Here is a 70385-nt window from a genome sequence, read left to right on the forward strand (position 1 = left end):
CGAAAGAACACTGGCGAATGAACAGTAAAAAGGACACAAAGGGAATTAACCAGAAAATTAGGCATTTAGTGTATATATAATTTAATCGTGGATCTCTGATTCCAATAACATTTGAACCAATAAAAATTTCAAAATACATGGGTGTTATTGTATCAAATCACATCCTTTGTGGTGGCCGGCGTATGGACCATTGCCTTGCCAACTCCTCCTAGTCCAAGTGTAATCTCGTGATCATATGGTCCAATCGAAAATAAAGTGAAACGACTTGTAGTGCTTGATGTATGAAATGGAGAGATGATATGCCATCTATATTAGAATAATTTACATGGTATCGGTATATTGTCATGTGACGTTTTGTATCATTAAATTAAAAATATATACATAAAAACTTACACATATCTCCCTTTTATAGAAAAGCTACTAACGAAGGCTTCAAAATTTTGAAATTTAACTAAAAGTCTTCTAATAACTTTATTTAATGAAAAAGATTAAACTTCAAGAGCATGTCTGTCAAATTAATTACATTTTTGTTCTTGGTCCCTTAATTTGCTTCTATGCCGTAGCCTGTGTACAGCCATTGGATCTAGTTTCATGGCTTGTATAAGCTATATGCTTAAACCTAGTTTGATACTGAGATGATTTTGAAAAAAGTGATTATCAAAAAAAAGCTGAGAGCTCTTTTATGTTTGGTAAACATTCAGCTTCAGCTTTTTTTTTCATAATTTTGGGTGAAAAAAAGCCAAAAACACAAAGCTGCAAAACCCAACTTTGAAAAACTAGTTTTTTCCCCATCTGTTTTACATAAAAGTTTATCAAACACTGTAATACTATTTTTTTTTTTCAAAAGCACTTTTACAAAAAAGTTTACCAAACACTCTGCTGCTTTATTTCACAGCTGCTTATTCTCACAGTACAACAGAAATAATTTTTTTTCAAAGCACAACAATACCAAACCTGCCCCCACCACGGATATGGGCAAGAAAGATTTACCTTGAATTTATGCCCATTTGCAATGTTCCAGTAGAGCCATAAACAACATGCTGGCTAACCTGAAGTGGACTGGCCATCGTATTGTCAGTTTACATGCTGGCTAACCTGAAGTGAACTGGCCACCATATTGGAAGTTTCATTAATCGAGCCAATTAGCATCCGATGTAGAATTTTCCTCGCTTTTCCGATTCCATGTAACTTCTGGTTCTTGGTCCTTATGTGAATGAAATTGACTTTCTTCAATTTCGGTTTCAAAATACTACAGTCTAATGATATTTTTTTCACTTGCAAGCGAGAGGTCCTAGGTTCGAATCTCATGAATGACGAATTCGATATATACCAAATTAGGTTGCACATTGTGTAATTTTGCTGAACTCTCACTTCCCTTAATGTAAAATATCGATGTACTAAAAAAAAAATTAACATTTTTGTTTCTCTTCATAAATTGTCTATACCACATAAAATGTAAGACGTTCCCTCATCCTTCATCCACACACAACTCTACCAAAATTTATATCAAGACGCGACATAAAAAGTAAGACGTTTCCTCGTCCTTCATCCACACACCACTCCTACCAAAATTGGTATCAAGACGCGATTAAAAATTATTTGTACCATATCAACTGATCATACGCACAATGAACAGATCAGAGCTGGTGTTTGTTCCGACACCGGCGGTTGGTCATCTTGTATCAACCATAGAGTTTTCGAAACGATTACTCGACTGTTGTGATAAATTCTCTGTTACAATCCTTGTCATGAAACCACCATATGAATCCTCCACTACTTTAGACTCAAACCCTAGCACTGCTCGATCACTTGCAGCCTCCCACGCCCACATAAAAATCATAGACCTTCCCAGTGTGAACCGCCCATTCGAGATTCTTCAACAATCTGTGGAGAAATACGTCACAGTTTACATAGAGAACTACAAGTGCCACGTCAGAGACGCCATAGCTGACCATGTTCTGCCGAACTCCTCCGTTTCTGGTTTGGTTATTGATATGTTCTGCACCACCATGATTGACGTAGCCAATGAGTTCAAGGTTCCATCTTATCTGTTTTTCACTTCCGGGGCTGGTTTTCTAGGGCTTCTCCTCCACCTTCCAGGCCGGTATGACCGATTCGGCACAGTTTTCAAACCATCAGACCCTGAGTCTGTTGTGCCGAGTTATGTCAACCCAGTTCCTGCAAATGTGCTTCCTTCGTTTGCTTACATGGACACCGGGTACAGTTGCTTTGCAAACCATGCTAGGAGGTTCAAGGAAACCAAGGTTATAGTCATCAACACAATTTTTGAGCTGGAGTCCCATGCGGTTGGCTCACTTTTGGATTGTGAGACTGAGATCCCTCCTGTTTACACGGTGGGACCCTTGATTGGTGAGCATCATGTGCAGCCGTCTGATCGGGCCAAATTTGGAAAGATCATGACGTGGCTTGATGATCAGCCTCCAAAATCAGTGGTGTTCCTCTGCTTTGGGAGCTTTGGAAGTTTTGATGAGGCCCAACTGAGAGAGATTGCAGTTGGATTAGAAAAGAGTGGCATGAAATTCTTGTGGTCCGTACGGAAAACCCCACCTGCGGGCCAGTTTGTAATGCCAGGTGAGACAATTTATTTTTGGAAAATGATTTTAGCACATCTTTTTATGTTTTATATATATATATATATGTGTGTGTGTATATATATATATATTTTTTTTAGATTTTAAAATTAATATTTGAATCAAAATAAAATTAAGAAACATACATAATGTAAAATGAGGTTTTAAAATGTGTTAGCGGCTTAGGGCCTAGGCATTTAGGCGGGGGCCTAGGTTTTTTTTATTTATTTTTATTTTAATTGAATTTATTATGTAATATATAAATAAATGTTTATACTTTAAGAAAATACATAATTGTATTGGATTTAAATTGCAAAAAATGAAGAATAATCATATAATGAATGTTCATTTAGGTATTTAACAAATTTCTTACAATTTATTAAAAAATAAAATCCAAAATAAAATTTTAATATTTTCTATTTAAGTGGGGTAGCAACTTGTCAAATATTACGTCTCTTACTCTCGTAGATAATTTAATCATTATTTTTCAACTTGTCAGTGAATTTGGTCTCATCCCCTCCAAGTGTAAATTTTGTGAACATTTCTAAGCTTAGAAAATGTAATGGCAGGTGAGTACGCAAATCATGAGAAGTTTTTGCCTCAAGGATTCTTGGAGAGGACCAAAGATATTGGTATTTTGTGTGGCTGGGCCCCACAATTGGAGGTCCTGGCCCACAAAGCGATTGGAGGGTTTGTTTCGCACTGTGGGTGGAATTCCATATTAGAGAGCACGTGGCATGGTGTCCCTGTTGTGACTTGGCCTCTGTCTGCAGAGCAGCAGATTAATGCCTTTCAGATGGTGAGGGATTTGGGATTGGCCGTGGAGCTGAGATTGGACTACAGAAGGGACCGTGGTAATCATTTCGTGGTGGCGGATGAGATTGAGAAGGCTGTGAGGTGTGTGATGGACGGTGATGGTGCGGTGAGGAAGAGGGTTGAGGAGATGAGTGAAGTGTGCAGGAAGGCTGTTGGAGATGGTGGATCTTCCTCTACTTCGTTTCGACATTTGATTGAGGTTATGTTGGCAAGCCTTGACAAAAAGGAGGAATGATGGGATTAGTCGCACATATGCTCACGGCACAATATAATTGCTTTTATTTTGGGGAACTACAAATATAAATAACTAGGCTTTGTTCATTTGCACATCTGCGACTAATCTTAGTTGCTTGACTGTGGTCGCGGGTAAGGTGAAATTCCCAATAACCTTTACAAGCCTGGATTAGGTGGATAATCGTGGTTTGCCACCAATTGTCTCTCTTTTTCTAAGAAAAAGCTCAAGTAAAAGCAACTGATTTTGTGTGCTCAATAACAATTCTAGTGCAATGTTTATTAATGCATGGTTTGCTTAAGAAACGGACTTAACTATAAGTGATTTTCGCACTTTGTTTTCTTCGTGCACTCCTTCATTTCTTTTTTCTAGCATGTGGAATACATCGAGAGGTAGAAACACAATAAATGCCGAATGAACAACGCAAGTGCGCAAATCACTACCCAGATAAATACCTATATTGGAGGAACGTAGGAAAATGGAATTTTAAGGACAAAGAGAACATATTTCTTCTACAAAGTAATGTTGCTTTTATTCATCATCCAGATTACAAAGACAATTAAACGAATTTAACAAATTAAATGAAACAATACAAAATTACAAATGAGGAATTAAATTTAATCCTTCATATATTTCCATCCGATCTCAAATAATTGGAGAACCTCACATGATCCATTGGATCTTTCTTCTTTTTCTTGAAATGCTTAGAGGCAGCTTTCAGCACCTTATTCCACACCTGAACACCAATTACATAACTTCATATCTTAGAAATCAAAAACCAGATCAACCAAAAAATTTCAGTTACCAGATTGATTAAATTTCCAATGGGTAAATCTCAGATTCTCAATCAAACATTAAAAAAAAAAATTAAAAACGAATTAAAAAATCTAAGAACACAGATTACAAAAAAAAGGCAGTACCTTCGAGGCTATGGGGTTACAGTTAACGTTAACAGGAGTCGGAGAGAAATCAGAGGCCAAAACCATCTTGCTTTTCTTCCTCTTTATCAGCTTGTTCTTCAGAGCACTCCGATTCAGATTGAAACAAGTTGTGGTTGTGGGGATCTTCTTCTTCTTAATGCCGGAACCGGCTTCGACAAGGCTGTTCTGATTCTTCACTTCCAACCCCATCTCAAAATTGAGCTTACGCGGCGTCGCGAAATCCAAATCCAAATCCAGGTCCAAATCCACGGGAGCGTAAGCCCGGGGGACCAGCGGGGACCATATCGAGCTCTGCGAGTAGTCGAAATCAAATGCGGAGTTGTCCGGGAACTTGCAGAGCAGCTCGTTTGACATCACTGGCTGCAAATACTCCACCACTTTGCAAGCGCAGCTCAAACCCAAAAAACTCTCTCTCTCTTCTTCTTCTTCTTGCTGTCTGAGTGAAGTAAGATAATATGTTTCTTCTTCTACTTCCATTAACGAAGTGAAAAGCTAACAACTTTGGTGTTTTTTGGTCGCAAAAGCTAAGATCTTTTGTGTTGGGAAGTTTGGTTTTGGAGCAGACTAAGGGGAAGGAGGACAAGACGGGACAAGAAAGTTACCGTTGCCGTGGGTTTTAGTGTTTGCTTTTAAAATGTCCAACGGCCGAAACAATGTGATGTCTGACCAAAAAACATTCTGAAGTCGGATCTAGGCCCAAACATTTGATATGTTAGATTTAGCCCTGCTTCTATTTCAAGCCCAAAACAAGTTTTTTTTTGTACTTGAGATTTTACATTTCAATTAGCTCATGGAAATCGAGATTACTGAGTAATTTTTCTGCGTACATAAAACATGGATCACGTAGTGTTAATATTTAACTCAAATTATAATTCTTGTTGTAACACATTAAATGATACACAACGTGACTTGTATTTCTGGTACCGATTAAAATTTCTCTAACATTACAACCATGAACCTCCAAAATAAGAGAAGTAATTTCCACACTCTCATTTTTTCAACCTTGAGTTGAATAAATCAAAATAAATTAAAGGTATAAACAAAAGAGGGGTGTAAAAAGAGAAAAAGAGTACTACACCAAAATAAGTCTCCTCCTTGTCTTGTTGATTTCCCCTACACAAAAGTAGAAGAATACATATGTTGAGTGGTCGGAGAAGTTCAAGTATATAAAAAGAGGGTTTCTGCCACTTAATATTGTTGTCGAATGGTATTTCTCTTCACTTGTAAGTGAAAGGTCTTAGGTTCGATTTTCGCCAAATGAGAATTTGAACTACATTATTAATAGCCCATTGTAAGGCTTAGCCCAATCTCCCCCCTCCCCCACCTCGATAATGTAGATAATATCGTTTATTCAAAAAAAAAAAAAAAAGTAGTGCTTTTTAGTCAAAACGGTCCCTATGATTGATATAACTCCTCACTATTTAGTCCTTGACAATGAAAATCGATAGAAGTGGTCTTTGAATAATTTATGGTGGACAAACTCATAAACCACTTTTATCGATTTTTATTGTCCTAGACCAAATTGAAGAATTATATCAATCTCAGAGACAATTTTTGCTAAAAAGCCTAAAAAGAGTCCACATAATGTCGTATCAACCGTGTTAAGTATGAGAACAAATAACGTGAGTGATTTTAACACATCTCTTTTAGCCTTTTCATGTGTATTCAAGACAAGTGCCACAATCGCTAGCAAAACAGATATAGACAAGCATGTAACTCATAGGTAATAAAAACTCCACTATTAATCATAATTAATTTTTGACTATTGTCAAAATTTCCACTGTAGTAAACTAAGACAAGTTTAACTTGGTTATTACACGATTAGTACAACCACAAGAGTTAAACCTCAATGTATCTAACCTTAATCTTTCTTCCTTATTTGACCTAAGTTTGAAATACAATCAAACTACATTGGAAGAAAAGATGATGGCTCCCTCAAAGTTTAAGGAAGCACCCAACGGCCGATGACATCCAGTACTAGGCTTTCAGCTACTTCCTTAGGAGGGATGTCAGCCCAAAACTCGACTCGCTTGCACTCCGCAGCAATCCTGGCAAGCAAGTTAGCAGCAGAATTGTCATCCCTAGTGACCGAGCGGAAAGTCACACTCCTAAACTTCTGCAAGTCATGAATGCAACGAAAAACAAGTCCTCTGGTCTCGGAGTCAGGTATCTTGGTCTCACCTGTTATCATCTGAAACAGAAATGGATGATTACCTTCGATCTGTAGGTAATCAATGCCTTCTGTCATGGCAAACTCAATTGCCCGGGAGAAAGCAATCAAATGCGTTGCCAAACCGTCCCTGACCTTGCCTGAAGGTCCAGCAATGGCAGATTTGAATACAGCATTGTGATCTCTCACAATGCAAGCAAAAGAACCAGTCCTTGATTCCGGCTCATGGTGACCAGCAAAGCTGATCTTCCATGCATTATTGGGGGGCGGAGTCCATGAAATGTGCTGGACAGGCACTATCCAATTAGCATTTAGCATATCTAGGAGAGGTCTTGCAGCCATATTTGTTTTTGTACTGAATGAGGCTACAGCTTAGCAACAAATACACAATGGCTACTAACTCGAACACTTAGACCCAAATTTATAATATGAGTTTACCTAACCACCTCGTCCAAAACAGGTCATCATGCCATTTCAGGTCATAGACTATAAGAAAGGTAAAATCGTGCTATGGAAAGAGACCGTTGAATACAGTCAATTGCCTTCTAAATGCAAGAAATCTACCAATTCTAGATATGCTATAGATGGCAAGAGACTGTTGCCAACGGCATCATAATTTTATAACATTTCGAGCAAAAACATAATTGACATTCTGAATAATGAACATGACTAGATTTTCTTTTTAAACTCGAGAACAGTTCAAACCTCACTTGCCATAGCTGGCAAGGGGTTGTTGGCAACGGTCATATAACTTATTCTGCAAGTTTAGATGCTGTATTTAAATTTGAACTCTAAAACATAATTTGAACATACTGGGTAAGTAACTTCTTCCCAAATTCCCTAAGGAGGAAGAGTTAGGTTACGAGTAGCAAAATCTTGTTGCCGAATGGTAACAGAACAGCCAAATTATAACAGGTTGACATAGAATCTTCAATTGAAAAGTTATCAACAGGAATGAGAGCTCTGGACTTATAGTCAACCAAGCGTGATTGGTGAAGAGTATAATTTCTCTCTTCTGCAAAATCAAGTGAAGGAGTTTTATGCGGAACTTAAATTTTGTGTCTCGATAATTCTTAGACCTTCTAGTTGTTCTTAGCTAGAACTGAAAGTCAGTACCTACTATGTGTCTGCAATGAAATATACAGAGAGTAAGACATGCCAAAAAATAAGATGGCATCTTATCCTTAACGACGAGTGAAAGTTTTATGCAGTTCTTTTGTTCCCAATTCCAGTATGGTGTGTGATTGTGGCCTTTCAGCCTCCGTGCCTTCGTGGTTACATTGGCAAACAAAAACTCCTAGGTATCAGGTTCAATGATGAGCACGAACCAAGAGTTTTAAGGCGTTCCATCAAATATATACGTTTCATAATATTGTTAAACTCACTGAACAGAAGACAAGTATACGAGAAAAGATTTTTAAGGCGTTCCATCATGATGCAAAAGAAAAGATGCTAAACATCTTGGGATAGTAAGAGATGAGCTATAGAGACAAGATTAAAAGTTCGAAAACTACTTATCGAAGGACTCGTAACTTCCGGAGAAATGCAGAATCTAATATAGAGAGTGAGAGAGAATAGAAGTGTGCGTCGCTTTTGAGTGGAAAGCAAGCAAAATACAGTTCAGAAAAGTCTGCAATGTTCATATTTTCTCCACTGCCAAGCAAGAATATATTCAAAGGAAGCAACAAAAAATCTTGGACTACAAAGTAGTGAAGAGGAATCTTCTTTAATTAGCTTTACTTTATGTCCTGCCTATATATATCTCCCAAATGTTTTCTTGGAAGATGACTCAGTTAAGCAAAACATTTCAGACTGGTTTTTTTAGTGTTTTGGAGCTCACAATGTATTGCATGAGATTGAGCATCATACCAATTTTCTACATCTCCATTTCAATCACAACTTTCTCCATTCTATGTGGTAAGCAAGCGCTTCACTTTGTGTCCAAAGTCATTAATTTAGCCCTCCTCATGAGCGAGAGAAACTTACTTACGTTTGGAATGTCTCAATGGCGGTGTCTCGAGCCTATCACGCGCCAAAAAGTGTTTTCACTTCTCATATTGAAGTGTGTTATTGACTTGTAATACCGTCATTGTGGCAATATGTCACTATGACAATATTCCAAGCCTATCATTTAACTTTGCACATTGGAGTGCGTAATTGACGAGTTACCATTAGTGTAACGTACCAGTTGCATGCAAGTTCTTTTTTCCTACATACAACTTACATTGCTTGGACAACTTTTACAACTAATTCTATGGTTTGTTTTGGTGCAGATGCAAGAAGTTTTGCCCAATTCTTTAAACTACACAAAAGCAATTCAATCCATGAATTAGAGAAGAACAAGCTGAAAGCAATATATCACTTGGACTTACAATTTCCATTGCCTTCCCCAAATATTGAATTTACACCGTCCGATGCGAGCTCTCCCTCTCCCTCATCATCACCACCGTTGGATTCACGAGCACCAGGAAACCTCCCTCTTCCAGATCCATACTCTGTACTCCCACCCATTCCTTCAACCCCACCTCTTGCAAATCCTCCTTCATCTGGGCCCACTTCCTCACCCATCCCAAACCCACCACAAAATGGGCCTAGCCCATACCCACCAACCACAATCCCAATCCCGCCCAAAAATTCTCCTATCCCACCCAAATCCATCCCAACCCAACCAATCTCTCTGCCCCCTATAGCTTCCCCTCCGCCGTCCGGGCCACCATCTCCTCCGCACAAAAAGCCACCACAGTCTGCAGCGTGGTGCGTGGCCAACCCGGCGGTGCCGGACCCGATAGTCCAAGAAGCCCTAGACTATGCATGTGGGTCGGGGGCGGACTGCAAGTCTATCCAGCCCAGTGGGTCCTGCTACAAGCCCGACACATTGTTGTCGCATGCTTCGTACGCCTTCAACAGTTACTGGCAGAAGACCAAGGAGGCTGGAGGCACTTGTGATTTTGGAGGGACTGCCATGCTTGTCAAAGTGGATCCAAGTAAGTCCAAATTGTTCCTTCGACAAAATAAAAAGTCCAAATTGCTCCCAATCAAGATAGAATTTTCAATACTAATTGTCCTTATATATATTTGGCATACTGTACTTGATATTTCGCAGAGCTTTGATCTAGACATTTATTTTGAATTTATTATTAACAACGCAAGGGGAAAGAGTTCGAAACTTTTACAACATTTTAGGGTAAAGAGAGTTTTGAATCCGAAACGCATGGTTAGAAATCTAAGATGCTATCTACTAAAATATAGCACCGCATGCTGATTCAAGAACACTGACACACAGCATGCTAATTAACAAATTAATCCTTGCATGATTGTGACACGGCAGGTTTTGATGGATGCAAATTCTTCTACAAGGGATAATTCATGAAGAAGATAAAGAAAACTCTATTGCACGGAATATATTCCCTTTGAGATTTCCAGATTGTCCAGAAACTGCAAGCACTTGTATATTTCTTTCATTTAGCAGGATTAGCAAGAAGGATGAGTTTTTATTCTATCAATAAGTACCAACTCGTGTGGAGAATGATCTCATATAATTATATATTTGGTTGGAAGGGAGCGAACAGCTGCCCAATTACTTGCATTCGATGCCTTCATTCTTTGAAGGGTTTGTTAATTAATGAACATTATCAAGTGAAAGCAAATGAAATGATGTAATTAATAACTAATTTTAAAGAGAAATGTTATTTAGACTCTCCCAATTGGAACTTGCTTAAACATGTAATATTTTTCTTTTATTGAGCTGTAACATATACATAGAGTTAGGAGCATCTCGAGTAGTGCTTTTATATCCAGTCCTTACAACTATTTAGTCCTTAGGAAGCCTTTAAGGGAAAGAATTTTTATTTTATTTTTTTATAAAAATAGGGATTAGGTGTGGGGTCCACACCATATCGAATTTTAACAATCCGAACTGTTTATTTTTTAAGTTGCACCTCATAGATCATCCTTGCAAAATATTAGTCAAATCAGAAATATTAAGACTTTTTTTTTAACAAATGATATTATTTACACTAAAGGGAATGGGTGGGCTTTGCCTTACAATGAGCTAAGTAATAATATAGTTCAAATTCGCCTTTAGTGAGAGTCGAACTTACGACCTCTCACTTACTAATTTGATTAAAAAAATTAACAAATACTTTGTTATATAAAAAACAATAAAATTTTATCTTGATAATTAAATAAGTAAAAAATTTCGGATTGAATTGAATTAATGCAAATGACTTCAAAACTTTGAATTTTAACAAAAAAAAAAAAAAAAAAAAACCATCATAGAATTTTATGTACTGATAAGTACAACAGAAGCTTCAATGTTTAGGTTGACAAAGATAAACCACCAGCACTTAGTGGCATTATACTGCAACTTGCACCAAAACTTGGCCAGCTGCTTACCATTTTTGGACACATTAATTAAATGGCTTGGGAGTAGTGACCGACGGGTTGGACTTTCACCATTAAACGCCAATACACAGACTTGTTTGCAATGGGAAGACGACGGCAATACATGCTCATTATTATTTCCTCCATATTTACACAATTCTTTGGCAAACATGACTTTGCACATTACATAATAATACAAACCCCAATACATGGCCCCAAGTACAACCCTAGTGACTTTTCAATGGAGGTTCGATGATCTTTTTTGTAGCTGCATGTGAAGCATTATTTTTAGGACAAGGATTGTATGCCCTTTCACTTCCGATGTCCTTCCGTGCCCTTCTGTTTTGTGTGGTCACGGTTAAACCACGTCAACATTTTATATTGTTTTTTTATAGAGATAATAAGACAAAAATAAATAGTAATATAAAATGTTGGCGTGGCTTAACCGTGACCACACAAACAGGAGGACACGAGAGGGCAGACAATCCTTGTCCTTATTTTTAGTTTGTTAAAAAAATGCACCAATTTTTATCTTTTACATATCATTGTTAATTTTTTATCGTTGATCTTGTTTAATTCATTCAATCCGATAGCTGAAAATTAAGAAGTTGTGTAAGAAGTAAAAATGAACGTACATATAGCATTACCCTACATTGAATGCAATTGCATGCAGCTAGGGTTATAGCAACTGTGTAAATTAAAAGGAAGTTCCTACATCTGAATTCTGATAATATAATTTAAGGAAAACTAATGAAAATGACTTGTAAACTTTGAGTTTGAATGATAAGGAAAAAATAAAGGGTAAAGTGAATAGTATCAAGATTGATTTTTTAGTGTAAAAATATAATTTTTTGTTAAAATAAACAATACTGAGAGTTTTTCGTTAAAGCTCCTTATAATTTAATTGAGAAGATGTATAATAAGGTGCGACCGACACCCAAATGCAATTGCTACCGTCTATTCATAAGATAAGAATGCCTAAGCCTAGTGGTGTGGGTGAGGGGTGGGGTAGAAATAGGCCCTAGGTTCGTAACCTGGTGGGGGTGGGGTGGGGTGGGGTGAGGTTTAAAAATAAAAAAATAAATAAAAAAACCCTAAACTTGAACTAAGAAAGAGGTGGAAAACAAAACCCAAAAAGAAAAAAAGGAAAACAAAACCCTCCAATAAAAATAAAAAGAAAAAAAAGCATGCCCTTTAAGTTGAAAAAGTCTAGGGCCTCTTTTGTCCCCATTGTTTTTTTTTATACAAGAAAATTTGTTAGTGAAAGCATCACATGTTTAGTTTTGGCAGCATGAACCCCAATCACGGGTTGAAAAGCACACTACATGTTAAAACTTTGCCTGTACCAAAATCCGATTTATTGATCCTTACCTTTGTCCCTTAACATTATGATTGGATTAGCAATTTGCAAGTACTAATTTTTTTTTTTTTAATACAATGTTAAATTTGTAGTAAGGAAGTATGATATTTAGAAATGCGTTTCTGTACAAAAACATAAGCAAATGATTTAGAATTGGTTCGTTTCGAGTAATCAATATGCACATCCTCTCAATTCATTGTATTTATCATTTCAAATTCATTCATCTAATATTTTACAATGGAGTTTTAACTAATTTAACCTAAGTTTATTTGTGCTTACAAATCTCTCCTCCACACATACCTATATTTGGCTAAAGATCATGACCACTGATTTCAAATTATAATACCCTACTTGGATATATCTTGAAATCTGAATGTAAGGTAAGGAAGTGACTCCAAGCGAATGTGATCTTCAACTTGGTTTTGAAAAGACCCTCAAGTCAATGAGTCATGACAATTTGGCAAATTAATTATACACAAATTAATAATTTTATATATGCACTTGGTACCACAAAGAAAGGAGCAGGAGTATCTCTGTCTCTGTCTCTCTCATACACACTGTCAAGCACACACACTAAGCGCGTAAAACTCTCTATAAAGGCAATTGCTTGGTATTGGGTTTCAATATCTAGTTTTGTACCCAGCTCTCTTGGGGGTTGTGGAGTGTAGCATTGAACATGGAGATCAATTACGCTCTGGCATTGCTCTTAGTCATCATTCTCAACTTGGGTAGTTTGCTCACTTCTCTTGCTAACTCCTATTGCCCACCACCAACATACCCTCCAGTTCCTCACTTGCCACCCAAATTCCCTCCCCATGTAACGCCACCCTCCCACCCTAAACCACCAAAGAAGCCACCGCCATATGTCAAACCACCTCATGCAAAGCCTCCTCCCCATGTTCCCAAACCGCCCTCAAAGCCACCACATGCAAAGCCTCCTCCTCATGTACCAACCAAACCCCCTCATGTTAAACCACCCATTGTAAAACCACCTCCTTATCCGAAACCCCCGGTTGCCAAACCACCTCCCCATCCCAAACCTCCTGTTGTCAAACCACCTCCCCATCCAAAACCTCCTGTTGTCAAACCACCTCCCCATCCCAAACCTCCTGTTGTCAAACCACCTCACTATCCCAAACCTCCTGTTGTCAAACCACCTCACTATCCCAAACCTCCTGTTGTCAAACCACCTCCCTATCCCAAACCTCCTGTTCCCCATCCCAAACCTCCTGTTGTCAAACCACCTCACTATCCCAAACCTCCTGTTGTCAAACCACCTCCCTATCCCAAACCACCTCCCCATCCCAAACCTCCTGTTGTCAAACCACCTCCCTATCCCAAACCTCCTGTTGTCAAACCACCAGTTGTCAAACCACCTCCCCATCCCAAACCACCAGTTGTACTGCCTCCGCCATATACCCCGAAGCCCCCAGTTGTCATGCCTCCACCATATACCCCGAAGCCCCCAGTTGTCCTTCCTCCACCATATACCCCAAAGCCCCCAGTTGTCATGCCTCCACCATATACCCCGAAGCCCCCAGTTGTCATGCCTCCACCATATACCCCGAAGCCCCCAGTTGTCCTTCCTCCACCATATACCCCGAAGCCCCCAGTTGTCATGCCTCCACCATATACCCCGAAGCCCCCAGTTGTCATGCCTCCACCATCTACCCCGAAGCCCCCAGTTGTACTGCCTCCACCATATACCCCCAAGCCCCCAGTTGTACTGCCTCCACCTTCACCACCTGTTGTAGTACCAAGCCCACCATCAACACCAACGCCAACCCCAGTTGTCCCAGTGAAGCCTCCTCCACCCACTGAAACACCATGCCCTCCTCCACCGCCAAAGGTAGTACCACCCCCAAAGTCGCCACCGAAGGACACGTGCCCCATCGACACCTTAAAGTTGGGAGCTTGTGTAGATGTGCTGGGTGGACTTATCCACATTGGAATTGGGAGCAGTGCCAAAGATGCATGTTGTCCGGTGCTTCAGGGACTGGTGGACTTGGACGCTGCTATTTGCCTTTGCACCACGATCAAGGCTAAGCTTCTCAATATCAACCTCATCATCCCCATTGCTCTTCAGGTGCTCATTGATTGTGGGAAGACACCTCCCTCTGGTTTCCAGTGTCCTGCATAGATGATCATCATGTCATATTCCTAAATCACAGTTAGTGCCTAGTGGTTGTTAATCATGTCTTTGTTCAGCAATATGTGGCGCCACCTAGCTAATAATATAGCATGTCAATGCTTGGAAGTAAAAACTGCTTCTTAAGGATGAATATCTGTAATTTGGTTTTGTTTTGTTTTGTTTATTTGAAGAGTGTATCAGGTCGATCGAAACACTGTGGTAATTAAGTCATGTTAATTTGGTGAACTGTAGACGTTTCTATTTTGGAATGTTATAACTTGAGCTTAAAGAACTTGATTAATTCACTGTTAATCTGGTTTTCTCGCCGTAGTGTTTCGGTGTATTAATATGATAAAAACTTGCTAACATAACATTATATTATTATATCAAAACACTATTGACATAGCAATATAGGTTCCTAGCTCTCCCTTGTCCGTCGCTATGTAAAGTGTGTGTTTTGTAGGTGCACGTGATTGTGTTACTTTTTGACTGCATTCGTACATAAAGATACAGTAGGAATAAACTATCAACGTCAAGTGCCACATGCATGATCGATGCATGCATGCAACACATATGTCAATAACTTTCTTAGGTCCGGCTGAATCACATGCACCAAATCCAAAGGGGAATCGGAATAATATTCTTTTGCAAAATGTTTTAATTCAAATTTCACCATGTTTTTCGATGTTTCAATTATTTGATCAATTTATCCGAAAAAAACATGTTAGCGATCATATGATCGAGATCGACCACGATATCGACAATTTAGAGAGGGAAAAAGAATTAAAAAGAATTAAAAAAAATAATAATAAAAAAAGTTCGAAAACTTTAAATTTCAATGATAAAAATAAAATAAAATGTAAAATGAATAATATCATGATTAATTTTTTAATGTAAAAATATAATTTTTCGTTAAAATAAACAGTACTTAAAACTTTTCGTTAAACTTTTCATAAAAAAAATGCTATGACCTCACCTAACTATCAATAGTGTTACTAAAACATTTCAAGTTCCAATACAATTACTTCTGATGAGCAATGTTTGTCTCATATGCTGCCATGCAATACCAAACTCTCTACCGAAAGGAACGAGGATCGTCTACGGATCTTCTTTATGAGGATTGTAAAAATTTTCATATTGTGTTTGTTCATCATATAATATGTGATCGGTTTTTATCAGGTACTGTTTATATTTAATTTTAAATAAAAAAATTAAAATAACTTTTTAACTATACGATATACGATAACCGTATATAAGAACAAAAAGAATTTGGAAAGAATCCTCGTTCTACAAAAAGCACTTAATGTTACTCCTACAGTCTCAAATAATCTTTTTATATAGTGGAGTCAATGTGGGGTATTAGCTGTCGTTGAACCCCATAACATATAAATCCCCTCGTTGAAATTTTGTTTGACTCTTATATTAGTTAAGACATATATGTATGTACGTACGTATGTGGTCCAATATCTTAATAGATAAGGTGTTAAGTTTTTACATCTTGAGTTCGAAACACTTCTTACCTCTAAATTATTGTAATAGTTTCAAACTCTCTCACTCACCTTAATAATAATAATTTGTATTAAAAAAAAAAAAAAACACAATCCCTACTATATATTCTCATGTTTTTATCAAAATTTCAGAATCATGCTTGAATATTATGGGTTGCATACGAACCAACACTTGGGCTACCCACGTCAAACAGGCCCATATTTATCCCCATCGTTTTGCACAAATTTTCACGATAGCCCTTACTCCAGAGCAGACAAAGTGAAACCTTTGGTTATTTCTTGAGGAAGAAGACGACGAACAACTGAAGAAGAAAGAGGGAGCTGAGCCGAATAGGCAGCAAAGACATAAAATTTCTTTGACCATCTGCACGAACGGAGCGTGAGCGATTCTGGGTAAGATCCGCATTCGCCAACAATCGTCTTTTCAATTAGTTTCTGAGAAATTTTCATACCCTCAAATGTCGACAACTTCATTGTAATTCGCTAGTTTGTACCTCTGATTATCGTGCATTTTAATGTTTGTTAATCCATTTATCTGTTCGGTGATATTATTGTTGTAATTTTTTTTATCTGGGTTCTGATGTTCTTAGTATTTCAAATATGTATGCTGCCCAATGGATGCTATTTAGTAATTTCGTATGTTACATTGAAGAAGAAGACCTTGCCCAAATTGTATTCATATTTTGATTTCTGGGTTTCCCTTGTTCTTCCTTTTTGAATCCGATTTTCGGGTGTTCTTGCTATAAATTTCGATATTTGCTTCCCAGTTGTAATCAAAGATGTCTTGGAGATATGATAGCCGGACAACAATCTTTTCCCCTGAGGGCCGTCTCTACCAAGTTGAGTACGCAATGGAGGCCATTGGGAATGCGGGTACCGCAATCGGTATACTGTCGAAAGACGGGGTTGTCTTGGTTGGTGAGAAGAAAGTCACATCCAAACTCCTCCAATCCTCAACTTCCACTGAGAAAATGTACAAGATAGATAACCATGTCGCTTGTGCTGTGGCTGGCATAATGTCCGATGCCAACATTCTGATAAACACCGCTCGGGTCCAAGCTCAACGCTACGCCTCGGTCCGTTAGTGCGGAAATAAAATTTAGATTACCTCACCAAGATACAGACCCACAGTTGAACATAATAAAATACAAGAAATAAAGACACCAAGAAATTTACGAGATTCGGCAAAAACCTGCCTACGTCTCTAGAGAGATATTGCTCTTCACTATGAGAATAACAGTACAAGTTACACATGAGTTAAATCGACATAACCCAAGCTCAAATCCCTTGTACATCCACTCACAAAGTTTTCCCAAGAGCCTCACTCTACCCCAAGAGTTCTTTCACTATAATACTTTTCACTCTAGCTCTCTTGATTTTCTCTCAACCCATGTTCAACCCTTCCTCCCATGGGAGAGCCGGATGCTCTCCCCCTTGGATGCTTCTATGATGCTTACCTTCCCACTTTCCCAGCATACTAAATGCACAAATATTGCATCTAGTTATGGGCATACGCTAGCAACCATGCCAACAACCAAGACCAAAAAGTCTTAAGTTCACATGACATAATCATCACCTAGCCTACCTAGCATGCACCAAAGTCTATACCTAGCCTATAGAGTACAACTTTTTCTCCATTTGCCATTTGATGCATAGAAGAGAAAACATGCACAATTGCATGCAAGCAAACACAAAGTCACGGTTGCTGCCATTTCCTTGTAGCATTCACATGGTCTTCAATTGTTGTCAACACGACTCATAATTACTCACAAATGTATGAGCCAAATACAACAGTTTGCATATCAGGAACCGATGCCTGTGGAGCAGCTTGTTCAAACTCTTTGTGATACCAAGCAGGGGTACACGCAGTTTGGTGGTCTCCGGCCATTTGGTGTTTCGTTTTTGTTCGCTGGTTGGGACAAGAATTAAGGTTTCCAGCTTTACATGAGTGATCCGAGCGGAAACTATGCTGGCTGGAAAGCTGCTGTGATTGGGGCTAACAACCAAGCTGCGCAGTCAATGCTTAAGCAGGATTACAAGGATGATATGACTAGGGAAGAGGGAGTCGAGCTAGCGCTGAAGGTGCTCAGTAAAACCATGGACAGCACAGGTCTCACCCCAGAGAAGCTTGAATTGGCTGACGTATTTCTCTCACCTTCTGGAAAAGTGAAATATCAAGTTTGTCCGCCTGCATGTTTGAGTAAGTTGTTGGAGAAGGTTGGGGTTAACCAGCCAGCTCCCGAGGATTCGTAAGCTTTTTCTGCATTTTGTCCTGACCTTTATAATCTTGGGGAAAGTTTAAAGTTTGTGCTGTTTGACGCACGATGTGATTTGTTTTTTAAGTTTGTTTTATCATATTACCACGTGTTTAAATTGCCTGCATTCTACTGATTTTTGCATCCTTGTTTGGGTTGATTGTTGCAATAGGCTTAGATGGTGTAGTTACAGCTGCTTAGCGGATTGATTCCGGTACTAGATGTGCAAACTTCTATTGGTTTTGAGTGGATTAGGGTTGAAAACAAACTAAGAGGATTCTAATATGAGAAAGTTATGGCAGAATGTGTTTACGGAATGTTGTCTAGTCAGATATGTCGGAGCTTGAGAAGAATGTTTAGTGTGCTTGTGCTACTGCTAACCTATGCTAGGGAAGGATTTGTAGCACAAATAAATGTCAGTTTGTTTGTTCGATCATAGGTTTGATGATGATCGGAGCCCAAAACCAGCAGATGTCATGGAATCTGCAACTATAGTTATCTGCCATATTTGTGTTGATTAACGTTTAGAAAGTAAAAGCATTGCCTTAGATGTCTCATGTTGGTCATTAAGGAAAGAGGCAAACCATCTCGGTTTCGAAACTCTCTGATGATTTCCATGAAGAAAGACTCACCCTATGCAGTTTTAGCTATCTATACTTCTCATTCCCTCCAGCATCCAAGCATCTGAAGGCTGCTGAAATATATACAGTTAGGCCTAGCCCAAGGTTTTCCTCACTTCAAGACTACAGCAGGATAAAACGTAGGCCCAAAATCCTTTAAAGTGACCAAGAAGATAAAGCCTATATTATTCGTATATCCCTCTTTAAGACGTACACCATCTCATGGAGAAAGACTTGTATATGACGGGTTTTTGTTCACCATGACCACCAATACAAGATAATGTGTAAGCCTCTCCTCCCCACGGCCTTGTACATGAACCCGTTTCATGTAATTCTTTCTCTGTTTCAAGGTCCAAAACCCATTTTCCATCTCAAATTTGAGGGAAAATTCCATATGTTTTACTGTCAGCTGGCTTCGTAAGCTTGTTATGAAAGGAATTTTTGTACTATGGCGGCCACTTCTTCATGTGTTTTTACTAAATCATGTGTGATAACATGGGTGGACGACACAATTGACAGAAAATAGAATATTAATAAATGAATACACGTATCATAATATGAGTGGATTAATAACATTACGTGACTTCTACTTTGAAAGACAAGCAATTTTGAGCTAAATTTTTCATTAGCTCCAAGTACTCCATGTCTTTTCTTAAAGTCTCTGTTCAAGTCTTCTTATGTTTTCTCTATCCTTTTGCCCTGATGTTGAACCCCTGTCTCATAATCATACTTTTTTTAACCGAAACATCTGTAGGTCTTCGTATATATAACTAGCCGTGGTAGCTAGATTCCACAAGCACCGAATTCCTGTACTTAATAAATCTAGCGAGGTAGACCAAAGCAGCTTCCAAATCCTTCTTCATATATAGATGTATTTTGGGCGAAGCGTGGATCGATTTGCATCGTAGCAAGGGTGTTTTACACACCCCGACCCTCCCTTTTTTTTTTTTTTTTTGGTTCTCTGGTTCTCTTTGCAGGTGTTTGATGGCAACTTTTTGAATCTCGAGCGTTCGATTTGGTTCGGTGTTTCAAAATTAATCTTATGGTTCGTGTGTGATTTGAGATTTTGTGCAAGTATCATGGGTGCGGCAGGCTGCTCTCGTGTGTTGGAGATTAGGGTTTCCTTTTGTTGCTTTGTTTCTTATGCTAGGCATAAGCTTGGTTGGGGCTCTCTAAATGTTTTGGGTTGTTGCTCACTTTTTGCTTTCGCCTTTTGTTGTTTGTACTTATTTTTTTAATCAATGAATGTTCTCTTTTCGAACAAAAAAATAAATAAATAAATAAATATATATATATATATATATGTGTGTGTGTGTGTGTGTATTTTGGGGCATTCCGCATGCTCTATAGACAACATCTTTGCAGCCTTTTAAACCCACGTACTGAACCTACTCACTCAATGCTCACTCCAGTCTCTCACTCACATTCCCATTTCGTAAAGCCTTTTGGACCATTGCCAATTTGGCATGGGTCGTCTGCATTTTCTAAAACCCAGAATTAACCAACCAGAAGTATTTTAATTTACGAAAAGAGAGATTCAAATTTGAGTGCGAGAATACGAGAGAGCTGGTACACTGCTCTGGCTCTTTCTTGTAAACACTTCCTTTCTTCTACATATATATATTTATTTATTTTTTTGATCTTGTATCATTTTCGCAGCATCTGTATTTACTATTATTGTCCTCACCTTTAAATGTTGACTGATTAAATTAGTAACTAGTGGAGCATCTTTCTAGCAGTGGCGTCACGAAGCTCCATCTCACCTCTGTCTCTGGATCTCTCTCTATATCTATATCCAGTGCCTTTTTTTTAATGCTCATAAACAATGCGTCATCCATACTACATATGTATGTACCAAAATATTAAGAATAGACCGTCGAGAGTTATTCTTTATTGCAAAGACTCACTGTTTCGCATGCGTATGTAAATTACTTTTATGTACGTGTCATGTTGTGATTTGTAAGTAAAAATAAATGAATCTTTGCGTGTAAGAAGTCGTCCTTCATTGCAAAGAACTCACAATCTGACATGTTTGTGCATAACGCAAACATGTTGCTTTTATGTAAGTATCAGACTACAATTTGTGATTTGCAAGTAAAGAGAAACTATCAGGCAGTTTCCGTTGCAATTACTTATATATTTTGTCATGTATGCCTTGATGTAACGGAAATGTTGCTACTTGTGACCGAAATGTCACAAGTTCGACTCGTGGAAACAATCTCGTTGTAAAACTGCATACGTTCCCCTCTTTTTAAGTATTTGAGTATTAGAACATGCATGCTTTTGAATCTAAAGACATCCTATTAATTTATAACCCAATTGGGCAGCAGTGATGAGTTTATTACCTTATCTCTGGTTCTGTTAAGCTTTTGTCATCATTCGCCATTCAGTAAACCAAGTCTCCAGATGTGTGGAATTTGTGCAAGTAGGTGATTTAACTAGGTTTAGTCAATCATTAACTAATTTCATCATCAAAAAAAAAAAAAAAAAGAGTCAGTAATTAACTAATATCTCTAGATATTATCTTAATGTATACTAGCATGTGTGAGATTTTTTTTTTTTTTTTTTTTTTGAAATAGAAGGAGAGAGGAAAATAGTGATAGAGAATGCGGTAGTGGGCATTATTTTTTTATTTTTTTAATTAAATATATGTTAGGATTACATGTAAGTGAGGTTTTGAAAAAAAAACAAAAAACAAAATTTGGTTGTATGAAATTATATTTCTGCCCCATATTTCTTATTCATATTCTGTTTTAATTAGAGAGTTAAACTGGTAATTTCATAGGGTTTTGGTTGATAATAAGTGTTAGTAATTAGTAGAGATTTTGATGGTGACCAATGGTTAGCGGTTGAAGGATATAACTATTGATTGGAATGTGGGAAAAATGTTGCTTCTTTTTTAGCATTATTTTTCATGATATCCATTTGGGTGATCTAATACAACGAAATGGATAGTATCTAAATTGCTGGATCTCCGTATACGTGATTGTTATGGAGGTGCGACGGTCAAATTGTTACATAGTATTAGCGTTTTTGATCCTCATAATGTAAGTATGTGTAGTGTATCTTTTGATTAAAGTAAAATTTGAAGTACTTGAAATATAAGTCATATCATTTTCCATTTTTCATATTAGAACATCACGTTTTTACATGATTATCTTCATATCTACTCTTGACTCAAACTAATGTGGCTACTTCAAAGTTTGTCTGTAAATCGAACCTAAAATCTTATAGTGAAAATAAGTATAACTAAACTGTATTACTAAGTGAAAATAAATCAAGTCAAGAAGTTGGCCAAAAACAAAAATACGAAAAAATACAAGTCGAGAAGGTGACCCAAATAAATAGCGTTGGGGCCATACCATATAATTACGCCACCCAACGGTTATATTATATCATCTCACACTCCCACCATATATTACATGAACCCGCACCAATTTTAACCCTCGGCGGTCTTTTTTTGTCACTCATGGCCAAACCACACTCTCACTCCTCACTCCCACTCTCGCTACTACTCCTCTCACTCCTCCTCACTCCTTCCGTCCAACAAACTCACAAAATCTCCACCGTCGATCTCCGCGCCCTGATCGCCATCAAAAACTCCTTCACCGACGTTCCCTCCCGCCGCGGCTCCCCCGCCGCGTTCTTCTCCACCTGGAACTTCTCCGCCCCCGACCCCTGCTCCACATTCACCGGCCTCACGTGCGCCTCCGGCCGCGTCACCACCCTCACCCTCGGCACCGGCCTTTCCGACTCTCCTGGTCTCGCTGGGTCGCTCCCGCCCTCCATCGCCGACCTCACCGAGTTGACTCAGCTCATTCTCTTCCCCGGAATCGTCACCGGTCCTATTCCCTTCCAGCTAGACCGGCTCGCCAGCCTCCGAGTCATCTCCCTCACCAACAACCGCCTCACCGGTCCGATTCCTCAGTCCCTCTCTCTCCTCCCCAACCTCCACACCCTCGACCTCAGCTACAACCGCCTCGCCGGACCAATTCCGCCGGGTCTCACCCGTTTACCCAAGCTCAAGGTCCTCATCCTCGCCTCCAATTCCCTCTCCGGCGAGGTCCCCTACGACGTGTCGTCCCAGCTCCTTCACCTGGACTTAAAACGCAACGGCCTCACCGGCCCGTTGCCGCCTTCTCTCCCGACGACGCTCCGCTACGTGTCGCTCTCGGAAAACGACATGTCAGGCCCCATCGGCTCCGTCTTCGACTCGCTCGCCGATTTAGTCCACCTAGATCTCGGGTCCAACCGTTTCGGTGGGCCCCTTCCTCAAACTCTGTTCCGCATGAACCTCCAGTCCCTCCTGTTGCAACGGAACAATCTCTCCGGGTGGGTCCCGCCAGCACTGTCCCAGCCGCCATCGTACGGCGAGGGTTCGATCGTGGATTTGAGCCACAACGTCATAACGGGTGAGCTGTCGCCGATCCTCGCGGGTGTTGAGAGCTTGTATTTGAATAACAACCGTCTAATCGGGACGGTACCGAGGGCGTACGTTAAGAGCGTGTGCGTGGGGATCACCAAAACGTTGTACCTGCAACACAATTACATTTCCCGGTTCGCGGTGGAGCCCGGGTCGATGTTGCCCGATACGGTGTCGTTGTGCTTAAGTTACAACTGCATGGTGCCGCCGGTGGGGATGGAGGCGTGCCCGGCCAACGCAGGAACGGATCTGTCGCGGCCGGCGTCGCAGTGCTCGGTGTTTAACTACGGCTAATGTGGAGAACTAATGATTTAGCTACTATAATTAGGGAGGTTTGAGCAACTTATTAACATTATTAATTCGTTTTAGTCTAAATACATTTAAAGTAATGTTATTCATACTATGTTTTTATACTATATTTTTATACTATCTTAGGTGGCATATAATGTGGACATCCATATCATTTGAAAAATTTGCACAATCTAAGGAAATAAAGGAGAAAGAATCCTCGTATACCACAATCATCATTTAATTAACTAGTGTTTCTTAATTATTAGTTTATTAAATAATGGACTAAATTTAAAAATCTGAATAATTCAAATGATGTGACTGTTCACATTAAATGTCACTTAAGGTGGTATAAAAATGTGGTACAAAAATATGGTATGAATAACATTACTCATATATTTACAGATTTGTATTTTCCACATTTGTTTTGCGATTTGTGTTCATATTTGTAAATAGTAAAAGGAAAATATTATGTTCGTTTTACTTTTACTAAATAATTATCGTGCATGAAATTTAAATTTAAAATTTAGTTTGACGTGCCTTTTATTTTTACATTTGTCGTCGAGCGCCTCCCATGTGCGAACCCAAATCCTCTTTGGATCTATATAAATTTGAGCTCAAGGATCCAACAATTCAGACCGTTAAAATTTGATCCAACGGTTACAAATAAGAGATCTCTCTAAAAATTATAATAATTGTAGTCGTTATATCAACTTTCAACGGTTCAGATCGTTGAATTCTTAAACTCAAACTATTGGGATTGGAGAGGATCTTCCCCGTGTGCACCCAAAAATTCGATTGATTATTAGGGCTGATACATTAACTTTCGCATTTTAACATGTTAATACTTATTTTTTAAATATTAAAAAATATTTTATGCATGAATTCTCACGCTTTATCGACGAAGACAAAACATGAAAGAAAATAATATGTGATATAATATATTTATAACCCATAACGGATTGATGACGTGATGTGACGTGACGTGGCAAACGTACTTTTTTTACCATTGACATGCCATGGATATATTTTCAAGATTATTGTGAAAAGACACCCAAGGAATCATGCATGCAAGGGAGGGGGGAAATATAAATACAAATATTAATGGGGCTAATAATAATATTCTTAAATGTTTGTCGTGAGAGGTGTGAGGCAGCCAAGCCAAGTGCATAATTGAAGTTTGTCACGCACCAAACGGATCTCGGCATGCCAAAGCAGCTCCTTTGTGATCCACATATCACATATCCATGCATGCACGTCACCTAGAGGCCAGAGGTCCAATACAAAACCCAACATTAATTCACTGCTCCACGAGGTACGCCAACGATCTCGTTGTCACGTGTTAATGACGGATTCAGAATTTTTTATTTTCTTTTCGTCTCGGGCAAAGATCAAGTCTACATATATGCCTACGCAACTTTTGTTAGTTATCATTGGCTACTTACCTTAAACATTAGTTTGTTTAAGGTATTTAGTCAACAATCTATTACGCGTAGAGTGGAGTTGGAGAAAGCACCTGACCAAGATGAGCCGCATAGCAACCAAATACAGTATGGCCCATTCCCTTGTGAGAGTTCTGATCGCCCAGCTAGTCGTGTTGCAGTACCCCGTCAATGGTGTTTTTGCATTAATAAATACAAGTTTATAAGAAATGCTAATGTTAGTCTCGCATGACGCGTGAGTGACTCATTTTCTTTATATCAATGTCTGAATCTAAGTGTTGTGGTAGCCTTTTATCCCCAAGTTAGTGAATCCACTCAATTGGTATAAGGGAGTAGGAATATCATCTTTTATTCTCATCCCCTTCCTTTTTCTCCTCTCACACTTTGCTTTGTGTCTTTTTGTCCCCATAAAAAGTTCAGTATAAAATGCTTACGTGGCTCAATCGTAATTGTTCAAGTATGAGGGAAGGTAATGGAAGAGATTAAGAGGGAAGATAATCCTTTTCTTCGTATAAGGGCGACAAGAAAGATAGGTCCTTATCGATTAGTTTGCTTTCGGTGGTGGTGTTGATGGCTAGGCCATGAGATATATCTCTAAAGGGTATCCCAAATCAATAAGGCTTTCAGCTCTGAGAGGATCGGAAGAGAAACATATATCGTACGCAATCTTATTTTTGCTTTACAAATAAACTGTTTTTACGACTCAAATTCATAATCTTTTGGTCAAATAATATTTTTATTGCACCATGGCTCGCCACCTCGCCAGACCATGAGATATATCTCTGCTGGGGAAAAACCAGCTTTTAACGAAGTTTGCGTTGAAGCCAAGGAAAATGATGTCCTTCTCTCTGTCATGTCATGAAAATTATAAAACAACCATGGCAAGTGAAAGCCTCAATCAACATCAGCAGACGAAAGCAAAGCCAAGTGAATGTACGATGACGTGCAGAAAATGTTGGGTCCATTTTACCCAAATAATGTATTTTAAAAATAAAATTTAGCAAGTAGCTGTTTTAAAATTTTCATGGAAATGGCCATGAAAGCAGTGAAAATCACGGTACAACAACCAAACTATGACTTACACATAATAGGTTCACTCCTATTGTAACATCCTGATCCAATATTGTAATGTCATGTGGAAATTTTTCTCCGTACATCATTACAATATTGAATTGGAACACTACGTGACAATAAAGCTATTTCATGTATGTTCTCTCCAAGAACATGGTTACTTGACACGTTAGTCTTAGAGATACCAATTGACACCATTAATGTCACCCATGTTGTCATCGGTATAAATCTCCTTGTGTATTTCACACAACTCTTTAGCCAAAATAGTCCCTGAGAATCTGAGATTAGCATAATTCCTCACTTTGGTCATTGAGATTTAAAATCGAAATAAATTGTCCCTAAGTTTGTCTATAGTCAATCATTTTGATCATTAAGTGAAAAATGTTCGTTAAATACGGACCAAAATGAAAAAACCACCCTCAAAATTTATCAAATCATTTGGCCCGTTATTTATTAAATTAAGAGTATTTTTGTCATTCTGATACTTATCTAACAGAGATTTCACAAAATGAACAAAACGATTAACGATAGACAAACTCAAGGATTACTTCTATCAATTTCAAGTTTTAGGAACCAAAGTAAGACGTTATGCTAGTCTCAGAAACTATTTTGGCTAAATTACCTTCACATAATCATGACCTACTTACATGGAGAGATATATACAGCGGTGATAAAGACAGAATCTCTCCTCAAGAAAACATTGAAGAAGTAAATACAATAAGCAAGAGAAACTCGAAAGCTATTGGTGACGAAATCATGGGGAAAAAATGCACTTTCAAATTGCATTGGAAACGAAATCATGAAAATAATTGCCGGACAATCACAGCCGAAGAAAATTTGTAGTAAAATTTGGGCCAGTCTAGCAACTGGTACAACAAAGAACCACCATACGTTACAAGAATGTATAAGATATCTACCACCTCTGCCAGTAATTTAAAGAGACTGAGAAGCTCTTATGTGTTTTCAATAACTGAGTTCTGTCAATGTCGGTATATCCTTGCAACAGGCTCTGATCTGTTGCATTTGGAAGCAGGTTTCCTTGAGTAATTTTAAGCAAGTTGAGTTGGAACACACGGTCGATGTAGCACTCTTACGCCAGAGCAAGGAAGGGCAGCAACTTATTGCACTCAAGCGTTCACATTTTATTTCGTGTATCGTATTTCTTGTATATCTTGACTAGACGTCATCTTTCTCGCATGCGATGATCTTTATAATCTCAAATCAGTTTACTTCAGAACCATAGATTTTCATTTTTCTCCTAGCTCAGTTGGACAATTCATCCCTGTTGCGAATCTAAATAGGTTAGAGAGAAGGAAAACATTAGTAACCATCACCGTGAAATTTTTGACAAACCGACCTTGAAACCAAGCACATGGCATGGGAAGCACCAACTGCAACAGACAGCACATTGTGGGCTCCCAGTCCATCATCCTCCATTAAAAACTTGACTTCAACAGGAGATGGTTGGATCTCCGGCAGCCCAGGTACTCCTAGCTGAGAGTCTTTGGTGTATCCCCACATAAACAACTTTCCTTTATCTGTTACGAAACAAAAGATGGGCACTCAGCAGGAATGTACAAAAGTTTCACGCTTACTGGTTTGAACCAAAAGCCAAAACATCTGCCTATCCATGTTCTGATTTATGCAACTAAAATTTGTAAGGCTCTCTCAGACCATCTTTAAGTCTTGAATTGTTTCCTAAATACAAATATCTATGGATGACTAAACCTTCAACAAAAAACCAACCTGTTTTGCTACAATAGCACATTTATGACTCATGATCAATGCTCTGGTAGAATGTAAAATTAGAGGATGCAAGGAATTTACACATTTGAGCGCCAGAATAAAGTATTTCTAAGACCTAATTGATTACAGTACCAATAAGGCACGAATCATTACCTGTTATAGCTGCTGAAGATGAACCCCCGCAAGCAATATAGATAACACGCTCATCAGTTAAAGCCTCAACAACTGTAGGTGTTTTCTGACTCTGTAAAGAAGAGTTGCCCAACTGACCATGACCACCATGGCCCCAAGAAAGTACTTTACCTTCATCTGAAAATTAAACACCAAGAAAGAAGGACCATTAATAAGACTTAACCTTTCCAGAACTAAAGACAATAATAGTTGCTGCTGCAGTCAATTTACCGGTTAACGCAAGAGAATGATATCCACCACTTTCTATCTGAATAATACGAATGCCTGCAAGACTAGGAACTGGTTTTGGTGTCCAACCACCAACCTTATCGCCCCTTCCAAGCTCATAGTTAGAGTTTGCTGAGGAAATAACAAGAAAACGCAATAAATTCATTAAAGTGGAGCATTTAAAGTCAGTCATAAGTCTCAAAGATGGCAATAATATCAAGAGCCAATTAGCTAATCCCCTTAATTTAACAGTAACAGCAACGCTTCCCTCACAGATGTTCCAATGGCCTCAGGATTGCTAAAATAAACTAAATCTAGCCTTTTATTATCTCCTTATGGCTATCTCCATTTGTCAAATTTACAGGTTGAAATGAATTTCCATTAACTCATTCACTAATGAATCAAATATTTTGGAGAACCTATGAAAACAATAACACCATTTCCTACAATAATTATACAAAACTTACTCAGCATTAGCAGTATGTGGTTAAGTTACAGTAAATAAATTTAATTCACTTATATAAGAAAGAAGTAAACACTTTCCGCATAAGAGGCTGCAACCTTACCTCCCCAATTCCAAAGTTCCCCATCTTCTGTCAGTGCCATTGTGAAAAAACCTCCACAAGAAACAGCAGTCACAGGCATATGTAATGCTTTTACTTTGGAGGGTATGCTGAGTCCACCACCCTCATTTGGGCCTCGATTAGGACCAAGTCCCAATCTACCATCCCCTTCATCTCGACCCCAAGTATAAAGTTCTCCTACAAGCTACATCCAATTAGTAATAGCCTATTATATGTAACGACAAATCAAACATATAAACATAATCTTCATCTGGAATACGAATGCAGAAAGCCAGAGAGGAGTGAGAATCTGAAATTCATGCCATCTGCAACATACTAGTTTAAATTCTTTCTATCCTAGCGATTGGAGTCCATTAATTTGTTGCATCCACGCAGTACCACATTTACTCCAGTAAAAAATAACTGCAACAAACCTGATTCCGTGATGGCACCAGTATGCGTCCCACTAGTCGAAATATGACGTATTTTCCCACTCCACGATCCTTCTACCAACCTAGGGAACAACTCTCTAGTATAAACAGAATGCCCCAGTGCACCAAAACCACCATAACCCCTGCAAGCTTCATGTTTAATGACAACCATGAGTCGATAGAGCAATATGGTCAATGAACACAAAGATTTGTAGCACACACGAAATCAATATAATTCTTTCAAACTTATTGAATGTGTTAGAATTTGATAAAATCCATGCGGGTTGGAGAAGTAAATAGTAAATTGGTCTTTCAACTTATAACAAGCAAATGTTTTGGGCAATTTTACTCTTAAAAAAGAACTTTTAACTGCATATAGTTGAGAGTAGAAACGATTACTCTTGCGAAGAAACGAACTTTACGAGTTATGGGCTGACTCTGCTCATTGCCACAATATGTTCTATACAGGTAAACCGTGAATTCGATACAATACTTCCTCTTTCAATAAGATCAAAGCAGTAAATATTTGTGCAAATTGAAAACAACAAAGAAAACCGAATTGATTGCAACCAACGAAATGCAGGGCAACACATCCTGTGATAAACTGCTAGAAATGTGTAATCTTTACTATTGTACTGACCAAGTATAGACCTCCCCGGTGGCGGTGAGCGCCACTGAATGCAACCCGCCAAGCGCCACGAAGCGAACCGAATCCAAATTGGGGTTCAAAGTCGGGAGAAACAGAGAATTCTCATGCCCAAAACCAAGTCGACCACCGTCGCCTTTACCCCAAATCCAAAGCTTACCATCCACCAACAGCGATGAGTGGAACAACCCACAAGAAATACCCACCTCCACAACACCGCTGTCGGCACTGTTCTTTTGATTCGAGCAATTGGGTGCTTGAATTCGGCCCTGGGTTGGTGAAAGAGTGAAGGATGAGGTGGGAACGACGAGGTTGGCGACTGGAGTTGGGTAGAGCCGGATTTCTTCGATGCCGCCGCCGAGCTGACCGGAGGCGCCTCTGCCCCATGAGAGGAGTTGGAGGGTTGTGGTGGGGATGGCGTCGTTTTGGGTGGTGGTGGGGGCGGCGGTGGGTTCGTAAAGGGTGGGGATTTTGGAGATGGTGCTGGTGGAGAAGGGCGAGGAGGAGAGGCGGCGATTGAGGTATGCGAAAGAGCGGTGGCGGAGAGACAGATGGACGCTCATGTTTACCGCTTTGTTCTCCTAATTGAAAATGGAGGGTTTTAGAAAAGGGTTTAACAGCCATGGATTTGACACAAATTCTTTTTATTATTTGAGTTATTTTTCAAAAGAGCAAATTTGAATTTGGGTGCAGAATCCTAGCAAAAACGGCTATGACTACGTTTGTACTAACATTTAACAAAAATGTATTGTACTTCTTTTATTGATATTGGAAGATATCCGAAATTCAAATCTCTTATCCATTAATAAAAAAAAATTAAATTAAAACGACAACGATCTCAAGTATCGTTTGATTAGTGTGATCATTTGGTTAATAAGTTAATTGACATCCACAAGTTAAACCTCATGCCAAGTTTAATTAGGAGTCTTTTAGACCTACGAGTCTCCCACTTGTTAGAATTGCTTAATTAGCCAAGGAGGAGTGTTTCTTGAATTGTTGTAGTACTAAAGTTCCACCCTTTTCAACTCTTGTGCATTTTCAGCAATGTGGGAGCTGTGTAGACAGCTCTTTGTACACAATTCTATGCCGAAACGAAATCGAGAAATAGAAATGAAGCTATTTAACATGTTCTCTTGTATTATATCCGCACATTTTTGGTATCATATCGGTCTTCTTTTCAAAATTTGACGAATGATACATGTATGTATTCCCTTGTACAAGGTAGACAGTTGTAACTTGATAAATAATTTACATGAGAAGGAACAATTTCATGTATTGTGCAAATGGAAGAGCGACTGAGAGACACAGCGATCGAAGGAAATGGTAGGCGGGAGAGAGTAATCGAGAATTCGAAACCACACATCCTCTGCATATTTTCTAACATATGCTTTGCAGGGTTCAGTGTTGTCTCCAAGGTCTCTCTAGACAAAAGGCATGAGCTGTTATGTGCTTTTGGTTTATGCACATGTTTTCGGAACTCTGGCAACTGCTCTTCTTGCCCTAATTTTCGAGAGGTCAATATAGTTTTCATTCTTCTTGTATTTTCGTTTATGTTGTATCCGATGTGAATTTCTCCTCTCTTTAATTGTAACCTATCTCATGGCAGACAAAACGAGAGCAAAATCAGTGTTCCAGTCTTGCGAAATGTCTTCTTCTTGGGCTTCCTTGGGTGAGAAGCTTGCTGAACTCTGAACAAGTAATCTAATTCTGATTAATCCTCTAAATTTTCGTGTGTATCTTAGAGGAGTGTTGGGAAGAACATTGAATTACATGGGACTCGAGTACACTTCAGCGGCTTTTGTAACTGCCATGAGCAACCTTATTCCATGTATTACCTTTATCATAGCAGTTTTGTTCAGGTAATGCAATCCATTTGATCACACGTAGAAGTCATGATTTTTGCACTAGGATTTTAAGGATTTACATCATGATGTACTCAGGATGGAGAAATTCGATATTGGCACGCAAGCAAAGACTGGGGGAACTCTTGTTGGGTTTGCTGGCGCAACGCTGATGACCCTATACAACGGCATTGCTGTGATTTCAATGCACACTGAAGGCTCCCATTGAACCGCAGCTACCTCAAAACCATCCATAGACAGAGACTGGATAAAGGGCTCTCTTGTCCTTGTTTCATATTTTGCATTATCTGCATTCTACATCTTACAGGTGCTCGAAAAACCTAAATCTTATACAAGTTTTGTCACAATTCTCATAGCCACGTAATATTATTGATGCAGACAGTAACAATTGAAATGTATCCAGCATGAATCACGCTTACCTTACTCACTTGCTTATCAGGGACTTTACTCGCGGGGATCATGGCAGCGATTCTCGATCACAAAGCATCCTCTTGGAAGTTGTCATGGAACATTACACTTCTTGGAAGTTGTCATCCAAACTCCGAAGACTGATCTTTTAACTGTCTAATGTTTTTACTGCTCCGCTCATGGAAAATCTGAGGAGGTGAAACCTTTTTTGCAGGGAGTTGTGATTTTGGGACTTGTGATTTATCTGCAGACTTTGGTAGCAAAAACAAGAGGTCCAGTTTTCATGACAGCATTTAGACCCCTGGCTACGATTGTTGCGGCTATTATGGGATTGTTTATTTAGGAGAAGCTATATACATGGGAAGGTATTTCTAAACTGAGTCGAGTCATGATCAATTTACTGGATCCCAAATCTCTACATGTAGAATCAGTACATTTATCCGCCTTTTACTTCGTGTAGTGCATTGTATTGATCAACATTTACAGGCCCGGGCCGTTTGATAACCATTTCATTATTTTAATTTTTTTGAAAACTGAAAATAAAAAATGAAACGGTTATCAAACTGCCCCTGGAATCTTTTGGTGGCTGATTTTATATGAATTCATTTAACACACCTTAACATTTTTGGACATTTTCAGTGTTTTAGGAGCCTTCTTTATCGTTCTTGGTTTGTCTGCAACTCTTTGGGGGAAAGAAAAGGGAGAAACAGAAAGTGAATAATTCATTGGAAGATGCTGTGTCCCAACATGAAGCTAGTGATTACAACAGCACATGATTTTTACTATTCAAGTTGTGGTCTAGATGATTGTACATTTGAAATCTTTGGTCAAATGTTGCACAAATGCAAGTTTTTTTTTTCTTCAGAAACAAAATTCGTTCATTCAAACGGAAAAACCTCTAGTATAATCAGTTTCAATACAATCAAATATCAGAGTATTAGTAGCTACCTTGGAGATGGACCTATCCCAAATGTGCATGTTTTGATTGGGAACGCCCACATTCGCAATCTCCCTGAAGACATGCATCCATTTGATGCAGAGGAAAGAGGAAGCCAATCATCAAATATCGTCAATGATTGGTTTAAGTCTCTAGGGGATGCTACATAATTAAATCCTAAACGGCATCAATAACAAGTTTGGTGATTTTGACTCGGGAAGCTTTGTATGACTGACAATTTGATTCATTCAGTAGAAGTTGCTATCGTGAATTTTCGTTGAATTGTTTTTGTATCGAAAAAAAGAGACTGACCTGCCTTCTCCCCCCTCCTTTTCGTTGAACAGTAACATTGACTGTGTGATATAACTCACAGATGAAATGAACAGAGATTCTGCTTAACGGTTGTCCTTCACTTATCAAGTTGATGAAGAAATTACCAATACAAACTTTATGGCTATTCTGATGTACTGTGGTTTGAATTAATTGTTCGGACTTTATGGCTATCCTGAAAACTGATGTACCGTGGTCTCTAGTCATATTTCAAAATTATCAGAACCCAGTTTGTACATTTAGAGGCAAATGCCAGTTGCACCTAGAATAAGTTGTAGCTTTCATGTTGTCCAGATCTGATTGTTGAAACCAATGGCTATATAAGCCCTTCGTTTTATTGGTTTTGCCTCTGAATTACATGTTTTCATGCTGTCATATTCAATTTGCCGACTCTGACTTCTCGGATTGGTGATTGGTCAATTTGTTTCCCCTCTTATGCAAATTAGGTGAAGTCATCCAGCGCTCGTGAATATGTACCTGTGCAATATCCAGAAGTTGCTCTTTCCATTGAGGTTTACCAAAATGTGCAAAAAAGGTTTAAGGTATAGCATCTTCTAAAGCGTTATCTTGCTGATGTCAAATAGAATAGGTCTTGGTTTTGGTGTTTTACAGTTGTATAGTTCCTACTAGTCAAGGTTTAATGCGAGCACTTTTATTTGGCTTCTGATTTGTAGGGTTGAAATATCTGATATCTCTCTATGATTGAGATGTGTGCAAGTGCAGTTCTTCATTTTTATAAGGCACACACTACATAGGATACAAACATTGACCAGAAACTCCAAAGACAGATTTCCATGCTCAAACCTAGCTGGCTTATACAAAGATGTAAGAAACTCATGGTACGTGTAACTGTGTGATGGGAAGGTCTCAGAATTAAGCCGAACAACTGGATCTGCTGCTTTTATTTTGGAATTGGTTTGAGTTCGCTAGGTTCTTAGACATAGGCTTTTAGGTCCCTTGTGGCTGAATCACCTTCAATAAATTGGGAGTCCACTGAGAGTGGAACAAGACCAAAATTGTCGTGCATTAGACTTGTCATTCTTATTTTTCTTCATCTGAGTTATGTAAATATATCCATCTGGTTCCTTTTAGTACTGTTGAGGGAAATGGTAGACCGGAAAAAAAGAAGTTAGCTTTCCGTCCTTTGTATTCTCTTTATGCAGTACTCTTTTTGCTTAATCTCATGATTCTTGCCTCAAATTCCTGATTTATTGACATAGAAAGATCGTTTGCAGAACCAAGAGTTATTGGTCCTTGGACAACAAACCTTGACTGAACTGAGGGATAAGAGCGACTGCTTGACAGACCATGTGATGCAAAAAGCTAGTCAGCATGATCCTTCAGCATACTTCCTTGTAGAAGTAAGAAATCTGTTCATCAATTCTTTGTTCCATGATGAAGATAGTATTATGACTAAAATCTAGTATGTTGCTATCCTATATAGGATACACTAGAAATTTGTACCCGCGCGATGCTGCGGGATTTAAAATCATATGAAATATTTTATAGGTTCAATTTTCACAATGTTTGAGTGAAAAACAGAGAATTATGAATGGCAAATGAGTAATAAGTCATTGAACCCAATCAGCGAACTTTATTTAAATAGAACCAAATGAGTAATAGGTCATTAAACCCTCACTTCACCATTCTAATTTTTTACATATCTGTCGGTGTATATATGAGGGTAGTCATTCAACCCTCACTTTTTTCTTTTTTTAGAGTTCTGCATACTAATTGGAGGAAACCAAGGAATTCGAAGCTTTTCCATACCTCGGCTTATATTTTGAGGGAATTTAATGTGTTCTTGGAAATTGGTAAAAGTGAATGTGGAGGAATAGGGGAAGAGTCCATTGTCTGTCAAGCTCTTCCCTTTGAATTGCTGTAAAAGAAACTCTGACATCCACCATTCCACCATTCCTCTTATTCAAATTGAAAAAATTTAAATTAAAAACTTTAAGAATAAACTTGACAGAAAATGACTATATAGTTCAATAAATTTGGAATCTTTGTTATTTTCCTGAAGAATAAAAGGTAGAAACTTTACCTGAGGAAATGAAAGCCAAGCTGTGATGAGAGCAAGGCAGATGGTGCTGGAAATGTTATGGAGGGACAGAATCAGAACTGATAGGATTGAATAAATCAGTCGGAAAACTCAAGATGTGATCAACCTGTTTGTTGCCAACCTGCATCCACAGAAAAACCATACAAAAAAATCGCTAATTAGATTCGATAGCATACCACAATGTCATGGTACAAAGTTATCTGTAATACGAAATTAGTCACCTGAAATCTGCCGGACAACTCATCAGGAAACCCAACTTTTTCTGGGTTTAAATTTTCTCCCAATCCGAAACGGATTCATCTAAAACACAAAGTCGAACGGGCTAATCCCTTCACTGGACTGTGATTTAACAGAGGTTCATAATCTCTCCAACAGTGCGTCAGCAGTGCTACTTGTTTCCTAGGTTCTGAATTGGGAAATCCCCAAATGGGCACATCCAAATTTTATCATTAAAACCAAAATTATAGTAAGAAAATAATAATTATGACAGCTTGTACAAACATGAGTTTTTGAAATTTACCTGCCTTAACTTGTGCACACTTTACATGCAGAGACCCTTATGTTTTTTTTGGTGGTTTAAAAGCCTGCAAATCACGGGAGGTTGTCCATTCTGTTACAAAGATGTAGAACCAAAATATATATTTTATTAATTTTCGAGAGCATAAATGAACATATTAAATTGTATGTAAAGAATGTATAGCAAAATATCAATATAGCAAAAGAAATCTCGACACAACTCTACCACAATAATAAGAAATTTAAATAGAAAAAATCTACCAACTATCATACGGATGATTTTTAAAATCAATAAAAGACTACCCTATTATGGAGAGCTTATACCCTTCATTTGTTTATTGTTGTTGATGAGTTGCAAAACACAACCAAACAAAAGAAAGGTCATGTCTGATAAGAAGGTTTCATTTATAATTATTTCTATTTCTACATAAATACTAATAAATTAAGCTCCCAATGATCTACATAAACATTTGCAGGACGCTCTTTTCCATCAACGGAAATGACTGAAATAGCTTTGCCCCATGTCTTAATGACATCAGTTATGTGTGGAACCACCTAAATCGACTCAAATCATAGAAGAAAGGCAGTCATCAATGTTCAAGCAAGTGAAGCAAAAAAGAAAAGGTAGGACATATGAACATTGTGATTTTGTACCATGACCTGGACAGTCTTGCCAACATAAGGGCACATGACAAAAATGAATGAACTCAATTGCAATACGCTAAATGTTTAAGGTATTGGATAACCAAATTATCTGAAGTTCAAGATATTGGATTAGCTACATACATATTTGGAGACAAAACCAATAGATCTAGGCCTGTATAACTTGCAGTGAATAATGTTATCAATTGTTCCAGCAGTGTCACCAATCTTAAAAGCTCCAGCTTGAATTCCTCCAACAGTAGCAGGGCCAATGACAACCTGCAAAAGATACGATAATTAAAGTTAGTATAGCTAGTTCATTTTCATAGGTTAGTGAAATTAAGATGACTTTGCATCAATGGTGTATCCTTGTTGTTTGCCCGTGCATATGCGATCAATTGCTTAGTGTCTGACTTAGGTACACCTTCAGTAATATTTGCCACAACTCTAATGGTTGGTTGCATAAAAGCAGCCATGGAAGAAGTGGGAGCATTGCAGATATATCAACATACATTCATCGTTAGGTACAACTATAGAAGTTTCGCACTCCAGAAGACTACTCATAGAATAATCATTGACTTTCTGTATGAAGCAAAGTTGATTAAGACATCAGCAGTAGGATGTGCAGCGCATGATGCTTCAATAGTTATCAACCCAAAGGTCAGACAATTTTGAAACAACAGATCAAGAATGGTAATCTGACTATGAACATGATTTGAATACATTGGATATGGAAAATTAAGATCAACCAAGCATACATGCATATACATAACTATACAAAAGGTAGTTTGTAGCCACAAAAGTCAAAATTTAGGAAGAGGATGAGAGAATGGCGACTTACTTTGAGTGCACTGATATGGCAATTTCGTCTTAACGGAAAAATAGCTTCTGAAATCCCTCATAACCGGGGTTAATGATTCCAGCAAACTGATGGTGTCTCCCTCCCTATTACAAACCTCGGTTATTACATTTACATCATTTTCAAAAACTAAAAACTATAAGCAAGATCAAGTTTGAAGTCAAAATTAGGAAATGATACACACTGCAAAGGAAGTCAAAATTGAGTTAGAAGCACCTGATATATCTTGCCAGCGATAATGTTGTTATCCCTAGTAAGAGTTACATCTAGGAAGCGTTCATTGTTGCTAGGGTCCAAATCAACCTACAATTACGATTAGAGTTTAAACAAACTCAGCATTGCTTAAACTTTAAAGATAAGACTAACACTCAACATGATACCAAGATAGAATGCAAAAATAAATTAAAGATATGATTAAAATTATTTGTTCTAATCGAACATATTTTCTAGTTTTCTTATCCAATTATGCAATTGCAGTTCCTAAAACAAATAATAATTAAAAAATAATTTGCAGAAAGAAAATAGAAAATTCAAACTCGATAACAATCTACCTTAAGAAACCCCATGACCGAGTAACAACAACAACAACATTGAGACATAATTTGGTGAATATATATGGCAGATAAATTTAACAACTCTAGTATTGTTAACAAAGCTTCAACCAATACAACGGAAATCAAATCAATATATACCTGCATATCCTGAGTCTGAATTGTACACTCGTGCCCTGCAATGTCTTGGTGAGTGACTCTTGCTACGAATTGGCACGATGCTGATTGTCTTGTAAATCTGCAAGCAAAATATACATATTGTTAGGAAAAAAGTGTTTATATATCAAAATGTGTAATATGCAAGTTTTTAATTGCAGATGTATGCAAGCTACAACCTGTTGTTAAATTTTGCAGAACATCTTTGTAAACTATATTTTTTGTAAATGCATTTGGCATTTCATTGTTGTTTGTAATTAAAACTTTGAGACCCTCTCTTGATGTGACTCTAGATAATGCAACATATAATTGACCATGAGTGAAGACAGGTTGTGGTAAATAGAGTCCCACTTGTTTCAATGATTGTCCTTGACTTTTGTTAATTGTCATTGCATAACATGGTCTTATTGGAAATTGACGTCTTTTAAATACAAAAGGCCATTTGTTTTCAGTTGCTGTCAAGGTTATTCTAGGAATGAAAACTTTGTAATTAATGTTGCTGCCAGCAAGTATTCTAGCTTCAATAATTCTATCAAATAATTGAGTCACAACCAATCTTGTTCCATTACACAAACCTAAAGATTGGTTTAAATTTCGGAGCAACATAATAGGCATTCCAATCTTTAAAATTAACTTGTGTGAAGGCAAGCCATTGAAATCAAGTGTGTTGAGAAATTCTGTAGGATACATTATACTAAGAGTCTCAAAATTTCCAGAAGATGAGTATAAAGAATCAGAGCTTAAATAAATGTGTTTTTGACCAGGTAACAAATCTATTGCATAATCATTTATCTCCGCTACAATATTATTTTTTGGTGTAACAATAGCCCGCTCTCGTAAATATTCAAAACTGGCAAAATTATTTTCAAAGTCTGGATAAGTTGCTGAAAAGATAGAATGAATAGGATCAGAGTATGAATGAATGAGTAAATCATCTGGAATTTCAATCCAACATGTATCTTTGTCATTTGAATCAAGTGTATCCCCAATTTGGCCATCACCTATCTGTAAAATCCAAGATGCAAAATTAGCAAGTTTTTCCTTTTGATCATTGTTTAATCCCTTTTGTGAAAGCCTCATATTTTCCTTCAACTGAAATACTTTGAAAAAAGGCCATAAATAAGAGTTATTTAAAGAGGCATCTATTATCTCTTCTTTTGTTCCAGCAGGAATAACTGGTAAAATTTGCCTAAAGTCACCGCCTAATAAAAAAGGTTTGCCACCAAATGGAGCACTTCTATTTGAATCATTTGAATGTGATAAAATATCGGAAAGTGACTTGTCTAATGCTTCAAAACAATGTTTATGATTCATAGGAGCTTCATCCCAAATAATAAGATCTGCTTTTTCAATTAATTTAGCAAGATGAGTCCCTTTCTTAATTTGACATGTTGAGCAATCTGTAACTATGAGAGGAATTTTAAATCTGGAGTGAGCAGTTCTACCACTTGGTAAAAGTAATGAAGCTATTCCAGATGAAGCAACTGCTAAAACAATTTTACCCTCAGATCTGATTTTACTTATTATTGTATGCCATAAAAATGTTTTTCCAGTTCCTCCATGGCCATAAACAAAAAAGAGACCCGACTTTTTTTCATTCACAGTACTAATAACACAATCATAGACAAATTTTTGGGTTTCATTAAGCTGTGTTACCAAAACAGAATGTTCTCTACTTAAATCATCACAATTGTAATTTAATTCTTCCCTCAACAATTTGTTTCTAATTTCTTAAATTTTTCTTTCATCAGGCATAGGCAAATTATGATCTTTTAAAGAGCTAGATGATGCATTAAATAGTTGCTCTAATTCAAATAGAAGAGAATTTTTTAATTCGAATTCTGGTAAATTCAGAGTTGGCATTGCAATAGATTTTCGAAGCTCATACAAAATGTCATCACACATATATTGCCAATGACTATTAAAAAGCTGTTGAGGATTTGCTATTTCACAAAATAAAATCATTGTAACAAATAATTGCCTCAACTCGCGAGATGTTGCAATATTAACTGCATTTTCTAAAGCTTCAATCCACTCTTTGTCATCCCCTAGTAAACCCAAACATTTACACGCAACTTGATACGATGGTTGAATAATGCCGTTCACAGTTCTAATGTCATCAAAATTGAGAACACCTTTTTGAATATTGAGAAGCATTCTTAAATAGTATAACTCACCTGATGCAGGATGCACGTAGGCAATTCTGCCTATGGATCCTCCTTTTCTTTTCCTAGGCTTCCAAATCTTATGTCGAGATTCCCATACAAACTTTGATGGCAATTCTGCATAAGTTAATGTTCGTGCTTCAGGAAAAATTTTATTTATTTCAAACCAACTTGTCAACATTGTGTTTTCAGAAGCTTTTTGATTAACAATTGATTCAAGTGATTGATTACTATTGAAAACAATAGTTTGTTCCAAAGGAAGATGTACTGGCAATCGTTCAACAGGAGGTTCTCTCATATGAATTGGATACTCAAACAATCTCCAAACAGCTTCGTATGGAGATATATATCTACAATTTAGATAAGCAAGTATTTCATTGTTTGAATTCTCTTCAAAAACAATTCTTGCTCGATCTGAACCTTTGTTTATGTATTTGAAAAGATATTTTATAAGCATTGATTGACAACATGACTCAACATTTATATGAGCATTGTATCTCAATAATAAATTTGAATTGTAAGGTACAACAAAACTGTTATCAATTTGCATCCCATTTTTAACCACAAATTTTGACGAATCATCACGACGCCTATACACAGGAAAACTATTTGTTTCAAAAATTGTTTCACTTTTGTATTGCTTTGGGAAAAACTTAGAACATTTTCCCTCTCGCATGCATGGAGAATTTTGATTAAGTTGTCCGCAAGGACCATGAATCATGAATTGGTTGACAATTTCATAAAGGAGAAGATCTGAATTTTTATTTGGTATTTCAGCTGAAATGATGGAATCTATGTCATCAGCAGAGTAGCATTTGTAAGGCTTCTTTAACCAAATTAAGATGTGAGCGTGAGGCAACCCTCTTTTCTGAAACTCGATTGTACAAACATCTGTTTGCAATCAAGTTAAGAAATATATAAACCACAGTCAATTTCATTGTAAAGATTAAAAGAAAGAAATTGAGAAAAAAATTTATTTCTGAAACTCACCTGCTTCAACTTCTCCAAAAGGTTCTCCTGATTTTATGTAGCAAATCATATCATCAAGTTTCATCTTAAAAACCCTAGAAATGATATCTGGTCTATCCTCTGACTTGTATCCAAGTTTTATATCAAATTCTCTCACAATTTCAGGCCATTTGATATTGCAAGTGAATGTTATGAACAAATCAGGATTACCAAATTGTCTACAAATAGCCATTGCATCTTGATAGTTGTTAAGCATATATCTAGGGCTTCCTGTGTATGAGCTAGGTAATATTACTTTTTTACCTATGTTATCAGCATCATGATCACCTTTTGATACAGCGTCATAAATACCTTTATACACCTCACTTCGTAAATTTTTTTGATTTTTTCTAATGTAATCCAATCGATCCTCTTCAAGTGTTGCATAAGCATCCACCAAAAATTGTTGAAAAAGTCTTCCTCCTTTTAACAATGTATCTACTTGAGACTCCCTTTCTTGAATTTGATAGGCTATAAATGCTCTCATAGTCACTCTTCCTCTTTTACATGGGCGATTGTTTGAGGGAATATTCAATTTCAAATCAGGTCTGTATCCATCTTCACCATATGGAAAAAGAATGGGATATTGTAAAGACATAAATTTTGGATTTAATTTTGTCACACGTTTTAGTTCACCATCTTTAAACTCTATGACAATATCTCTATTTGAGTCAAATTGACCAATATCACCCACTATTAAACCAGCGATTTCATCACATATAGGCTGTCCATATTGTTTATCATCATTTAATTGCCTACCCAATATAGTTATTTTCAAAGAAGGAAGAGAATTGTTTTCAAATTTATCTCTAATTGTTCGAAACACTTGAACCAATTCATTTGATTCATTGAACATGTTGATCAAACCTTTGACAATATTCTGATCAAGCTTCATATTTGTTTCCTTACAATTAACAGCATTGAGACGATTTCCAATTTCATTAGCAGTGTCATACACATATAGTTGTGCAAACCTTGGACATTCACCATCAGGGGGTAACAAAGAGCCCATTAAATGATGCACTTGACCACTAATTTTAAAAATGTAAGGGCCTGACTGATTGTTAACTGTGTGATCAACTTTAGCTCCCATTGAAGTAAATGCAAACATTGAATTATAAGCTCTAATGTTCTGTCTAAACAATAAGCTTGTTTGGCCTTTAGTTGGGTCAAGCAAATTTTCTAAAAAGTGAGGAGTAGGCATTGGACGTGGAAGCTTGACTTTTCCTTGTTGGCAACAAAGAGAATAAAGGGGCTCATTATTCTTGGACTTCTGCTTTAAAGACTCTTTTATCCAAAAAAGTGCACCACAATGGATGCACTTATAATTTTTATCTCCCAAATCCACATATTTCTGAACATTTCCTGTTGAGAAAACAGGTGAAGGGAGGGAAAAAAAAAGTCAACCTATTAGAAACAAAGTCATAAATACATAACCAACCCAAAGAAATTGTAAGTTAAAAAGTTAGTTTACCTTTTTTATTTTTCTGAAAATTGGCTTGACCTTTACTAATTTGATTCGGATTATCAAATGTATCGACATTGACAATTGTTTGAACTGTGTTTGTACTTGTTGAACACACATTGTCAACATTTTTTTGTCTTTCGTTTTCAAATTCAAAACCTGGTTTATCACAAACTTGTATGCCACTGGAAGAACCAACAATATGGTCTTCTTTTCGTCTTTTTTTCTGAGGTTCAAAGCCTGGTTTATCACAAAGTTGTATACCACTGGAAGAACCAACGATATGGCCTTCTTGTATCATTCTATTCAGTTTGGTATTTCTAGACCTTGTTAACATGGCTTGAAAAAAGTTTGAACTCCAAACAACAGATAATGGGCTGAGAACCCTAGGAAAAAAAGTCAATTATTAAATACTTGACAATATGTAATCTACAATCAACCAAAACAAACACATAGAAGTTACATTTCGAAACTATTATGCAAAAACCAACCCTAATAATGATTCAGAAAACCTTAGTTAACTATCTTTTATGATTGAAACTACACTATAAAATGTTAAATCCTTATGTAGACATGCAATCCAAAACGAAGACAAATTTGAAAATTTTGAGCCTTACCTGACAACGGATTAAACAGAAGGCATAGAAATAAGATAAGCAATTGGATTTGCACTGTAGCAGCTACTGCTTTCTAAATTCAAAGCTGGGAATAAGAAAATAGAATACATTTAAAGTCATGCAATTAAAATTGCAAACAAAGATCTAAATTCTCAAATATGCAATCCAATAAATAAGATCGTCATCACAGATTATTATAATTTAATTACCAAAAGATTATGATAAAGTTTTAAATAAATAAATTGCAACATATTTAGAAAACACTCGAAGAGAAACAATTTTAAACATTAGCTTTTATCAAATCGATCCTTGATTGATATCTTATCATCTAACTGGAAAAAAGGTTTAACAGAACATCAGGCTTACAATAGTGAACTTTCATGCTCCTTTAAAACAATGCAAAAAGATCCCTCCCTATATTTAGAAAATAATTTAGGATTTTTGTGCTTAAATTAATAACAAAATTTATTAATATAGATATTAAGGATTAATTAACTTTGGCTATCAAAAAAAAAAAAAAAACCCCAAAACTAAAATCATATATGGGTTGAGAATCCCTAATTTATTAGGATTAGAGACTCATTAATACAACTATGCCTCAGTAGAAAGTTGGAAAGACAGACAGAGGGTGAACTCTGACTATTGTCAATTCGGCCAACATGCAAGATTTATTAGAATTAGAGATCCATTAATACAACTATGCTTTAGTCTAGTACTTTTTTTAAATTTTTTTTTTTATTTATCATTAATAGAGAAGACTGAAAACTTCAAATTAAAAAATTAGACAAATAAATTTGAAAAGGATGAAGATTTTAGAGAGAAAGTAAGGAGAAAGAGAAATAGAGGGAGACCTTGGGTGAAGAGGTGATTGACGATTTCGTTGGGGGAGTACCTTAATGCAGTTTTTCACAATTTTTTTCAAGTCCTGTATCAACAATTAAAAAACGGATAAACACAACATGACTGAAGGACACAAATCGGAACAAAAAACAACCTAATTTTGAGACAAACCTGAGTGGCAAGCAAAAGCCCCGGTTTTTTTTTTTTTTTTTTTTTTTTTGTAATGGCCAAGCAACTGATATATGGGCGTGTGGGACCTGTGAGAAACGATAAGAGTGCAATTTTAAAACCATTCATATGCAAGCTAATCAATTCAATCATGCTCAAACCAATATAGCCTAATACGAAAGGAAAAGTTGGAATTCAATCATGTTAAATTCATAATTTTTTAACATCCATTTCCATCATAATAACCACCACATCATCATATTATCACAACCATTAAATCAAAAGAGATATTTTAGATTAATTACTCAATTCATCTTAACCACCAAATCCAAAAAAAAATCTGATGTAATGAAGATAAAATAAAACAGGAAAATTAAAATTTCTAAAGCATATATGTCTCATATAGGTCTGTTTGATAAGATTTGAAGTCAATTAGTCAAATGGCAGGCCTAGATTTCCATCAGTTGCTGAGGTAGTGGAAAATAACATGCGAACTAATTCAATGATTTCATGTTCGAGACTTTGTCGGTGCCGAAGCGAAGAACTAATGAGAGAATCAAAGTAGAGAGAGACTATGTGTACCTGAATTGAGTTCAGAGGCAAAATCCTTGAACCAACCTGGGATATCTAAATCTTAATGTTGAAGAACCCTTTGGCTCTGCATAAAAAAAAAAAAAAAAACGTTTTTGTTATTAAATTTTTTTTTTCTCGGAAACCAAACGATGGGTTAGAAAAATCAGAAAAAAAAGGCCAAATTGGGAAGCTTTGCCCGCGTCGATGGTGGTGAACACGAACACAAAAAATTAGTAAAAAAATTTCTAACCCACAAAATCATCAAGTTTTTTCTAAAGTCTAATTATATCAAATCAGAAATTCGAAGCAGATTTGAACATATAATAGGTGTAGAAAGTACCTGTGTTGATGAGGAATAGATGATGATGATGTGGGTTTTTTCAATTGGAAAGATTTGGAGCAAAATTGCTGCTGTAATATGGGAAAGAGAGCTCTAGAAGGTTTTCAATTCGAATAGAAGCCGATCAGAAAAGAGGAAATCACGGAAAAAGCAGAGATGGAAGAGATCACGAAGCAAAGATCGAAGAAGGCGAAGCAGAGATCGAAGAGAGCAGAGATGGTAGAGAGATGGTGAAGCTGAGTGGTTAGGTTTCTCGGCTTTCTGAAGAAATCGAGAGATTTCTATCGCACAGCAGGGACAAAAACGGCATTTTACTGTATGATAAACACAAAAAGCCAAACTTAAAGAACAACTGAAGGGCAAAATGGGAAGAACACTGGCGAATGAACAGTAAAAAGGACACAAAGGGAATTAACTGAAAAGTTAGGCATTTAGTATATATATAATTTTGCAATTATTTGAGGGGTCCCTCTGTGGTTGATTATAGCGAACCTATATTCGATTGGCTTAAAGATTCTAAGGACGATGCACTTGAGAAATGGGAAAGCATTGTAGCTGGAGAATTGAAAAAGAAAAGGCTGTCGTAGGAGATGTAACGGGCTCACAATTGTCTAGTTTCAGAGCTGTTGACATGGACAAGACTAAGTTTTCTGACTTGAAGTTCCGACTTGGTGCTGGATATCTGTATTGTCACCAGGTGCAGATCTCTGTTACCATATATGTTCATGCTTTATAAGGGAAATGTTGTTTTGTGGTGTACCTTCATATTTTGCTCATTGAGAACCTTTATGAAGTTCATATGCATATTTATTATTATTTAAAACTGCTTAGAGTCAATTATCTTTTAGGATCTATTTTCTCACTGTTTGGGCCCAAAATATTATTGTTGGGCCGAGCAGCAGGATGTGCTCGGCCCAAGGTGATAACAAATTATGGGCCAAATAATAAATCCCGGGCCAGTTGGCAGGGTCGGCCAAATACTATCCTAAGTAGTCCGGATAAATAGAAAAGGTCGAAGAAGTCCTTGTGCGACCAGGATTCTCGACCGGCAAGGAATAAAGCCTCGAAAAGAAGGAAAATTCAGAATCCCAGTGAGAGTAGGTTTGTTCGAGTTAGAGTCGAAATGGGACAAGGACTCCCAATCCAGATCAGAATTGGTTTCAAGGAATGGGGCGCTATAAATATAAGAAATCATACAACACAAAAACCCCTTCAAATCAGCATACAATTGCCCTGCGCAAAACTTCTCAAACACCTTGAGATTTTTCCTTTTCTTTTCCTGCCGACACACCTTCAGTTTGGATAAACGGCACTGTGGAAGCACCCGGCGAGCATCTTCAGTTTGGATAAACAGCACTGCTGCCGCATAATCAGCCGACCGAGAAGCACCTTCAGTTTGGATAAACAGCACTGCGTCGAGGTCGACCGGTTATCTATCTGAGTCTCGGCCGAGAAGGGTTTTCGAACCTTTGTTGGCAGAGGTCACCTTAGGAGCCTTCTCGGCATAGTCAGGTGTTACGAATTGCATTACTCGGCGTACTGGACGCCGAGTGGTTTTATGATTGGATACTCGCAAGTAAGTTTCAGGGTTCGGCATTCCGACGACCGAACTACGTTTACCATCAAGACATACATCACGTTTGAGTACTTGTGCCCATATAGTTTGGTCTCGATTCGACGTTCTTATACTCTTACGAATATAATCACAGTGACCGAATCGGGCTCCGACAATTTGTGAACTCCGCAGAATTAGTAGCCTTGTCTTCAGGCTGTAGAACCCAGAGACCGAGAGTGTTCCTTCCTCGGTCGCAATCGCAAGACAGAAGTCAACAATGCGCTCAACGCGACATCAACAAATTTTACTCCTCGGCCAAGCTCGGCCGACGAGTTGGCACGCCCCGCATTCGACCGAATGACGTAGTTAGCTTACTAGTTACTCGGCCTGCGCGCCACGTAGGTTTTGTAATTTTTTGAGTCAACACTCACCCTCGTGGTAAGATACAAAATTCATCAGAACGTTTAACTCCCTGGACGATTTTAGGTTCAACGGTGCAGAGACAAAAAGATAAAATGGACATGCTTATCAGGGATTTTGTCTATATCTTTCAAACCATGATCGTTTTCAACTGTCTTATTCCGGAAATAAAAAAATATTACAAACCATAGATTTTGGTTGGAGAGCGTTTTACTTGTTTATGTTTGGCCTCTGTGCGTGTCGATGGTTGTGCTGTTTCTATGGTGTGGCTGAATAACTTGATTTTTCCGAATGACTTGGAAGAGGGAGACTGCAGACACACGTTTGTAATTCGTGACATGAGATTGATTCATCCCCAAGATATACAATATTGGGCAGCTTATCCAGTACTCTCATTTCAAGTGAAGTCAGTCATACAAAAATGCAACGCTTGTAAAATATTTCGAGCAATGAAGGTGACTGTTGATGGCAAGTGACTCAGGAGAACCCGTATTACTTGTGCGGCGATTGCTATTACCTTCTTCACTATAAAGACGGTCGTCTACTCTGTAGTGACTTTTCTGAGTATGATTATCACCGTGATTATTTGTTTTGTACAATTACTGCTATTGAACTTGATGCAATTTATAGATGTTTGATTCAATTGATTTTGTACTTGCATGCAGTGGCGGATCCAAGATTTGAACCTTGGGGGTCCCAATGTTAAATACAAGTTTTTAGATAGAAATAAAGCTCGAAGAGCGTAAAAAAAAAAAAAAAAATCAGTTTATTCACTTGGTGGGCTTGTTGTGCATATGTCAACAAATATCTACATATGCCGAAGCAATCTAAAGAGTGATGTAGAGAGAACTTGTCGAGTGCTATCAGTGCAACATGTCGAGATATATCCAGTATGCATTACATAAAACATTTAGTAGGCGCAAAAGTGACCCGCACCAAACATTCAGAAGGTCCTCGAAAGACCTTCACATGTATAGTTTCCGGACTCGGGTGGTCCTGGGACCACCTCAGTCCCTATTTTCATCCGCCCCTACTTGTATGAGCACTTGAGAGTGATGAATGCTATGCTACCATAGTCATAGATAGATGTTCGAGGTGATGGATTGGAAACGTAGTGGACAAGGAAGCGAATGAAGCAGCATTGATAAGTTCATATTTATATAAATTTTATATCAAATTCACTTGTCTTTTCTTAGTTAGTTCCTTATATTTTTGAGTTATTTACTTTGTTTTTGTGTTTTGTAGGATTTGTCAAGTAAAGAAAAGAAAAATAACACAAGTGGAATTTTAAGTAACAAATTCGTCAATACTGCCTATGCAGGTCAGCTGACTTTGGAAGCGAGTTGCGGACAGCTCAAAATGAATTAGAGAATGAGCCTTATATGCTTGGAAAGCTACGGATGTCTATTTTCTGGAGCATTTCGCGGATTGTTAATATCATTTTCTAGAAGAAGTTATGGCCGTTTTAACACTGAAAGGTTCCCAACAGGCTGAGCAGTTTGTAACTGATAAGAAAGCATTGAAAGCAATAAATCCAATAAATTTAGCAGCCAAAACTGATGCAATCAAGAACAAACCAGCTGACACCTATTCAAATAATAGAGGAAATGGAATTAAAGATGAGGATTAAGAGGGAGTTATTGACTTAAAGGCTACCAAGGAGTTACAATTGTTTCACAATTTCCTCTCACTTATTGTCATCACTAAATGGCTATTAGTGGGTGAGTTAAGGAGAAGAAAATGATGCAGCAAGAATTGGTTTAAAAGTAGCATTGGGGAAGGAAGGAAGGGGAAGCCTCAGGCGATTTCTTTCGGTTCTATTTTCTCAAACTCATGTCTATCTTTTGTTTTAATTTAAAGATTGTGTAACTAAATTTTTAGTAGTTAGGGGCTGTTTGAAGCCCCGAATATGATTGCAAGTTTGTTATGACATTTTGTTTGAATTACTTTTATAATGGATGAAAATTGGTTCACTACTTGTCTCATTGATGAATTCTTTATGTGTTTTCTACGGATGCATACTTAGTAAGCATATCTAGGATTCTAATGCTATGAATATATGTATGCCTGCCCTTGTCGAATGAGGACCTACATATGTTCTAGAGTCGTACTTGTTAATTGCGATTAACATGTGAACCAATTTCTAGGATAAGTAAGACAACGCCAGTACTTACGATGCCTTGTGATGACTCAAACTCTTTTCGTTCTTAATGATTTCTACTTGTTAAATCTATGAACACACCATTCTAGATTGCATGTTAGGGACTAAGTTAAGTTGAAAACGCCATTCTCTTAACATACAACATAAGAAAGAGTAATAGGTTGAGTTCTAACATTGAACCAACTTGAGCATCTTCATCCGGAAATAGAAGGAATTTGAATGAAACATAACATGTTTGCATGATTATTTGGTGGTGGATAGCAATTCCCCTAACTCGTTTTTCTTAATTTGAGAACTACTCAAAAATCTGTCTCTGTTCTGTTTTTGTTCGATTTAATTTAAATAGCAAATCAACTCCAAAAATCCCAAAAATTTGTGTGAGTGTAGCTCTATGTGTCTAGTATCTGCATATAAAATTTTATAGACTTTAGATAAGTGTAAGTCGGTCTAATAATTATTTTTCGGTGGCTAGTCAGTAGGGACAGCAGCCCAGTTTTTGTGACATTTTAAGTAGTTAGATAAAACAATCTTCTGCGGAAAAGACCCTTATTTTCATATGCTACAATTGACAAATCTTAGTGCTAATAAGGAAAATCAATAGGACATTTGTGTGCTACTTTGTGGTGTGCTTTTAATCCTATCAAGCATCGTCTACTATCATTGAGAGTATTGTTGCAAATTCGTCTCAATGGATATAAATAGTAGGGAATCGACTAAGACTAGAAGCACAGCGTATTAAGCATGTTCGTCCAATGTGGCAACGAAGGTGGATATCGCGGTTCACCGTGTTATCTAAGAATGTGGAACCATAATTTGCTTAAGAATACCTAACTTAAAATATCCAATTCGACTCAACATAGCCACCCATTTTGAAATAACACAGCAAACACAGAATCATTTTCGCTTGTAATCTTCCCCTCCCTGCTCCTCCCTGCACAACGCACAAACCTCTTGTCTTTTCATCTTCTTCCCTTCACCTGTCCCAATGATAATCACAGGTATGGATTTTTTTTCTTAACTCATAGTTTGCTAATTTGATTCTTTTTTTCTACATCTTTCCAGATTGTTTCTTCAACTTTACACCTATATATTTTAGGGTTTTATATTGGGATGATTCTGATTTTTTTTTTTTTGTTTGGCGTCGCTAGAACTGTTGGTATTTGACAGTTTACTAACTCAATACCAAAATATGTGGGTGATAAGTTTACAAACTCTATCACACCTCTTTCACTTTGCACTCTCAAATAAAATTGGACAAAGAAAGAAATAGAGAAAGGAGGGAAGCAACAAGCTTTGGCAAAACACTTGGACTTTGATATATGAAAAGGTTTACAAACTATTGGAATAAGAAAGCTTACAAGCTTCTTCACAATTGGAAGTGGGATTTGGATGGGATGATTTACAATGCTTGAGAACTTGGGTATTTATAGCAAACCAAATGATTAAACTAAGATTATTTATTACCACACAAAACACATTAAATGCACCTAATAATTTTTATTCAACCATACCTAACATTGCCTAACTTTCCATGCCTAACTTTGACATTGATTTTCAACAATAGCTAGTAGCACCCTTTTTTTGATTTGAATTTCCAACACACCTCCTCAAATCAAAACGCCTTCATTCCTAGCATTTCACGCAGTAGCCGGAATGTTTCAATTGGCAATGGCTTTGTGAAGATGTCTGCCACTTGTTCCTTGGTGTGACAGTAGACAAGTTCAATTGTCTTTTGCTTCACATGGTCCCTTAGAAAATGGAACCTGGTATCAATGTGCTTGCTCCTTCCATGTTGAACAGGATTCTTTGCAAGTTTGATTGCAGACACGTTATCTACGTGAATCACAGTCGATTCCACTTGTGGATGACACACTGACTTCAACAGATTTCTTAACCAAATTGCCTCACACACGGTTGAGGCTACATCAACATACTCGGCTTCACATGATGACAAAGCAACAATTGATTGCTTCTTTGAAGTCCATGAGAAAGTTGTTGATCCTAGAAAAAACACATAGCCAGTTGTGCTTTTCTTTTCATCTTGGTCACCTCCCCAATCACTATCTGAATAACCAAATAATTTTGCATCTTCACCAAAATTATAAAATAGACCATAGTTTAGAGTACCTCTTATGTACCTCAAAATTCTCTTGGCGGCCAGCCAATGAGACTCCCTTGGTGTTTCCATGTATCGACTCACGAGTCCAACACCATAAACTATATCAGGTCTTGTGATTGTAAGGTACCTTAGGCTTCCAACGAGGCTTTTGTACACTGTTGAGTTTACAAACTCACCCTCTCCTCCTTTGGACAGCTTCAATCTAGTTGCGACTGGGGTTGACAGTGTTGCACTTGTCCATATTGAACTTCTTCAATATGTCTCTCATGTACCTTTGTTGAGAGATGTAGATACCATCACTTTCTTGCTTCACTTCTATGCCAAGAAAGTATGACATTAATCCATTGTCAGTCATCTCGAATTCACTGAACATGGATTGCTTGAACTCATGGAACATTGCCTCATTGTTTCCTGTAAACAATAAATCATCTACATAGAGACAAATAATTAAGAACTCCCCTTTTTCACCATTCTTCATGTAAACTGAATGCTCGTATGGACATTTCTGAAATCCATTTTGGTGAAGGTAGTTGTCGATCCTTGAGTTCCAAGCTCGTGGTGCTTGCTTGAGGCCGTACAAAGCCTTCTTCAAACGATACACCTTATCTTCTTCTCCTTGTACTTGGAAGCCTTCCGGTTGTTCCACGTACACTTCTTCCTCAAGTACTCCATTAAGGAAGGCTGACTTGACATCTAGTTGATAAATTTTCCATTTATGATGTGCGGCAAGAGAGATTAGCAATCTTACCGTGTCAAGTCTCGCAATTGGAGCATAGACTTCATCATAGTCCACTCCATACTTCTGTTTGTAGCCCTTTGCTACAAGCCTTGATTTGTATCGATCCACACTCCCATCTGCAGTGCGCTTGATCTTGTAAACCCACTTGACACCAATAGCCTTCTGATTTGGTGGGATCTTTGTCAGCTCCCAAGTGTCATTCTTCTCGATGGCATGGATCTCTTCTTCCATGGCTTTCTTCCAACAATCTTCTTCCACAGCTTCATTGAATGAGAAAGGCTCGTGGTCTGCATACAAGCAGAAAAGGTTGATTTCTTCTTCTTCTTCTTGTCCATAAATCTCTGTGAGACTCCTTAACCTCACTGGAGTTGAGGAGCTGCTTTCCTCACTAGATGTAGGACCACTCCTTGCAATTCTGTGCACTGGAGTTGTTGTGATTGTTTGAGCAGGCTGTTGCTCAATCGGTGGTACAACTTCTGGTTCTTCAAAATCAGTGGAGACGATCTTCTCTTTACTGACTTCTTTGTTGTTCCACGTCCATTTCTCTTCCTCACTGAAGATGACATCTCTACTAACCACTAGTTTGCCAGTTAGTGGGTTGTAGAGCTTGTATGCCTTGGACTCTTCACTATAGCCCACAAACACACACTTCTCACCTCTATCATCAAGTTTCCTCCTCTTGGCTTCTGGAACTTGAGCATATGCAACACACCCAAAAATTCTTAGGTGTGTAACATTCGGCTTGTATCCACTCCAAGCCTCTTGTGGTGTCATCCTCTTGACACTCTTTGTTGGACATCGATTCAACAAATAAATCGAACAAGCTACAGCTTCTGCCCATAACTCTTTTGGCAAATTCTTCTCCTTAAGCATGGACCTTGTCATGTCAAGGATGGTTCGATTCTTTCTTTCGGCTATCCCATTTTGCTGTGGGGTATAGGCAGCAGTAAGTTGATGCCTAATTCCTTGCTCCTTGCAGTATGCTTGGAAAGCATTGGAGGTGTACTCTCCACCTCTATCTGATCTCACAGCCACAAGCTTGTGGTTACTTTCAGCCTCTGTGAGTGCCTTGAACTCCTTGAAAATTTTTAGGGCAGCTGACTTCTCCTTGAGAAAATAGACCCAAGTCTTTCTACTGAAATCATCAATGAAGGTAATAAAATACCTATTACCTCCATAAGACATGGGATCCAATGGACCACATATATCTGTGTGCACCAACTGCAGTGGTGCCTTTGCTCTCCATGTATCACCAACAAGGAACGATAGTCGTGCTTGCTTGCCAAGCACACAACCTTCACATACTTGGCGTGTGGCTTCAATCTGGGGTAGACCACGAACCATTCCTCCACTTGACAGCAACTTTAGGCCATTGAAATTAAGATGGCCAAATCGAAGATGCCATTTCCATGACTCATCTTCCATTACACCGATGTTGCAGCTTCCAATCTTTGTGTTCAAATTCAACGGAAACATCCGGTTCTTTGACATTCGAACACGTGCAATAAGCTTTCTCCTTGCATTCCTGAGAGTGAGAAGCATGTTCTCCATATGTATAATGTACCCTTTCTGGAGCAGTTGACCAATGCTCAGAATGTTGCTCTTCATACCTGGTATGTAGTAGGTATCGGAGATGTATTCTTATATTCCATCCTTCTGGATGATCTTGATCTTCCCTTTGCCTTCAACTGGCAACTTTGAGGAGTCACCAAGACTTACAGATCCATAGGCCCTTTCTTTGAGTTCGGCAAAAAACTCCTTCTTTCCACACATGTGATTGCTTGCACCAGAGTCCAAATACCAAACATCTTGTTGGCTTCTGGAATCATGGTGTGCTAGTAAGACTGTAAGTTCTTCATCAGTATTTCCACTTGATTCTGCCATGTTGACATGCTCACCATTTTTATGTGAACATTCATTTGCATAATGTCCATATTGCTTACAGTTGTGACACTGGATATGCGCCTTTCCTCGAGTAGATCTCCACTCCTGAAACTGACCTTGATTTTGTGCATAGCCTCGACCTCTTCCTCGGGCTCGTCCTCGGCTATGGTTGGATGAGCTCCCACGACGTGAGTTCCACTGCCCACGACCTTTATTTGGTTTGTCAATATTCAACTTTGACTCCAAAGCTTGCTCTAGCGTTGTGGGGCTTGCATTCTTCTGAATGCGTTGCTCGTGAACTAGGAGGGATCCTAGTAGCTCTTCTGCGCTCATCACCTCCAAATCCTTGGATTCCTCAATGGCAGTCACCACATGCTCAAACTTAGATGTGAGTGACCGGAGTATCTTCTCCACAACTCGTACTTCATCGAGTCTCTCGCCATTTCTCCTCATCTGATTTACTATCACAATGAGCCTTGAGTGATAGTCGGAGATGCTCTCCCCTTCATTCATATGAGCAGTTTCAAAATCTGCTCGAAGTGATTGTAACCTCACTTTCTTGACTCGATCTACTCCTTTGTAGATTGTACTGAGTGTATCCCATACTTGCTTGCTCGTTGTTGCTTCTGCAACCTTCTCGAACGTTGAATCTTCCAAACCCTGGTATAGAAGATACAGCGCCTTTTGGTCCTTCTTTCGTAAGTCCTTGAGAGTGTTCCTTTGATCCGCAGTATATACGGCTTCTTGCTCGGCAGTGGGTACAACATACCCACTACTGACAACTTCCCATAGCTCCTGTGATCCAAACAATGCTTTGAATTGGATGCACCATCTTTCATAATTTTCTTTCTTCAATGTGGGAACTTGGAGTTGCACTAAGTTGGACGCCATAACTGCTGCACCTGCCAGAATGGTATTCTGGCTCTGATACCAATTGTTGGTATTTGACAGTTTACTAACTCAATACCAAAATATGTGGGTGATAAGTTTACAAACTCTATCACACCTCTTTCACTTTGCACTCTCAAATAAAATTGGACAAAGAAAGAAATAGAGAAAGGAGGGAAGCAACAAGCTTTGGCAAAACACTTGGACTTTGATATATGAAAAGGTTTACAAACTATTGGAATAAGAAAGCTTACAAGCTTCTTCACAATTGGAAGTGGGATTTGGATGGGATGATTTACAATGCTTGAGAACTTGGGTATTTATAGCAAACCAAATGATTAAACTAAGATTATTTATTACCACACAAAACACATTAAATGCACCTAATAATTTTTATTCAACCATACCTAACATTGTCTAACTTTCCATGCCTAACTTTGACATTGATTTTCAACAATAGCTAGTAGCACCCTTTTTTTAATTTGAATTTCCAACAAGAACTCTATCATTCAGATGATTATTTGTCTGATTATTCTTTCCTCGTCCCTATATCATAGCAAAATTCTTATGAGTTTTTTAAATGGTAGTATATGAATTCCTAGCTCTTGCGGCATGTTGAACTTGGCCAGCATACTGACCAGTACCTCCTCTCGTTTTATAAACCCTACATAAGTAAAAGCTTTAGGGTTTTTTTTTCTGTTCTTCTTCCAATTTTTATTCTGACATTTTTAGGGATCTTTTTGTAGTCAGATGAGATAGATTTGATAATCTTACTAACATGGCAGACAGCGGCCTCCTGGAACGAGAGACGCAACTGGTCCCCTCCGATGATGGCGCCTGTATTTTCACCGATGACATCATCCTTGAGATACTGTCACGGGTTCCAGGGAAGTCTTTACTACGATTTCGGCGGGTATGCAAGTCATGGTGTACCCTAATCTCCGGCCCTAATTTTGTTAGAAAACAGCTCTGCCAAGCAGTTAGACACAACACCAACTGGAGGCTGCTAATGTTTACAAGCTGGAGGCATCTCAACTCCATTGACTACGAATCATTATTGTCACTATTAGCGAAGAACAAGCACGAAAATATTAGTCGTATAGTTGTTTCACGCTGCAGAAAGCACAAATTACCAATAATGCAGCCTGAAAGAAGATTCGTGCAGATTATGGGTTCTAGCAATGGCCTGATCTGTCTTTATATAAACTGTGAGAACGTTTTCTTGTGGAACCCTTGTACTGGAAATTCCAACGAGATACCAAAACCTGCTCCAAAAGTTTTCCTACCGTCATTTTATGGATTCGGTTATGATTCTGCGACTGATGATTACAAAGTCATTTGCCAATGTCTAACTGAACATTTAACCTACGAAGTTTTTCTCTATACCCTGAAAATGGGTTCATGGAGGATTCTTGAAGGTCTCAATGATCGTGAACTGAGGAGGCGAGGTTTGTTGTTCAATGGTGCCCTACATTGGATAGACTATAAACATGGTGAAGATGGGAAAATACGTGCGAAATCAGCAATTGGGCGAGTAGGTGCGAAATCAGTAATCACCTCTTTCGATCTAGCAAGGGAAAAATTTCAGGAGCTAGTGCCGTTACCCAGTGTTCTCGAAGATCAATCAATCGGGTATGATGTTGGGGATTATAAATGTTCTAACCTTTTGTGTTTACTCACCAATTTCAGCCTTTGGAATACGGAAATATGGGTGATGATGGAATATGGAGTTGAGGAATCTTGGACCAAACTGATTTTGCTGGAAGATCAAAACCTGTCACATACAGTGTACGTTTCACAGGATGATAAAATTTTCATACAGTCAACACAGGGCGGATTAAAACTATATGATATAAAGGAAAACAGATATAGAAGTGCTCTTAAACCTAAAAAGTCTCTGTCGCTTGACTTAGCTATGTATGTAGAGACCTTAATTTCACCAGTAACTGGGAAGTAGTGAAAACATCCAAACTCAGGTTGCGAAGCTTTCGTTCGCTCCTTTCTTAGGATGTAATGTAACTTTATTTTCATTCGAAACATCATATTGACATAGTAAGATTATGTAATACTCGTTCATATATTCAGTGTTCTTTTTGAGAAATGAAAACGAAGCAGAAAGAAGTTGTAGATGATGCAAGCAAATCCACAATGGGCAACGTACGACATACATGTTACTGATGGATATAAGCAACAACTATGGAGTCCTTGTTTAAACTGATAGCTACTAGGCAACGAAAAGAAGTCGATGATTATGGAATGTACAACAATTTGAGAATCGTTCCCTAAAATAATCATCAGTGAGAGCAAAAGTTGTTGCACATGTCTATCAGCAACAACTTGTCAAAGTTTTTGCATAAAACTATCCCCTAGACTCCAAAGCTAACGACCCTGGCAACGACGTCTGTAACATTTAACGGGCTCACGTTTGCCTAGTTTTAGAGCTGTTGACATGACTTGAAGGTTTTTTTTACATCTTTGTAAATATATTTGGCTGCTGAAGGTTATAGGATCTAATTGTTTGTCCAGAAAGTCAATTTCCCCCGTGTTTTCACACAAAAGTTAAGAATAAAAATAAAATAAAACGTGGGGTGTATGAAGAAAATGTGGGATGAGACTATTACGGGAAAGTATCTAGAGTGTATTAGGATAAATTTTAATAGAAAAACAAAATATGGGGTGTTTTTCAACTTCGGGCGTTAATAAAACAACCAAAAAAAAATCTACCTGGGTGTATTGAGTTGTAATTTTAATAGATTTTAATGGATTTATAGAGATTCCATGTAAGACTTTTGATGAAGTTTAATTGATATATAGAGATTCTATGTAAGGTTTTGATTTAATTCTCTCGAAATCTCATGGGGAGAAGTGAAATTTGTGAATTCTTAAAATACACTATAAAATGGGTAATGCTAGGGAGACTAAATTTGTAAACTAAATTTTGGAAACTAAATGACATAAAAATTGATGATTGGTTTATTACCTAAGCGTTGATAAACGTGTTCATTCCTAATACATCACTTATAGTTGCAAATTTTGTCTTCAAATTTAGGGGGTGTAGTCAAATTAAGATTTGAAAGGATTTTAAAAGACTTTGGAATCAGCTTGTAGTCAATTAGGATTTTTAAGAGGATTTTAAAGGACTTTAAAATCATTGTGTAGTCAAAGTAAGATTCAACAGGATTTGAAAGAATACATCCAAATCTAGGTGTAGTCAATTAAGATTTAAAATTCTTGGTACAAATCTGTAGGTATTCAAAATGTTATGGATTTTAATGGATTTCATTAAGTAATGGATTTTGGAGGATTTGAGAGCCAATTTATGAATAAAAAGGGCTGTGAAGAATCCCATTCACACCCCTAGGATTTCTTTCTTTAAACTAACTTCTCTCTCGTCATGCTCTCGATGATGTACTCTTGCGACAACTCATTCTTCTCATTGGCGTCCACCTTGGCAAAAGTACATCTTCGTGCTTGAGCTTGGTAGCTGCTCGTCATGGGGTTTCAAGGCCTGGTAGTGTCCGCACCACAGCGCTAGTTTTAAACCCTCATCGTTTTCGTCGGGATTTAATTGCACTTTGCGCTGCTATTTTGTGCTGTCTAATAAGAGCCAAATGGCAATTAAAACCCATTTAAATTTTCGGCACAAAGTTGTCAGCTTCTGATTGCTTCCTTTGTTGAAATTTTGAAACCGTCAGCAGCTGCTTTCGCTTTCTTATCTTTCCTTTTCTTCCATTTTCTCAGATTGGGAGAGAGAAAGATTCTAATGGTGGAGAGAGATTTTCACATTGACCAGCAATTAACTCAAAACATCTTTCACATTTAATTGTTGATTTTGTATTTATCTATTTAGCATTTTCATTAACAAATATTGGATGAGGAGGATATTGATCCATAGTACTAGTTTATCTATGTATAGTAAACCAGTACATGACCTTGAGCTTTTACAATGTGTTTTTGTTGTGGTTGCTTACTTTGTGTGTTATATTTCTATATCATTTATGTTTTAAGAATCAACTATAAATCTATAGAAATCCATGAAATAAGTTCATACAAATCCATAGAATCTACAATAAAAATCCATATAAATCTACCAAAATCCATATGGATTTGTAAAGTCTATTAAAATCCTTTAGAATCTGTCACTTAAAGAAATCCTTTAAAATCCTCTAAAATCTAAATTGACTACACCCCCCTTAGTCTTCATAGCATTACCCCTATAAATATCTCTAATTCACTCAAATTCCTTAACTTTTTAAAATTCTTTAAAATCAATTCTTAATTGAATACATTCAGATTTCTAACCATTTTAATATACTATCTTAAAAATCTTGATTGAAAACACCATAAATTCAGAAAATCATTTAAAATCCTGACCTAAATTTTTGTTGATGTCAAAAGATAGACTTTATTTATGATCTAATCGAAATGTTTACTTTTGTAGCAAGAATGTTAAATAAAAACTCATGACCAATCTTGTCCCAAATAAACGAACCACCATGTTTGGCAGTAACGAGGCAACCATGTGAGAAACTAGGTTGTTATCCCGCGACACAAACCCAAACTTGATCATCACCAACATGCTTCACCAAATAATCAATATCAAACAAAAGACAATCCAAATCAGCATCCACTTCAATCTCCTTGTTAATCATTTGCATCAGCACCTGGGCATCTGATTCAATCTCCAACTTCAAGAATCCTTCGTTTTTTTGCAGAACACAAGTGTCGCGCGAATACCCTCTGCTTCTGCCAAGATTGCCGAATTAAAGGGCCTCTTCCCCGCCCTTTCTACTCTTCGCAAACACCCTGCAAAATCCCTAATTACCCACCTATAAACTCCCAGCCCCGTTTTCGAGTTCCACGATCCATCACAATTTACTTTCAAAGTACCGAATTTCGGTTTCCTCCACACTTCAGTCGCCCCACCTTCCTCCCGCATCCCCTTTTTGTTTGACTTAACCAAGGAATCCCGCACATCTTCTCAATTACCCTATGCTCACCCACATTGCCTCCATCAGATTCCATGGTTTCCCATTAAGCACCACGTCATTTCTGCATTTCCAAATTCTCCAAAGCCCATAGACCATATCTTGAAGAGTCTCGTCATGCATTGCCATCTCTTTGATACGTAATTGCAGAGCCTCCCAACATCCTCTAAAGTCTTCACCCACCAGAGAAGACGAATCAAATTTGTAAAGGGCAACAAAACCAAAAAACTTTATTGAATTCACACTGGAAGAAAAGATGTTCCTCCGTTTCCTCCTCGGCACCACAAACCGCACACCTGCTATCCACATTCATGTGTCTCCGAAGTAAATTCCTTCTTACTGCCAGCGAACCGTTGCAACATCTACACATAAATTTTTAAAACTTATTCAGAACATGAAGTCCCCAAATTCCCTTCCACATCCAGTCTCCTTCAGCCTTCCCACTACTCATGCCCGTACCCCTTCTTCCAAACTGCCCATTCACTTGCAGCTCCATCTCAACCTTATACCCTGTCTGAACCGTATACCCTCCATGTTTCGTATGATGCCAAATAATCCTATCCTTACAACCCATCAAACTCAATGGTAAAGCCATAATTAACTTTGATTCATTCTCATCAAAAAGCTCTTGTACCAACTCCACATTCCACCTGCCCAAATCAAAATCAATTAAATCGCTCACCATTTCGGCCTCATAGCATTTCGAGTCTGAAGTTTAAAAGTATTGGGTATAGGAAGCCAAGGATCACCCGTGACTCGCTCTAATATTCTTTCCCTCACCCATCCTCCAACGTAGTCCTCTTTCAATAAATTTTTTTCTCTGAAAGATACCTTTCCAACCCCATGATGATTTTGTTGGAAATTCAACTCAAAACAGGCTGTAAAAGGTTGCTGATGGCTGTTAGTTTCTTTACAGGTTGTATCCACACATGCTGCAACTTTAAAGACTAAAGTTTCCTCTATGTGCTAGCCGAAAGGTTGTGATTACAACCTGGAATGATGCAAGACATGTGTGTGCCAACTATCCAAAGTTGCTGCTGCATGTGTTTGAACGGGTGGAACACCATCTCTTATTACATGTGTTGTCTTATTGTTTATTAATTTCTGTTTTGTATAAATAGGCCTTTCTTGCTAGGCTGTAGGAATGATCCGAATCCCATTTTCTGATTGTATTCTCTCAGGTTCATAAGCTTGTAAGCTTCTGTCTTTTTTTCATCAGTTTGTAAACTGCCTTTTATTTCATATATCAAGAAAGTGTGTTTCGTGGAAGCTTGTTATTTCCTATCCCTTCTCCATTTGTTAGTCCAATTTTATTGAGAGAGAAATGAGAGGTGTGATAGAGTTTGTAAACTTATCACCCACATATCTTGGTATTGAGTTAGTAAACTCTTGTCAATACCAACAATTGGTATCAGAGCCAGAATACCTTTCTGGCAAGTGCAGCGGCTATGGCGTCAAATCTAGTGCAACTCCAAGTTCCCGTATTGAAGAAAGAAAATTATGAAAGATGGTGTATCCAATTCAAAGCTTTGTTTGGATCACAAGAGTTGTGGGAAGTTGTCAGTGGTGGGTATGTTGTACCCACTGCCGCGCAAGAAGCTGCATATACTGCAGAACAAAGTAGCACTCTCAGGGACTTACGAAAGAATGACCAAAAGGCGTTGTATCTTCTATATCAAGGATTAGAAGATTCAACGTTCGAAAAGGTTGCAGAAGCAACAACGAGCAAGCAAGTATGGGACACACTCAGTACAATCTACAAAGGAGTAGATCGGGTCAAGAAAGTGAGATTACAGTCACTTCGAGCAGATTTTGAAACTGCTCACATAAATGAAGGAGAGAGCATCTCCGACTATCACTCAAGGCTCATTGTGATAGTAAATCAGATGAGGAGAAATGGCGAGAGACTCGATGAAGTACAAGTTGTGGAGAAGATACTCTGATCACTCACATCTAAGTTTAAGCATGTGGTGACTGCCATTGAGGAATCCAAGGATTTGGAGGTGATGAGCGCAGAGGAGCTACTAGGATCCCTCCTAGTTCACGAGCAACGCATTCAGAAGAATGCAAACCCCACAACGCTAGAGCAAGCTTTGGAGTCAAAGTTGAATATTGACAAACCAAATGGAAGTCGTGGGCAGTGGAACTCACGTCGTGGGAGTTCATCTAACCGTAGCCGAGGACGAGCTCGAGGAAGAGGTCGAGGCTATGCACAAAATCGAGGTCAGTCTCAAGAGTGGAGATCTACTCGAGGAAAGGCGCATATCCAGTGTCACAGTTGCAAGCAGTATGGACATTATGCCAATGAATGTTCACATAAAAATGGTGAGCATGTCAACATGGCAGAATCAAGTGGAAATACTGATGAAGAACTTACAGTCTTGCTAGCACACCATGATTCCAGTAGCCAACAAGATGTTTGGTATTTGGACTCTGGTGCAAGCAATCACATGTGTGGAAAGAAGTAGTTTTTTGCCGAACTCAAAGATGGGGCCTATGGATCTGTAAGTCTTGGTGACTCCTCAAAGTTGCCAGTTGAAGGCAAAGGGAAGATCAAGATCATCCAGAAGGATGGTAAAGAAGAATACATCTCCGATACCTACTACATACCAGGTATGAAGAGCAACATTCTAAGCATTGGTCAACTGCTCCAGAAAGGGTACATTATACATATGGAGAATATGTTTCTCACTCTCAGGAATGCAAGAAGAAGACTTATTGCACGTGTTTAAATGTCAAAGAACCGAATGTTCCCGTTGAAGTTGAACACAAAGATTGGGAGTTGCAACATCGGTGTGATGGAAGATGAGTCATGGAAATGGCATCTTCGATTTGGCCATCTTCATTTCAATGGCCTAAAGTTGCTGTCAAGTGGAGGAATGGTTCGTGGTCTACCCCAAATTGAAGCCACATGCCAAATATGTGAAGGTTGTGTGCTTGGCAAGCAAGCACGACTATCGTTCCCTGTTGGTGATACATGGAGAGCAAAGGCACCACTGCAGTTGGTGCACACAGATATATGTGGTCCATTGGATCCCATGTCTTATGGAGGTAATAGGTATTTTATTACCTTCATTGATGATTTCAGTAGAAAGACTTGGGTCTATTTTCTCAAGGAGAAGTCAGCTGCCCTAAAAATTTTCAAGGAGTTCAAGGCACTCACAGAGGCTGAAAGTAACCACAAGCTTGTGGCTGTGAGATCAGATAGAGGTGGAGAGTACACCTCCAATGCTTTCCAAGCATACTGCAAGGAGCAAGGAATTAGGCATCAACTTACTGCTGCCTATACCCCACAGCAAAATGGGATAGCCGAAAGAAAGAATCGAACCATCCTTGACATGACAAGGTTCATGCTTAAGGAGAAGAATTTGCCAAAAGAGTTATGGGCAGAAGCTGTAGCTTGTTCGATTTATTTGTTGAATCGATGTCCAACAAAGAGTGTCAAGAGGATGACACCACAAGAGGCTTGGAGTGGATACAAGCCGAATGTTACACACCTAAGAATTTTTGGGTGTGTTGCATATGCTCAAGTTCCAGAAGCCAAGAGGAGGAAACTTGATGATAGAGGTGAGAAGTGTGTGTTTGTGGGCTATAGTGAAGAGTCCAAGGCATACAAGCTCTACAACCCACTAACTGGCAAACTAGTGGTTAGTAGAGATGTCATCTTCAGTAAGGAAGAGACATGGAAGTGGAACAACAAAGAAGTCAGTAAAGAGAAGATCGTCTCCACTGATTTTAAAGAACCAGAAGTTGTACCACCTATTGAGCAACAGCCTGCTCAAACAATCACAACAACTCCAGTGCACAGAATTGCAAGGAGTGGTCCTACATCTAGTGAGGAAAGCAGCTTCTCAACTCCAGTGAGGTTAAGGAGTCTCATAGAGATTTATGGACAAGAAGAAGAAGAAACCAATTTTTTCTGCTTCTATGCAGACCATGAGCCTCTCTCATTCAATGAAGTTGTGGAAGAAAATTGTTGGAAAAAAGCCATGGAAGAAGAGATCCATGCCATCGAGAAGAATGACACTTGAGAGCTAACAAAGCTCCCACCAAATCAGAAGGCTATTGGTGTTAAGTGGGTTTACAAGATCAAACGCATTGCAGATGGAAGTGTGGATCGATACAAATCAAGGCTTGTAGCAAAGGGCTACAAACAGAAGTATGGAGTGGACTATGATGAAGTCTATGCTCCAGTTGCAAGACTTGACATGGTAAGATTACTAATCTCTCTTGCCGCTCAGCATAAATGGAAAATTTATCAACTAGATGTCAAGTCAGCCTTCCTTAATGGAGTTCTTGAGGAAGAAGTGTACGTGGAACAACCAGAAGGCTTCCAAGTACAAGGAAAAGAAGATAAGGTGTATCGTTTGAAGAAAGCTTTGTATGGCCTCAAGCCAGCACCACGAGCTTGGAACTCAAGGATTGACAACTACCTTCACCAAAATGGATTTCAGAAATGTCCATACGAGCATTCAATTTACATGAAGAACGGTGAAAAATGGGAGTTCTTAATTATTTGTCTCTATGTAGATGACTTGTTGTTTACAGGAAACAATGAAGCAATGTTCTATGAGTTCAAGCAATCCATGTTCAGTGAATTCGAGATGACTAACAATGGATTAATGTCATACTTTCTTGGCATAGAGGTGAAGCAAGAAAGTGAAGGTATCTACATCTCTCAACAAAAGTACATGAGAGATATATTGGAGAAATTCAATATGGACAAGAGCAATATTGTCAACACTCCAATTGCAACTGGATTGAAGCTGTCCAAGGAAGGAGAAGGTGAGTTTGTAAACTCAACCGTGTACAAAAGCTTGGTTGGAAGCCTAAGGTACCTTACAATCACAAGACCTGATATAGTTTATGGTGTTGGACTCGTGAGTCGATACATGGAAACACCAAGGGAGTCTCATTGGCTGGCCGCCAAGAGAATTTTGAGGTACATAAGAGGTACTCTAAACTATGGTCTATTTTATAATTTTGGTGAAGAATCAAAATTATTTGGTTATTCAGATAGTGATTGGGGAGGTGACCAAGATGAAAGGAAAAGCACAACTGGCTATGTGTTTTTTCTAGGATCAACAGCTTTCTCATGGACTTCAAAGAAGCAATCAATTGTTGCTTTGTCATCATTTGAAGCCGAGTATGTAGCTGTAGCCTCAACCGTGTGTGAGGCAATATGGTTAAGGAATCTGTTGAAATCAGTGTGTCATTCACAAGAAGAATCGACCTTGATTCATGTGGATAATATATTTGCAATCAAACTTGCAAAGAATCCAGTTCAACATGGAAGGAGCAAGCACATTGATACTAGGTTCCATTTTCTAAGGGATCATGTGAAACAAAAGACAATTGAGCTTGTCTATTGTCACACAAAGGAACAAGTGGCTGACATCTTCACTAAGCCACTGCCAGTTGAACCATTCAGGTTATTGTGTGAAATGCTAGGCATGAAGGCGTTTTGATTTGAAGGGGCGTGTTGGAAATTCAACTCAAAACAGGCTGTAAAAGGTCGCTGATGGCTGTTAGTTTCTTTACAAGTTGTATCCACACATGCTGCAACTTTAAAGACTAAAGTTTCCTCCATGTGCTAGCCGAAAGGTTGTGATTACAACCTGGAATGATGCAAGACATGTGTGTGCCAACTATCCAAAGTTGCTGCATGTGTTTGAACGGGTGGAACACCATCTCTTATTACATGTGTTGTCTTATTGTTTATTAATTTCTGTTTTGTATAAATAGGCCTTTCTTGCTAGGCTTTAGGAATGATCCGAATCCCATTTTTTGATTGTATTCTCTCAGGTTCATAAGCTTGTAAGCTTCTATCTTTTTTTCATCAGTTTGTAAACTGCCTTTTATTTCATATATCAAGAAAGTGTGTTTCGTGGAAGCTTGTTATTTCCTATCCCTTCTCCATTTGTTAGTCCAATTTTATTGAGAGAGAAAGGAGAGGTGTGATAGAGTTTGTAAACTTATCACTCACATATCTTGGTATTGAGTTAGTAAACTCTTGTCAATACCAACAGATTTACACCCAAACTTTGCATCCAAAAAAGTAGTATTCGGGAAGTATTTATCTTTAAGTACCTGAGCCAGCAACGAATCCGGAGCCATCACTAATCGCCACCCAATTTTGGCCAAGAATGCAAGGTTGAAGCATTGGAAGTCCCTGAACTCCAATCAACCCCCTCCTTTCTCTTTTTCAAATTTTCCCACGCAATCCAATGCATTCCGGAATTGTTTTTATTACCCCTCCACCAGAATCTCGTTATTTCCCGCTCCATCTCTTTGCACGTACTCACCAGAAGCTTGAAACATGACATCGCATAATTTGGCATAGCCATTGTAACCGCCTTGATTAACACATCGTTACCTGTTTGTGATAGATATTGCTCTGCCCACCCGCTAAACCGTGCATCCATACCCTTCCGCACTTCTTCGAATACCGCACACTTGGAATGCCCAAAATCCGCCAACAATCCCAAGTACTTCCCTAACCCTTCCCTATCTTGAATACTGGTACACCGCCCAATTTTCTTCCTTTGCCGTGTATTACAATTTGCCCCAAATAATAAAGAACTTTTCTCCCTGTAAATAAGTTGTTCGAAACCGTCTACATAACAATCAAGCACCTCTAGAACTCCCCGAATCTCCTGTACTGATGCTTGACAAAAAAATAACCGAATCATCCGCAAAAAATAAATGTGAAATAGACGCACCCCCGAGGTAACCCGCATACTGTGGAGCACCACAATTTCTTCGTTTCCCCTATTTTTATTAAATAATTAAAATTCTTCAAAATACCAATTAAGCACACCTTCTTTAAAATGACCACCCATTCCGAAATAACGCATCAAACGCAGAATCACTTTCACTTAAAATCTTCCCCTCCCTGCTTCCCACTGCTCCTCCCTGGAAAACGCACAAAGCTTTTGTCTCTTCATCTTCTTCCCTTCACCTGCCCCGCTGATAATCACAGGTATGGATTTTCTTTAACACATATTTTGCTAATTTTATTCTTTTTTTCTACATCTTTCCAGATTGTTTCGTCAACTTCACAACTATTTTAGGGTTTTTTATTTGGATGATTCTGATTTTTTTGGCGTGGCTTGAACTCTATGATTCAGATGATTATTTGTTGATTATTCTTTCCTCGTCCCAATATCATGGCAAAAATTTTATGAAATTTTTAAATGGTAGTATAGGATCGAATTCCTAGCTCTTGCGGCACGTCGAACTTGGCCAGCTCCTCTCATTTTATAAACCCTACATACGTAAAAGCCTTAAGGTTTTTTCTACTTTTCTTTCAATTTTTGTTCTGACATTTTTATGGATCTTTTTGCAGTCAGATGAGATGGATTTGATAATCTAATTAACATGGCGGACGGCGTCCTCCTGGAACGAGAGACGCAACTGGTGCCCTCTGATGATGGCGCCTGTATTTTCAACAATGACATCATCCTTGAGATACTGTCATGGGTTCCTGGGAAATCCTTACTACGATGTCGGCGTGTATGCAAGTCATGGTGTACCTTAATCTCCGACCCTAATTTTGTTAGAAAACAGCGCAGCCAAGCAGTTAGACACAGCACCAACTTGAGGCTGCTAATGTTTACAAACAGGCGGCATATTCTGATAAAGTCGATAGACTACGAATCACTACTGTCATTTTTAACGAAGAACAAGCACGAAAATATTAGTCGTGTAGTTGTTCCACGCTGCAGAAGGCACAAATTACCATTAACGCAGCCTGACAACAGAAATGCGCGGATCATGGGTTCTAGCAATGGCCTGGTTTGTCTTTTTATAAATTGCCATTACACTTTGTTGTGGAATCCTTGTACTGGCAATTCCAAGGAGATACCAAAACCCAGTCCAGAACCGTTCCATCCAGCATTTTATGGATTTGGTTATGATTCTGCGACTGATGATTACAAAGTCATTTGCAACTGTCCAAGTGCAGATCGAACCTATGAAGTTTTTGTCTTCACACTGAAAACGGGTTCATGGAGGATTGTTGAAGGTCTCGATAATATTGAGGACGAGCGGGGTTTGTTGTTGAACGGCGCCCTACATTGGCTAAACGTTAAACGTCGTGCAGATGGATCAATAGATCCGAAATCAATAACAATAACCTCTTTCGATTTAGCAAAGGAAAAATTTCAGGAGCTAGTGTCGTTACCCAATGTTCTCGGAGATATATTTCTGGGGGCAGATCTTGGGGTTTACAAAAGTTCTCACCTTTTGTGTTCATTTGACAATTTCAGATTTGGGAATACAGAAATATGGGTGATGATGGAATATGGAGTTGAACAATCTTGGACCAAACTGATTGTGCTGAAAGATCAAGACCTTTCACATCCCGTGTACGTTTCAGAGGATGATAAAGTTTTCATAGCCTTAAGAGAGGGTGACTTAAAGTTATATGATTTAAAGGAAAACAGATACAGAAGTGTTCTTAAACCTAAAAAGCAGCTCAGGCTTGCATTTGCTCTATATGTAGAGACTTTAGTTTCACCAGCAACTGGGAACTAGTGAAAACATCCCACACTCAGGTTGTGAGGCTTTCGTTCCCTCCCTTCTTGGGGTATAATGTAACTTTATTTGCGTTTGAAACATCGATCGTATTGACATAGTAAGATTATGTAATACTCTTTTATATATTATTCAGTATTCTTTTTGTTTAATTATCCTCAAGATTCTTGCCTCAATTGTTCCTGCCATTATGGATATAGTGACATTGTTTGCAGAAGCAAGAGTTATTGGTCCTTGGACGACAAACCTTGATTCAACATTATGCTTGAGGATATTTCCTAAGAAATCTATTCATTCACTCTTTATTTTCATGAAGACGATTATTTCACGAAGATGTAAACAAATCCACAATACGCAGCGTACGGCATACATGTTACTGATGGATATAAGCAACAACTATGGAGTCAAACTAGTAGGCAACAAAAAGTAGTAGAGGATTATGGAATTTACGACAATTTGAGAGTCGTTAGCAAAAGTTGTTGCACATGTCCATCTGCAACACCTTGTCGAAGCATGTGTAAAACAATCCCTTAGACCACAAAGCCAACAACTGTAACACGTAACGGGCTCACGATTGCCTAGTTTCAGAGCTGGAGACATGACTTGAAGTTCCAACTTGGTGCTTGATATTTGTATGGTCACCACTTAAGGATTGTTACCATCTTTTCACGCCTTGTAGAAATGTTACTTTGTGGTTTACCAACATATTTTCTACAAGAACAACTAGTCGTTGCTTATGACAAAGTTTCTTGTGGTGGCATGTAACGGGCTCACGATTGCCTGGTTTCAAGGCTGGTGACATGACTTGCTATAAACCTTACGCCCCGCATATCCTGGTTACCAAACATATTTGAAACCTTATGTCCCGCATATCCTAACCTTACTATAACCCTTATGCCTTGCTAGAAACTCTCTTCTGCATTTGAATCTTTCTGCATGTTTTAATCTGTCTGAATCAGTATCTGCATCTGAAGCGGTATTTGCTTAAGTGTATGGTTTTTGGTTTTTGAACTTTTGATTGGGTTGCTTGTCACTATAGCTAGCAACTTCTCTGCTTCGAGTGAGATCTTAGGCTGTGTAACTAGACGGACGGGGTTCGTGGTGATCAAGCATTGCCCCAGTCAGATGCATTCCATCTTCATCAATTGGCATCAATTCTCTCTCTCTCTCTCTCTCTCTCTCTCCCCATAAGTTTTTACTGTACCAAAGTTCGAACTGGAACTGGCATCGGCAACCAGCTTCAAATTTTTTTCTTGGCAAACTCATGTAGTTTACTACCATGAGTTTGACACGACTTGAGTGTTGGGTTCAAAAAGTTAACAATTTGGTTTAGTTTGTATTTTTTATTTAACGTGTTGTCTTGGAGTTATGTAGCCATCTCGATCTTTTTTTTTCTTTCTGCATTGTGTCGCGAAGCCCTTTCTACCCCAAAATACAGTTGTATGATGTAGCTAATCAAGAAAAGAATTGGGATTTCTCCGCCACAAGCCTGATGTTAGACAACTTGGTCACCATTGGAAAAACCCTATTCATTTCCGACCCTCAATTGCAAGGCAATCAGAAGAGAAAGAAAACCTT

General features: G+C 38.2%; 9 protein-coding genes, 1 long non-coding RNA gene and 1 pseudogene across 12 annotated transcripts; 7 read left to right on the forward strand and 4 right to left on the reverse strand.

Moving 5' to 3' along the window:
* The first annotated feature begins 1484 nt into the window (after positions 1-1484).
* Positions 1485-3940, forward strand: LOC137741125 (UDP-glycosyltransferase 71K3-like). The gene is made up of 2 exons (XM_068480926.1): positions 1485-2592; positions 3161-3940. Exons 1-2 carry the CDS (start codon positions 1629-1631, stop codon positions 3640-3642), a joined length of 1446 nt encoding a protein of 481 aa, XP_068337027.1. The 5' UTR covers positions 1485-1628; the 3' UTR covers positions 3643-3940.
* A 231-nt stretch (positions 3941-4171) lies between these two features.
* On the reverse strand, positions 4172-5115 carry LOC137738795 (uncharacterized). The gene is made up of 2 exons (XM_068478270.1): positions 4560-5115; positions 4172-4375 (listed from the first exon to the last, which is right to left on the reverse strand). The coding sequence occupies exons 1-2, from the start codon at positions 5055-5057 to the stop codon at positions 4265-4267; spliced, it is 609 nt and encodes a 202-aa protein (XP_068334371.1). The 5' UTR covers positions 5058-5115; the 3' UTR covers positions 4172-4264.
* A 1407-nt stretch (positions 5116-6522) lies between these two features.
* LOC137740483 (uncharacterized) lies at positions 6523-7092 on the reverse strand. The gene has a single exon (XM_068480341.1). The coding sequence runs from the start codon at positions 7090-7092 to the stop codon at positions 6523-6525; it is 570 nt and encodes a 189-aa protein (XP_068336442.1).
* Positions 7093-8555: 1463 nt separating this feature from the next.
* Positions 8556-10426, forward strand: LOC137738768 (proline-rich receptor-like protein kinase PERK12). Its single transcript, XM_068478241.1, has 3 exons — positions 8556-8667; positions 9024-9734; positions 10079-10426. The coding sequence occupies exons 1-3, from the start codon at positions 8592-8594 to the stop codon at positions 10111-10113; spliced, it is 822 nt and encodes a 273-aa protein (XP_068334342.1). The 5' UTR covers positions 8556-8591; the 3' UTR covers positions 10114-10426.
* A 2679-nt stretch (positions 10427-13105) lies between these two features.
* On the forward strand, positions 13106-14936 carry LOC137739054 (36.4 kDa proline-rich protein-like). Its single transcript, XM_068478530.1, has one exon. It carries the CDS (start codon positions 13170-13172, stop codon positions 14631-14633), a length of 1464 nt encoding a protein of 487 aa, XP_068334631.1. The 5' UTR covers positions 13106-13169; the 3' UTR covers positions 14634-14936.
* Positions 14937-16911: 1975 nt separating this feature from the next.
* LOC137738738 (proteasome subunit alpha type-4-like) lies at positions 16912-18441 on the forward strand (annotated as a pseudogene).
* Positions 18442-22165: 3724 nt separating this feature from the next.
* LOC137740381 (DNA damage-repair/toleration protein DRT100-like) lies at positions 22166-23876 on the forward strand. The gene has a single exon (XM_068480257.1). The coding sequence runs from the start codon at positions 22477-22479 to the stop codon at positions 23722-23724; it is 1248 nt and encodes a 415-aa protein (XP_068336358.1). The 5' UTR covers positions 22166-22476; the 3' UTR covers positions 23725-23876.
* Positions 23877-27031: 3155 nt separating this feature from the next.
* Positions 27032-30608, reverse strand: LOC137740403 (RCC1 domain-containing protein RUG3, mitochondrial-like). Its single transcript, XM_068480281.1, has 7 exons — positions 30011-30608; positions 29374-29513; positions 28943-29137; positions 28380-28508; positions 28131-28286; positions 27589-27769; positions 27032-27513 (listed from the first exon to the last, which is right to left on the reverse strand). The coding sequence occupies exons 1-7, from the start codon at positions 30577-30579 to the stop codon at positions 27495-27497; spliced, it is 1389 nt and encodes a 462-aa protein (XP_068336382.1). The 5' UTR covers positions 30580-30608; the 3' UTR covers positions 27032-27494.
* A 5527-nt stretch (positions 30609-36135) lies between these two features.
* On the reverse strand, positions 36136-44692 carry LOC137741180 (uncharacterized). 3 transcript variants are annotated; one of them, XR_011069222.1, is made up of 9 exons: positions 44606-44692; positions 44446-44519; positions 43595-43679; positions 40517-40621; positions 38351-38421; positions 37849-37935; positions 37615-37718; positions 36918-37052; positions 36136-36199 (listed from the first exon to the last, which is right to left on the reverse strand). It is a non-coding gene; the product is annotated as an uncharacterized lncRNA (long non-coding RNA). The 3 variants fall into 3 exon arrangements; XR_011069223.1 differs by having other exon boundaries at positions 38325-38421; XR_011069224.1 differs by lacking the exons at positions 36136-36199; positions 36918-37052 and adding an exon at positions 37147-37355.
* Positions 44693-50636: 5944 nt separating this feature from the next.
* Positions 50637-57238, forward strand: LOC137738894 (F-box/kelch-repeat protein At3g06240-like). Its single transcript, XM_068478366.1, has 2 exons — positions 50637-50649; positions 56067-57238. The coding sequence occupies exons 1-2, from the start codon at positions 50637-50639 to the stop codon at positions 57236-57238; spliced, it is 1185 nt and encodes a 394-aa protein (XP_068334467.1).
* Positions 57239-67201: 9963 nt separating this feature from the next.
* Positions 67202-68971, forward strand: LOC137738778 (F-box/kelch-repeat protein At3g06240-like). Its single transcript, XM_068478251.1, has 2 exons — positions 67202-67251; positions 67622-68971. Exon 2 carries the CDS (start codon positions 67650-67652, stop codon positions 68805-68807), a length of 1158 nt encoding a protein of 385 aa, XP_068334352.1. The 5' UTR covers positions 67202-67251; positions 67622-67649; the 3' UTR covers positions 68808-68971.
* Positions 68972-70385: the final 1414 nt, after the last annotated feature.

Source organism: Pyrus communis, chromosome 7, assembly GCF_963583255.1.
Source record: "Pyrus communis chromosome 7, drPyrComm1.1, whole genome shotgun sequence".
Taxonomy (NCBI): Eukaryota; Viridiplantae; Streptophyta; class Magnoliopsida; order Rosales; family Rosaceae; genus Pyrus; species Pyrus communis.

Coding starts and splice junctions, on each gene's coding strand:
- LOC137738778 (XM_068478251.1), top strand. CDS start 67,650: ATGGCGGACGGCGTCCTCCTGGAACGAGAGACGCAACTGGTGCCCTCT.
- LOC137739054 (XM_068478530.1), top strand. CDS start 13,170: ATGGAGATCAATTACGCTCTGGCATTGCTCTTAGTCATCATTCTCAAC.
- LOC137738795 (XM_068478270.1), bottom strand. CDS start 5,057: ATGGAAGTAGAAGAAGAAACATATTATCTTACTTCACTCAGACAGCAA. Junction 4,376..4,559: donor GTAACCCCATAGCCTCGAAG/GTACTGCCTTTT, acceptor ATTGGTGTTCAG/GTGTGGAATAAGGTGCTGAA.
- LOC137740403 (XM_068480281.1), bottom strand. CDS start 30,579: ATGAGCGTCCATCTGTCTCTCCGCCACCGCTCTTTCGCATACCTCAAT. Junction 29,514..30,010: donor ACCGGGGAGGTCTATACTTG/GTCAGTACAATA, acceptor TGAAGCTTGCAG/GGGTTATGGTGGTTTTGGTG. Junction 27,770..28,130: donor ATCTTCAGCAGCTATAACAG/GTAATGATTCGT, acceptor GTTTCGTAACAG/ATAAAGGAAAGTTGTTTATG.
- LOC137738768 (XM_068478241.1), top strand. CDS start 8,592: ATGTATTGCATGAGATTGAGCATCATACCAATTTTCTACATCTCCATT. Junction 8,668..9,023: donor AACTTTCTCCATTCTATGTG/GTAAGCAAGCGC, acceptor GTTTTGGTGCAG/ATGCAAGAAGTTTTGCCCAA. Junction 9,735..10,078: donor GCTTGTCAAAGTGGATCCAA/GTAAGTCCAAAT, acceptor GTGACACGGCAG/GTTTTGATGGATGCAAATTC.
- LOC137740381 (XM_068480257.1), top strand. CDS start 22,477: ATGGCCAAACCACACTCTCACTCCTCACTCCCACTCTCGCTACTACTC.
- LOC137741125 (XM_068480926.1), top strand. CDS start 1,629: ATGAACAGATCAGAGCTGGTGTTTGTTCCGACACCGGCGGTTGGTCAT. Junction 2,593..3,160: donor GGGCCAGTTTGTAATGCCAG/GTGAGACAATTT, acceptor ATGTAATGGCAG/GTGAGTACGCAAATCATGAG.
- LOC137740483 (XM_068480341.1), bottom strand. CDS start 7,092: ATGGCTGCAAGACCTCTCCTAGATATGCTAAATGCTAATTGGATAGTG.